Raw genomic sequence first — 72,089 nt, forward strand, 5'->3', positions numbered from 1 at the left:
AGTGTCGAGAGACATGGGACATAGATAGATTGTGTGCTTTTACTAATAGTAACTTTATTCTTTATTCTTAATCAAAAGAGATAAGGTGAAGCAGTGTGTAAGGAAGACTGTGAATAAGGGTGTTCTTCAGGAACTCACTCTGCACCCATCTAAAAATGAAATTGATCTGTTTCTTGACAACGTAACTCTCCCAAAATTACTAGACAGTCAAGCAATGGAACTGGATTCGCCACTGACGCCAAGTGAACTCCAGGAAGCCCTGATAAGTATGCCCAATAATAAGGCTCCAGGTCCAGACGGCTTCCCTGCAGAATTCTACAAAGCATTCTGGACAATTCTGGCACCAGTATTCCACGGAATGTTGCAGGAAATCGAGGAAAATGGCAGACTACCACCAAATATGAATTCTGCCAACATTAGTCTCCTGCTAAAACCAGGCAAAGACCCTTTATTTCCCTCAAGCTATCGTCCAATTTCTCTTTTAAATGTAGACCTTAAAATAATCTGCAAAGCTCTCTCAAAGAGATTAGAGAAAATAACCCCCCTCTTAATTCATCCTGACCAAACTGGTTTCATAAAAGGTCGGCACTCCTCAACAAACACTCGTAAATTACTTAATTTAATAGACTACTCATACAATAAAAACATTGAAACCATAATATTATCTCTAGATGCAGAAAAAGCATTTGACAGAGTTAACTGGAAATTTTTATTCGCAACTTTACACAAATTTGGTTTTGGAAACTCTTTTATAAACTGGATAAGAATATTATACAATTCCCCAACAGCTCATATCAGAACAAATGACCAGACATCTTCCAGCTTCTGTCTCCTGAGGGGCACCAGACAGGGATGCCCACTCTCCCCTTCACTTTTTGCAATTTTTATCGAACCTCTAGCAGCAGCATTTAGACAGGCTACAACAATTAAGGGCATAAAATGTAAGAACATAGAACATAAAATCAGTCTCTATGCGGATGATGTGTTGCTTTTTCTGCAAAACACACAAACCAACCTCTCTGAGGTAATTACTCTAATAAACTGGTTTTCAAGAGTTTCAGATTATTCAATTAACTGGCCAAAATCTACAGTTCTCCCCATTAACTGCTCCTTCCATAATTCTTCCTCTGCCCCACTGCAATCCGGAAATATTAAATATTTAGGTATTAATGTTTCTCCTAAGCTTTCAGACTTAACTAAATTAAACCACATCCCACTTCTAAAGAAAGTAGAAGGCGATCTGACTAGATGGAAATCTTTATCCATATCACTCATGGGAAGGGTCACCACTATAAAAATGATGATCTTGCCAAAAATAAATTACTTATTTTTGATGATCCCTAACAAACCATCACAAGATTGGTTCAGATCTCTGGATTCATATATTTCCAAATTCCTTTGGAAAGATAAACCCCCGCGTATCAGCTTAAAAACGCTACAAAGAACCAAGGATAGAGGAGGATTAGATGGATTACTTCTTAGCCAACAGGCTTCAGTTCATCTCAGAATGGTTAAAACATACCTTCTTAGATGAGCCCCGGCTAGATGTTGAACAGGCACTATGTAAGGATCTAGAGATTTCAGACCTACCATTTATTAGCTCAAACATCAAAAGACATGAATGCTTTAAAAATATCAACATCAGCTTCTCTCTGACAGCATGGTGGGAGTTTCTAAAAATAACGGAGTCTTCATTAATCCCATGCAAACGTACAGCTATCTGGAACAACCCTGACATATTACAAAACAATAATATGATTAATTTCCCAGAATGGAGTTGTAAAGGAATTAAATACTTAGAACATATACCGGTATTAGAGGGAACAGAATTTATTCCATTTGACAGACTAGTTGCACAATATGGGATCAACAAGAAAAGATTTTTAGAATATCAACAAATTAAATCCATAATAAAAAAGAAATTTAACCTCAGTCAAGTTGAATTACAAACACCACCAAGTGCGGCACATTTCCTTACTCTTAAATCCCCCAAATTATTATCTAAAATATACAGAACACTTTCTAAATTAGATGAATCAATATCCCTTCCTATTGCAAAGTGGGAAACAGATTTATCAGTCAGTTTAGACCAAAACTTCTGGTCTCAGGTATGCTTAAAAACCTTTAAATTGATTAAAAATCCCAGTCTGCAATTAATACAATACAAAATACTACATAGAGTGCACTATACAGGTCATCGGATGTTCAAGATGGGCTTTACATCTTCCAACAACTGCTCACACTGTCAAGGCAATACACCAGACAATTACATTCACGCTCTTTGGTTCTGTCCACCAGTGCAGAAGTTTTGGCGCGAGATATGTGAAGACTTATCAAAGTGTCTGAAATGTAACATTCCAACTTCCCCCTTAGTGTGTTTGTTGGGCAGCTTAGATAATGTCACTTCAGAAAAGAATATCGCCCATATGGTTTTCACTGCCCTATGCATAGCCAAGAAAACTGTCCTGATGAACTGGAAAAATAAAAATAATCTTAATTCTAACCAATATAGAAATTATCTATTAGATTACATTAGTCTTGATACAGCCTCTGCCACCACATCAGATCAATTGCTCTGGGCTCCTTTGATCAGCTCCATCACCTAGTGGCAGTGGGGGGTCATAGTTTGGTCCCGCCTTCAATGTTGTGATTGGTGTGGGGGTAGGGACAGGCTTAGGGCGTCGGGGGGTTCCCCGGAGGCATCTTCCTTGGGGGGCTCAACCCGGGGTAGCGGTCACGTCCGGGTTGGGGGCTCTTTTCTGACTGTTTCCTCGTGGCTGCGTGCAGCGGGGCTAGGGGAGGGTCTGTGCTGACGGACGTGGGTTACTGACCTGGTAGCCTGGCTGCCCCTGGGTGGGTCCGGGATGGGCGTGAGGTTCTGGGGGCGCTCCGTCTCTGGGCTGGGGCCCTGGCCGGGCCTTGGGGCCTTGGGTCCTGGTTTGTGTGTTGCCGGGGTTGTGGGTGGGCGGGTGGGTGCATGGGGGCCCAGCCCTGGAGCAGGGTGCCGCCGGTGTGTCGAGCCACCTGGGGGGCTCTTCAACTGGTGGGGGAGATTGTCACACCTTGCAGGAGCTTTCCTCTCCTCAGGAACTCTCTGCAGGAGGGGGAGATACAGGAGAGGTGGAGGAAGATCTCAGCCTGGGCGTCTATTGTCTCATGTAGTCTGGAAGATGAGTGGATGGAGGGGTGGGTGCAGTTTTCTCTGTGGTGGGGTTGGGTGGACTGTCCGGGGCGCTGCTGCGCTGGGCCCCGGTCTGGATGGGCCTGGGCCCCCTTTCCCTGGCGGGTCGCGGAGTATGGGAGTGCCTACTGGGGTCAGCGGGGGAGCTGGCCCCAGGGAGGGGTCACATGCCCCTCCCTTCCTTCCCTCCCCATCTCCAGCTGCCTCCCTCTTCCCGCTCCACCACAACCACCCACACATGCAGGACCTTGGAGTAGGGGTATGTCACCAGGGTGCAGAGGAGGCTACCCCCCCTCTGTCCCCTTCTGGCTGCCTCTGCCTCAATTTTATCCCACAACTTAGACATTCACATTACTCACACCCTCATTACACATACATATAGGATCTTGCGGGTGGCCACGCTACACGGAGACCAAGTTACCATCAGGGTGTACACCTCACCCCTGGCATCGTTGCCCACCTCTCAATTTTAAATACACGTAGACATTGAGGGCTAGTAGGAGGGACTATGCGCTTACCTGCTGCTCTCTGGCAGGTAACTCCATGCCCTCCTGGGTTTTAATTGCACCTTAGAACACACATGCATCAACACTACAATGAGCGGGTGGAGGGAGGTTTGGAGTCTTCTCTCACCCCCATTCTCTGTGGCCTGCTGGAACGGGGGGGCTAGGAGGAGTTGGCCGTCCGACTGCGGTCTGGGGTGTGGGGCCTCCCTGCTGCTGCGGAGTCAGGGCGGTCTGCCTCTCCCCACCGCAGGGAAAAGGGTAACACCACCTGGGTCTGGGTGCAGTTCCCCCCTCCAGGGGCAGGGGTACCTAGACCCGGTTCGTAGAGTACGCTTGGGGAGTGTGATCGTGTGTACAGCGTCTCTTTATGTCTGTCTCCACGTCGGTTGAGTGTGGAGTAAGTGCATATGAGAGCATGAGGGTGGGAATGGATGTTTGTGTCTGTGTGTGCCTGTATGTCTGTGTCTATATGTCAGGTTGGGTATCAGACGCCACCTCTCTGGGGACATCTCAGGCCCTCCAAGGTTTGGAGGCCTATCTCCACCCACCACTTCCCCTGCCAGTGGCGGACTCCCTCAGGTGTCGGTGCGTTGGTGGTTCTTTGTGTCTGAGCGTGGGCGTCCGGGTACACACCGGCTCACTCCTTGGCGGCCGCTTATCGGGGCCTGGAGCCTGGGGCTCGCTCGGGCCACTTTGGAGGTGGGGTGCCCCCGACCTCTCGGCCTGGGGCTTGGTCACTCAGGCACAGCTGACTGCCGGCGGAGCTCACGGGCGCGTCACTGCAACTCCCCCTGGCTTCTGCTCCGCGGCTGCTGAGTGAGCCCTCATCTGGGACTCTCCTCAGCTCTTACTGGGACAGTGGCGCGGCTGCCCCTCTGTTGGTCTTCCTTGGTCTCTTGTGTTCTGGGGGCCTCTGGATGTCTGGAGTTTTGATCTCCTCCATACCTGCTTCATACCATGGAGGACGGGGCTGTGGCTCCCCACACTCCCTAGCAGATCATTACATGGAGAAACCTTTGGAATGCAAGCATGCTGATCCACACAGGTATGCACACAGGTGTATTCACATGGGTTTTCACAGACGTGGACTAAAGCTTTCTTGGCTGCTGCCTCAAAGCACATTGTGCGCTGTATATCTTGCGTGCTGCACAATATCGTTTATTATTTAGTAACTATTGATATCTACTGCTAGCTAGTTTATTGTGATGGTGCTTTTTTTTCTTATTATGTTGCTCTTTGTTGTTTGCTTTCTCTTCTGTTTTTTTTCTCCATACAGGTGACCCAGGTGTTTTGTTTTTTTTATTTGTTTTTTTTTTTCTCTCTTCCCCCCCTTCTCACCGTCTCTTCTCCCCTTTGGTTTTCTTTCTCTCCCTCTCTTTCTTTCATTCTTTCCCCCTGTCCTATCCCCCAGTCATGTCTGTCCCGTTTGTAGCAACTGAAAATAAAATAAATTCATAATTATAATAAAGGTCAATCAAATGGACCAATATGGCAAGGCCATGATGATCCACTTGGTAAAATAAATCCGCTTGGCATCTTTCTTGGCCTTAAGACAACAATTCTGATGGCTATAGATCTAAACGGGACACAAAAAAAAAGAGAAAAAAAAAAGGAACTCACTCTGCAGGAAGGGGATATACAGGAGAGGTGGAGGAAGATCTCAGCCATTGTCTTGTGTAGTCTGGAAGATGAGCGGATGACGGGGTGGGTGCAGTTTTCTCTGTGGTGGGGTCGGGTGGGCTGTCCCGGGATCTGTGGGGCCAGGCGGCGCTGCTGAACTAGGCCCCGGACCGAATGGGCCTGGGCCTCCTTTCCCTAGCGGGTTGCAGAGTATGGGGGTGCCTACTGGGGTCAGCGGCGGAGCTGGCCCCAGGGGATCCCATTATTGTTTTGTGATTGTGGCATCCCCCCCCCTCTGTCCCCTTCTGGCTGCCTGTGCCTCAATTTTATCCCACAACTTAGACATTCACATTACTCACACTCTCATTACACATACATATAGGATCTTGCGGGTGGCCACGCTACACGGTATCCCATAGACCATGAGGGTGTACACCTCACCCCCGGTGTCGTTACCCACCTCTCAATTTTAAATACACGTAGACATTGAGGGCTATCAGGAGGGGCTATGCGCTTACCTGCTGCTCTCTGGCAGGTAGCTCCATGTCCCCCTGGGTTTTAAATGCACCTTAGAACACACATGCATCAACACTACATATGAGTGGGCGGAGGGAGGTTTGGAGTCTTCTCTCACCCCCATTCTCTGCGGCCTTTTGGAGCGGGGGGGCTAGGAGGAGGAGTTTGCCGTCCGACTTGGGTCTGGAGTGTGGGGCCTCCCTGCTGCTGCGGAGTCGGGGCGGTCTGCCTCTCCCCACCGCAGGGAAAAGGGTAACACCACCTGGGTCTGGGTGCAGGGTACCTAGACCTGGTTTGTAGAGTACGCTTGGGGAGTGTGATCGTGTGTACAGCGTCTCTTTATGTCTGTCTCCACGTTGGTTGAGTGTGGAGTAAGTGCATATGAGAGCATGAGGGTGGGAATGGATGTTTGTGTCTGTGTGTGCCTGTATGTCTGTGTCTATATGTCAGGTTGGGTATCAGACGCCACCTCTCTAGGGACATCTCAGGCCCTCCAAGGTTTGGAGGCCTATCTCCCCCAACCACTTCCCCTGCCAGTGGCAAACACCCTCAGACATCGGTGCATTGGTGGTTCTTTGTGTCCGGGGATGGGCGTCCGGGTACACACCGGCTCACTCCTTGGTGGCTGCTTGTCGGGGCCTGGAACCTGGGGCTCGCTCTGGCCACTTCGGGGGTGGGGTGTCCTCGGCCTCTCGGCCTGGGGCTCGGTCACGCATGCACACATCCTCCAACCGCACACACACCCAGATTTTGTTTTCAAACTCCATTGTGGTTTATTTCACACCTCAAACATTTAGTAAACAATTAAGCAAATACAAGTAATCTGCAATAAATTACAGGTAGTAATAAAATAAACTACTAACTCTTTTACGCTAGGTTCCACACCTACACGTGTATTTTTGAACATGCAGCTGTTTCGTCCACGTAAACGGCGTTTCAAATCACCAAAAACTGAGATTTTTTAAAAATCATTTTTTGCATTTACGTGTGGACGAGGAATACAGAGTTCGTCACACAACGTCAAAGGTATGTGGCTATTTTCACGTCACGCTGTGCGCCACGTTATTGTTTACATGAGATGAATTGCAGAATGATAGATAGAGACAAAATACTGTTAATCTGACCATCTGCAGGTTTACACGCTTACATACACACAGTTACTGTCCCTCCATTTACAAAGGCAGAGGCGTCACGGTGTGATTATTTTACATGTAGTTGTTTTTTTCCCCCTGTGTAATAATGTTCAACATTGATAGCAATATATTTTTCAAAAAATGCCTCTCTGTGCAAAATGGGTTTAAAAACATAAACAGCTGTGGGATACTGTTAGTCCGTGATTTGAACCGGGGGAACAAATCGTGGCAGGATCAGCCTGATGTTATTTGTATCCCGCTGTAACTTTACTGTATAAAGAGCAAACATCTCCAACATGTCAGGAGTAGTTAATCATTACAATAAGTGTTTGTGAACTAAAAATTATGAATGTAGGATACTGTTTGTCTGTGATTTAAACAGCCCAGCACTGCTCCTGACGCAGGGAAGACCAATTCTGCAGGGAGACCTACCTCGGCACTTGTGCAGGTGAAGCCAAAGGGAAGATTTGCTTCACCATATTTTCTAGTCTTTGGCTTAGAATGAAGTTGGTTTGGAAACATATTCAGCGATGCTTCATCTCCTGCTTTGTGTTTCTGTAGGCGCCCGTGCTAGCAGTGTCCAAGCGTTTTGTTTTTTCCCCCCCTTTTCATCCCGCGCCCCTCTGTCATGGCTCTGCGCCCCCCCTAGGTGCGGGCCCCACACTTTGGGAAGGTCTGCCCTGGAGGACGAGGCTGTGGCCCCCCCGACACCCTCTAGCAGAGCATCACATGAAGGAACCTTTTAAAGACAAGCGCGTCCATGCTCACAGGTGTACACACGGGTGCTCACACACACAAACTACACCCTTTTTGGCTCCTACCTCAAAGCACACTGTGTTCTGTCGATATTACGTGCTGCACAATAATGTTTAATATTTAGTTTTTATTGTTACATTCCCATAGATCATCGTGATGTTGTTTATTATATTGCTCTTTTTTTTCTGCTTGTTTTCTCTTTTTTCTTTCTCAGCAGGTGATCCAGGTGATTGATATATGTATTTTTTGTCTGCTTATTTTGATGTTTTTTGTTCTTTTCCCTTTATCGCTGTCCCTCTTCACCGCTGTTTTTCTTTCCCTTTCTTTCTCCCCTTTCTTTTCCTCATTCAAGTCTGTCCCGTATTTAACAAGTGAAAATAAAATGAAATAAACAATAAAAGGTGAATCAAATAGACCATTACGGCAAGGCTGGGATAGTCAATTTGGTAGAGTAAATCTGTTGGGCATCTTTCTTCGCCTTGTATGTAAATTGCATAAAATGAATGACACATGAAGTGAAGCCTACTCATATGTGACTTAATGTTCATATGAAATGGAATTTTCTATATTCAAATTCAAATTCAAATTCAAATTTTATTTGTCACGTACACAGTCATACACAGTACGATATGTAGTGAAATGCTTGGACAACTGCTCGTGACCTAAAGAAAACAAAAAAGGAAAGGCTATGAATAAGATAGGAAATAAATATGAAAAATTAAAAAGGGTAAATTTAACTAGGAAGGAATAAAATATAAATTAAGGTTAAAAATGAAATAACTGTACAACACAAATTAGAATGAAGGGTAAATTTAACTGGGAGAATAAGATAAAATATATAAATTAAAGTTGAAAATAAAATAACTGTACAACAAAATACACAATACACAATATAGAACTATATAAGAATGTATGAAGAAATCTAAATATAAATAAATATATACACAATAACAGCAGCTGTACAAGTATTAACTGGAAATGAAGAATATAGTGACCAGTGTTGTGCAAAAACAATGTCCAGAAAGTCCAGTGTGTGTGTAAGAACCATATGTGTGGGTCAGTACTGTGTGGTGGTGTGATTGAGAGACCGTATCGCCTGCGGGAAGAAGCTCCTCCTCAGTCTCTCTGTGTTGGTCTTCAGGGAGCGGAATCGCTTTCCTGACCTCAACAGAGAGAACAGTCTGTTGTTGGGATGGCTGAGGTCCTTCACGATCTTCCTGGCCTTGGTCCAGCACCGCCTGCTGTAGATTGAGTGCAGGTCAGGGAGCTCGGAGCGGATGGTGTGCTCAGCTGACCGCACAACCCTCTGTAGAGCTCGTCTGTCCTGCATGGTGCTGTTCCCGAACCAGGTTAAGATGTTTCCCGCCAGGATGCTCTCTATGGTGCACGAGTAAAAGTTCCTGAGCACCTTGGAGGGCAGTTGGAAGTCTCTCAAGCGTCTGAGGTGGTAGAGACGCTGTCGGGCCTTTTTCACCACGGTGTTGATGTGACAGGACCATGACAGGTCCTGCGTGATGTGAACTCCAAGGTATTTGAAGCTGTCCACTCTCTCCACTGGGCACTCGTTGATGACGGGGGTCTGGTAGTTCCTCTCCTGCTTAGTGCTGAAGTCCACTATCAGCTCCTTTGTCTTACTGACGTTTAGAAGGAGGTTGTTCCTCTGGCACCAGTTCTCCAGATTCCTAATCTCCTTCAGGTAGGCCGTCTCGTTGTTATCAGAGATCAGGCCCACCACGACGGTGTCGTCAGCAAACTTGATGATGGTGGTGGAGCTGGTAGTGGCCACACAGTCATATGTGTACAAAGAGTACAGCAGGGGGCTCAGAACACACCCCTGGGGGGCTCCAGTGCTGAGAGTGGTGGAGGCTGAGACATGTCCGCCCATCCTTACTGCCTGTGGTCTGCCAGTTAGGAAGTTGGAGATCCACTGACACATAAATGAGCTGAGTCCCAGATGCTCCAGCTTGGTGGTGAGTGTGGAGGGAATTATGGTATTAAATGCAGAGCTGTAGTCTATGAAGAGCATTTTAACATAATTCCCCCTTCTAGTGTCCAAGTGAGTGAGTGATGTGTGGAGGAGATGAGAGATGGCATCGTCTGTGGAACGATTTGGACGGTAAGCAAACTGTAGTGGGTCCAGTGTGTCTGGTAGTGAAGAAATGATGAAGTCTCTGACCAGGCGTTCAAAGCACTTCATCACTACTGAGGTGAGGGCTACAGGGCGATAGTCATTGAGAGAAGCAGGGTGGGGTTTCTTCGGGACAGGAACAATGATGGACTCTTTGAAGCATGTGGGGATCACCGACTGAGATAAAGAGATGTTGAATATCTCAGTGAACACAGGAGCTAGCTGGTATGCGCAGTCTCTGAGGATACGACCTGGGATGCCGTCTGGTCCTGCTGCTTTCCTGGTGTTCACTCTCTTGAAGGCTCTCCTTACTTCATGCTCGGAGATGACGAGCACGTTTCCGGTGCTGGCAGTATCTTCCTGTCTGCAGCCGTTAGCGCCGCTAACACTAGCATTGTTGGAAACCTTAGCTGCAGCCTCGAAGCGAGCATAGAAAGTGTTCAGCTCGTCTGCCAGAGTCACGGCCGCGTTCGTCATACCGGTTGTTGGTGCTTTATAGTCCGTTATTGTCCTTAGTCCCCGCCACAGGCTCCTAGAGTCACTCTGTTGGAGTTGTGACTCTAGTTTCCTCCCGTAGCGCTGCTTCGCCTCTTTCACCGCCCTCCGCACGTTATATGACGCGGCTTTGTACGGGTCCATGTCCCCCGTCATGAGTCCCGTGTTGTAGGCAGCGGTGCGGGATCTCAGAGCGTCGCGGATGGTTTTATCCACCCACGGCTTCTGGTTGGGAAACGTTGTGATAGTCTTTGTCTCCACGGTATCATCCGCTAGTTTCCCGATGAATCCCACAACCGCTTCCGTAAACACGTTGACGTCATCGTCGGAGCTGTTTCTGAACATGCCCCAGTCTGCGTCATCGAGTGCGTCCTGTAACGCGGCCACCGATTGATCCGTCCAGCGCGCGACCTTCCTCTGAACCGGAACTTCCTGTTTCAGCCTTTGTTTGTATTTTGGCATGAGGAAGATGGCGGCGTGATCAGATTTGCCAAACGGGGGGCGGGATTGTGCCTTGTAGCCGTCCTCGACCGTAGTGTAGCAGTGGTCCAGTGTCCTTTCACCCCTGGTGGGGCAGGTGATGTGTTGATAAAAGTTCAGCGCTGCGCGTTGAGAATGAGACTGAAAATAAGAAAATGTAATGGCATGATTTTTAAGTTTAAAGTTTTAAAATCAAATATGTGAGAAAAAAGGTAGAGATAGAATAACAGGGTGGGGCTGGACATGGGATGAACTTATGTAAAAAAGGTGATTGAATGGCTAGATGAAGGAGAGAGGAGGGGGCGAGTAAGCACTAGGCAGCACATTAGTTGGTGGTTGCGGTATTGGTATAAAGATTTTTTTGTGAAAGAACTCTAGGAGAATTTCCACTGAATGCCCCACTGAATGGGGATGCTTCCTGTTGAGTGATTATCATCAACTCAGAACTCAGAGATAGATGTATCTTCGGATTCAGTAGTGCCTATTCTCTCCAAAAAAATCAGCATTAGCTCAGAGCAAATTAATTAGGCAAGTATAATGGATGTGGTTTCATTATTGTTTTGTGATTATTGTTGTCATTAAAGCAACATTGCTTTAATACAATTTCCTGCAATTGAAGTCTAAATTTTGGATATGCCACTTTTTAGGTCTTTGTGAAACAGTAAAAGTAAAAATCTGAATATTAATCCTTTTTAGTGTGATTAGCTCTTACAGGTTACTCCAGCCCTTTAAAAGTAACAGATCCATGATGCCTATCCTAAAATCAACCCAGATTATCAATTGCAACAATCGAGAAGGTTGCTGCCTCTAACAGGTGTGGCTGTTAACAATAGACCTGCAAAGCTACTCAGCTCCCTGGCTCTTATCAGAGGAGGCAGGGAAAAAAACCTGGACTTCAGTGTGGTCAAAACAATACTAGAAAGGGGGGGACCCAAGTGACAACGGTGGAATGATTAATAAATATGAGCCTTTATTTTGGAGGCTGAACAAAAACATTAGGTGTGTCACAAAACGTAGGCTGCATCCTCCTGAGGCGGCATTTGTAGACCAATTATGTCACAGTGTGTGTGTGTGTGTGTATGTTTGTCTGTGTTTGAGCTGGGCTACTCTCACACAGTATTGTGTGCGATCGTTTATCGACCTCCAAAATACAATAATGACTTTGCTGACATATTGTCAATAGAAAATTGTACTTAGTAGTCAGTATAATCTTTAAATCTTTAATGATATAAGTTTGCATATGGTAGAATACTGCATGTAATCATTTGTGTTTAGAAGTATATAGTTGGTGGCATATTGAAAGAATGTTTCATCCTAGGAAGTCTGTAACAACGGTGTGTACTTTCCAGGGTGTTCTGGCTTCACCCCCACATCCTATAGGAACATGGGAAAGGTTGTACCTTGTCTTATTGTTTTACGGGAGGATTAACGTAGCTATGTCAGCTATGTCAACAACCATGCCGGCACACCAATCTGTTGGTTCCTCAACTCGGGTAATGACACCAAGCTCTTCCATTCGTTGGAGTTCCTCCTTTACCCTTCCCATTAGAGGCAGAGGAAGCCTTTGCGGAGTTTTGAGCGAGTATGGCACAGCGTTCGGTTTGAGTTTAATGTGATAGGCCCGCTGCACTTTCCCTAGACCATTGCAAAGTTTAGGGTAAGTAGTCTTCAGAGTGTTCATTGAAACCGCGTCAACTCGCACCAGCAGGCCAAGAACTGTAATGGCGGGCAGGCCTAGCAGTGGAGTGCTCAGGTTTCTTACAACATAGACCTTCTCTGTTGTCTGTTTTGCTCCGTAGTTGAGCTGTAGCTTTGTAAAACCAGCAACGTCCAGTGGTGTTTTTCCAGGGCCTGACAAAGGTTTTTCTGCTGGAGAACTGGTCTGTGTTCGTTAGCAAAAATTTTTTGATAAGTCCGACTCAGCTACTACAGTCATATCTGCTTCAGTATCCAGTTTGAAAATGATTTTTGCATCTTTCACTTGTATGATGGCTGTCCACGCCTGGCTGTCACTGGAAACTGAGCCTAGGAAGAAACCTTGCTCCTCTTCCTCCTCAATACTTTGCACTGTCTTGCTTTGCCTGCAGACGCGCTGGTAGTGACCTTTTTTTCCACATAAATGACATTTTGAATCATTCGCTGGGCACTCAGGTTTCGGCTGTGGAGAGCCTCCGCACTTGTAGCATTTATTACTTTGTCTCTTGCTATACTGCTGTTGTGTTTTGACAGTTTTATTTTTGAACATGTTGAACTTCGTTTTGTCGTGCTTTTGTATCACTCTGTCAACTGTTTTTGTATTTATTTGCATTACATTTGTTTCACTTCTCAAACCTGACTGTTGCTTTTTGATTTCTTCTGACTGCCTGGCCATATTTATAGCTTTATCCAAGTCCAAGTCTTTTTCCATCTGCATGTGCTCAGACAGCCTCGTGTCGACCAAGCCCACTACTATTCTGTCTCTTATCAGCTCATCGTGGAGCGGTCCGTAGTTACAGTGCTCTGCTAATGCATGCAAGGCAGTCACGAATGCAGTCTCATTTGGCTCTTGTTTGCGCATATTAAAACGTGCGCGCTCATAAACAACATTTTTCCTGACAATGAAAAAGTTGTGGAAGCTATCTCTCACTTTACCATAGTCCCGCTGGTCTACATCACTACATAACTCGAGTCCTCTCAGGACGTCATCCGCTTTGTCTCCCATACAATATATGAGAGTGTTCACTTGATTTTGCTCCGAGCTCGCGGACAGATTACTTGCCTGACGGAATCTCTCGAAGCCACCCCCATCTTGCCTGAAATGGAGCAAAACCTGTTTTATACCTTTGGTGTAAAAGAAGGATGACAGTTTAACACTGGAATTAACATACCTGAGATTCAGGTGAAAAGAAACATTTAACAGAAAGGTGCCATGAAGATCCACCCATCACCTGACACACCTGGGAAAAACCAGTAAATAGGATGTTATTCAACCTCAGTACAGAGAGACGCACAGACGATCAGACTGAGCTCAGACCAAACTAGCAGCTTCCTCTGAGTGAGTCCAGCTACAGGACAGAAAAGTGGAAAACTCCAACACTGCTGCTTCAAGCTGCTGACGCTCCACACACTGAATGTGAGTTTGAGCAAAAACACGACTCAAAGGAAGTTTTAGTGAAGGTGGTAGAGGAGGGAGGGGAGCCAGGACTGACTGTACTTCCTGTCTGCTGTTTTCAGCTTCACTCACAGACTCAATGGCTTCCAGATCAGAGGAGGATCTCTGCTGTCCGGTCTGTCAGGAGGTCTTCAGAGATCCTGTTATTCTGTCATGTAGCCACAGCTTCTGTAAAGACTGTCTGAAGAGATGGTGGAGAGAGAGACCAACACACGAGTGTCCAGTTTGTAAAAGAAGATCTTCAAAGGAAGAACCACCTTTAAATCGAGCTTTAAAGAACCTGTGTGAGTCGTTCTTACAGGAGAGAGATCAGAGAGCTTCAGAGGCTCTCTGCAGTCTGCACTCTGAGAAACTCAAACTCTTCTGTCTGGACCATCAGCAGCCAGTGTATGTCGTCTGCAGAGACTCAGAAAAACACACCAATCACAGATTCAGACCCATCGATGAAGCTGCACAAGAACACAAGAAAGAACTTCAGGAAACTCTGGAGCCCTTAAAGAAGAAGTTAAAGGTTTGCAAACGAGTTAAAGTGGAGTTTGATCAAACAGCAGAACACATTAAGGTCCAGGCCCGACACACAGAGAGGCAGATTAAGGAGCAGTTTAAGAAGCTTCACCAGTTTCTAGCAGAGGAAGAGGAGGCCAGGCTGGCTGCACTGAGGGAGGAAGAGGAGCAGAAGAGTGGGATGATGAAGGAGAAGATGGAGGCTCTGAGCAGAGAGATAGCAGCTCTTTCAGACACAGTCAGAGCCACAGAGGAGGAGCTGAGAGCTGAAGACGTCTCATTCCTGCACAACTACAAGGCTGCAGTGGAAAGAGTCCAGCGCTGCCCCCTGCTGGATGATCCACAGCTGCCCTCAGGAGCTCTGATAGACCAGGCCAAACACCTGGGCAACCTGACCTTCAACATCTGGAACAAGATGAAGGACATGGTCTCCTACACTCCTCTCATTCTGGACCCAAACACTGCAAATCCAAAACTCATCCTGTCTGAAGATCTGACCAGTGTGAGAGGAGGAGAGAGGCAGCAGCTTCCTGATAATCCAGAGAGGTTTGATTGTTTCTATTCTGTCCTGGGCTCTGAGGGCTTTAACTCAGGGACTCACAGCTGGGATGTTGAAGTTGGAGACAGTAAATGGTGGGGACTGGGTGTGTTAGCAGAGTCTGTGCAGAGGAAGGGAATCATGCTGTCTGGATTATGGAGAATAGGTTTCTTTTTAGGTAAATATTCAGCGCGTTCACCATCAGCAGATTCTGCTCTCTCAGTCCAGAAGAAGCTCCAGAGGATCAGAGTGAATCTGGACTGGAACAGAGGAAAGCTGTCGTTCTCTGATCCTGATACTAACACACACATACACACCTTCACACACACTTTCACTCACAGGATGTTTCCATACATATGGACTGTTGATGATGGTAAAGTGAAGGTGTGTCCGTTGCAGGTGTCAGTGTCAGTGCAGCAGATGAGTTGAGGATGATGATGTTTCTTTTTTTTTTTTTTTTTTTTTAAATGACATCAGAAACAGCAGTATGCGACATTACGTGATGGCAGAGCTTCAGTTCATCCTTTGTCATTTTTTTTTTTTTTTTTAATAAATAGGAGAAATGAGAGAAAGAGGGGGAGAGAAAGAAAGAAAACCAAAGGGGAGAAGAGACGGTGAGAAGGGGGGGGAAGAGAGAGAAAAAAAAAAAAAGAACTCCTGGGTCACCTGTATGGAGAAAAAAAAAAAAACAAACAAAAAAAAACAAACAGAGGAGACAGCAAACAACTAAGAGCAACATAATAATAGAGAAAACAAAGCACCATCACAATAAACTAGCTAGTCATAGATATCAATATTTACTAAATAATAAACGATATTGTGCAGCACGCAAGATAGACAGCGCACAGTGTGCTTTGAGGCAGCAGCCAAGAAAGCTTTAGTCCGCGTCTGTGAATACCCATGTGTGCATACCTGTGTGGATCAGCATGCTTGCATTCCAAAGGTTTCTCCATGTAATGATCTGCTAGGGAGTGTGGGGGGGCCACAGCCCCGTCCTCCAGGGTGTGAAGCGGGTATGGAGGAGATCAAAACTCCAGACATCCAGAGGCCCCCAGAACACAAGAGACCATGGAAGACCCACAGAGGGGCAGCCGCGCCACTGTTCCAGTAAGAGCTGAGGAGAGTCCCAGATGAGGGCTCGCCCAGCAGCCGCGGAGCAGAAGTCAGGGGGAGTTGCAGTGACGCGCCCGTGAGCTCTGCCGGCAGCCAGCTGTGATGATGATGTTTCTAATGTTGTTTCCTGTCAGTGAGTTGAAGCTGTTAAACTGCAGCTGTCCTCCTGCTGCCTCGTTGTTCCAAAGCTCGTTGTTTCTCTTTTAGTTTCACTGTTTCTTTCTGTTTCTGCTGTCCACCTTTTCACATGGAAAATCATTTCACTGTTTCTCACTGAATGACTCCCCAAACTAGATTTGAAATTCTATCAAGTTTCTAATCATTACAAGTGATTCATGTTTCTATTTGATGTGTAAATGGAGATGATTTAGTTTGCTGGGATATGGACTGACATGTGTTGAATGGGAGGAGCAGTTTGTTGTTGTCTTCTTGTCTGTTTATGACAATGAAAGGCTGGAGTATTATGTACGTGCTTCACTGTCAGTATCTTCAGGGGGATTCAAAGTCATGAGATAAACTAGTGTAGAGCTTATATCGGAGCTTTATTTTGTATCAAAGCAGAGCGTGTCGTCCAGCCGGAGGAATGTCTCACCAACAAAGCATCTCTTTACAAATAAATTTGCTCCACCATTTTCCTTCATGCTATTGGGTGGCTGTAGCTCAGGTGGTAGAGCAGGTCATCTACTGATCGGAAGGTTGGTGGTTCGATTCCCGGCTTCCCCCTAGTCTGCATGCCAAATATCCTTGGGCAAGATACTAACCCGAAATTGCTCTCCGATGCATTCATCGGAGTATGAATGTGTGTGAATGTCAGTTGTGCTTGTGCGAATGGGTGTGAATGGGTGAATGCACAAGTTGTGTAAAGCGCTTTGAGTGCTCAGAAGAGTGGAAAAGCGCTATATAAGAACTAGTCCATTTACCATTTACCATGCTGTCCAACCAGTGTCAGAAGATCTAGACCCCACTTTGTCATTTTCAGCTGTGAACACCTTATCATCACGCAAACATTCAAAGTGATTTGATAGAAACCTCGATCCACAATGAAATCCCAGCCACAGAATCTCAGCCATCTCTTCTTCCTCCTTTTCTGGGAAAACCATCAAACTCTACATTACACTCTGCATTTTTCAGGGTAAAGTCCTCCACTGATATCGGTGCAAACCTAACACACTGCTGACTGTTTTATGACTACATCCACTTTGACCTTTGACCTACTTCTGTCTTTGTTTGTGGAAAGTATCATAATAATTATTATTTTGACCTTTGGGCCCTTTCATTTGACATGTTATGTGTGAAGAGTATCATTATTGTTGACTCCATAATTTTCAATTATTCAGTGTGTTTAACAAGATCAAAGCGAGCAGCTCAGTTATACCAAAGGAACATCTCTTTCTAAACACATCTGAGTGTGTGTGTGTGTGTGTGTGTGTGTGTGTGTGTATACATGTTTAGACATCTTTGTGAGTTCAGAATATTGGCATGCTACTGTACTTGTGGGGACCAACAGTCACTTATGAGGACAAAGTGCCATCCTCACAAGTTTGAAAGTACTTTTGAGACTCAAAATATGGTTTTAGTGTCAGGGTTACAGTTAGGGTATAGTTTTGTTTAGGGTTAGATTAGAGAATTAAATGAGTGAAAACTCAGAGCTGGGGCACTACATCATCATTCATCGTATTTATTTGTGGATATTTGCTGCCATCACCTGGAGAAATACAGGAAGTAAAAATTGGAGGAGGGTCAGAAACTAAGATCCATCAATTTGAGCAATAAAAATGATCCAAACTAATGTTAGGGCCGTTCATCAATACAGGTGACAGGAGAGAAAATATATTACAGTGATGAAAAATGTAGAAACAAATCAACCTATACACACAATTTATTTTTACATCCAAACCAAAATTAAATATCTTATCACATTTTGAATCCCAAATAAAACACACCAAAAGAGAAGAAATTATTCTTTAAGATAAAAAAGATGAAAGTGAAAAAATGAACTTTGATTTATTTTCCTCCTGACCTCCACAACCAGAATTTGTCATAAAATGTCACAGGAAAGACCAAATAAAAAAATAACCTAAAAAAACCATAAGTGGGAATAAGAAAAGTAAACAAAAGTACAAACACAGAATAAGAAAATTAATTTAGCTGTAAAATATCAGGGAACAGGGAAAGAAAGGTTCGAGAAGAAATAAGATAAGGATAAGGGAATGAATGAATTTACCTCTAAAATAAAAGGGAAGTGAAAAAAGGTTTAAGAAAGAAACAGGAAAAAGGGTTAAGGTTGGAAGGAAATAAGAAAAGAAAAGATAAATACAAAAAAGGTGGAGAAAGGGAAATGGCTGAGTTTAGAGAATAATAAAGGAGAGTACTTGTTTAAAACTCATCTAAATTATTTAAAGGCACAGGATTCAATTTATTGTGTACCAGCATATCCTTTAGATTTCTACTTCTTCTATAAGCTGTAATGGTTTTCAATTGCTGTAAAGGAGGAAGGGCTTGTTGGGTCATCAATAAAGAAGTATTAAGAGCTCGATTCAAGACTCCGATGTGTCTAAAAAAAGGTGACTGCAAACAGAATCAAATGACTCTGATTATTGCTCCTGACTGATGGCTGATCCTTATTAAAGCGTGTTCTCACTTCACTTTTAATATGTGGTAAGAAGCAGGCTGAGTAACCTCAAGGTCTTAAAGCCTTAAACAACACTGAAGTAGCTTCTTCCATACGCTCCTTAAAGAGACAGATATGATGTACTCTAATCGACTGAGATTTAATAATGCCCCTGAAAACATGGTAGGATCAATGTTCCCTCTAATTTTTCATGTGTCTGAGCGAACACACAAACTCCCTGAGTGGACACTTGAACCGCTGTGAGCGACAGCAGACGTGTGCACTGTGGTCACGCCAGGATCTAATCCATCCAAGTTACATGGTTTTCATTAAAATAATCTAATTACACTTACAATGAAATTTAAAAAAAAATCTTGTTCATGACCTGTGTAGCATGTTGACACTATTGGAAGTAAAAATTACTTGAACTCCAATTTTGAAAACACAACTTTTAAAGCTCTGACTTGTTTCATGAGTCTGTGGTCTGGGAGAGAGTCTGTAACTCTGTCTGCAAAATACAGTAAATAATGTCCAATGTTGAGCAATTAATTATATAGTTACTTCTTCAAAAAAGTTACTGAGTTATGCAAACAGCAAAGTTTTTGCAGCTGTTTACCTAAAAATGCAGCCAAGTTTTTTTTAAATAAACATTTCAAACTATTTACAGAACAATCAGCTGTTCTGCATCAAATTTGATGCCACACAAATTATTTGTGCCACTCCAAAAAAATCATTTCTGTCCACTATGAGATAAAGGAGAACAACAGCCTGATACCTGCAGGCCTGAGAGCAGCAGGTGTATCACTGCTGTAACTCCTGTAACATTCAGCAGTCGCCTCATTGTTCTGACAGGCACAACTAAACTATTGACTACACTACACACTAACTACACAAGATTTGCGCTAAACGTCGCAAATCTGTCACATCACACGCTGTCACTCCTAAAACTTCCCCCCTTCCCTAAACAACTAATGCCATGTTGCCATTTCATTTTTTGACTGGTCGACATGGTACATTTTTCCACCAATAGGAAAGGCTGGGGGCAGGGGTTTGCACAGGTGGAGAGTGCTTTTGAGCGTTTTCCTCAGCGTTTTGAGCGTTGTGACCCTGATTCAAAGCTGGGTCACAGCCTGCAAATATAATCAGCAAATAAGCATTAAAAATATACATTTAAATTTCAACATGGCCAAAGTGACGAAGGTCAAGTATGATGGAGGGGCTGAGACAGATCCACACTGGAGTCCAGAGAGCAGGAAGATGATGGAGTCTCTGGGAAAACTGGCTTTTGATCATCTGCAGAAAGGAAACCTGATCTTCTATGAATCAGACCTGACAGAGTGTGGCATCGATATCAGAGCAGCCTCAGTGTACTCAGGAGTGTTCACACAGATCTTTAAAGAGGAGAGAGAACTGTACCAGGACAAGGTGTTCTGCTTCATCCATCTGTGTTCAGGAGTTTCTGGCTGCTCTTCATGCCCATCTGACCATCATCAACTCTGGACTCAATCTGCTGGAACAACAACAAATGATGTCCAAGTGGTTTAAATTGTTTGGAAAACAAGAACCACAAAAATATGTATATTCTGTAGAGAAAGACTTCTACCAGAGTGCTGTGGAGAAGGCCTAACAGAGTATAAAATGGACACCTGGACTTGTTCCTCCACTTCCTCCTGGGCCTTCCACTGCAGACCAGTCAGATTCTCATACGAGGTCTGATGTCACACACAGGAAGTAGCTCAAAGACCAAACAGGAAACATTTCAGTAAATCAAAGAGAAGATCAGCGAGAATCTGTCTGCAGAGAAAAGCATCAATCTGTTCCACTGTATGAGTGAACTGAATGATCGTTCTCTAGTGGAGGAGGTCCAACAGTCCCTGATATCAGGAAGTCTCTCCACAGATAAACTGTCTCCTGCTCAGTGGTCAGCTCTGGTCTTCATCTTACTGTTGTTAAGAAATAAATATATATTCTTAATGCTTATTTGCTGATTAGATTGTTTTATGAGAGGCCCAGACTTGACTAGGTCACAGGCTGACAGGAAACTGCATGTTTTTGCAGCATATGAGGAGTAGACAGAGAGTGAAACTAAGTTCAGACGAAGGGTGACAGGTTGCACTGCACAACAGACCTCAGAAAAGGGAAGTTATTGCAAGCTGCATAGGAAGTAAGACACAAAGAAAAGAGGAACGGAGTAAAAGGAGTTGTTTGTATCGAAACTATGTGACGTGTGAAGTACCAAAATAACACCTACATGAGACTCATGTTGAGCTTCTAATGTTAGAGATTCTGCAACTGGCTTTGGGCTGTGCGGGGCTCTCTCTTCCGGAAGATGATTGAATAAAAATATATAAATGTTTTGACCACTCTGAGTCAGGTTTTCTCTGTTCTATCATGGGGATCAAAGAATCTGGTTTAATATTTGGTGTTTCCGCCCAGTTCCTTTGTAACAGAGAGAACAAATGTGGCTGAAGGTGGCTGAGCTTTTCCTGTATTGATCAGCGGAGTTAGCCTCTGGCACCAGATAATTTAGCTGTGGAATCCCCACAGTGGTGCTTTTAAATGTATTTAAATTCATCCAGAATAGGAGTTAGACTCCGAGGAGCGTGGTTGCTCAGCGTGTGAGGCTTTTAAATTAGTCCTTGGTGATTGCCTTTCCTTTGCGCAATTGGATGGACATGCTGTTTGTAGCCATGTGTGTTTCTGTTACAAACTGTGCAAAGAATAGGTAGCTTTTCCTGTGCTATATCTGGTGGTTGCATACAGGTGTCTAGAACAAGACCAGGTCGAAGTTCCTCCTTTTCTTTCTCCATATCTTGTAATGGCTCTCCATTACAAAATACATGTAATGGCCATGTATTTTTTCTGTCTGCTTCGAAAGTCAGTATCTGTGTTGTATCTTCGGAACACATATTGTTTCTTTTTGGTTCGAAAGCTGACATCCGTAATTTACTTCTGAACCACATATTTTTTTCTGTCTGATTTGAAAGTCAGGATCTGTGGTATATCTTCTGATAATGTAGTCTCTCTTTTTTTGTTGAAAATGAAGATCATTTTGGTATCTCTTCACATTGTGGGCTTTTATCTTCTCTTGAATATGAGGATTTACATAATAATCCTTGGCTGATAACAGTTTTTGTTTATGGTGATGATAGTTTTCAGCATATTGAGTTTTCACAGTCTGTAATTTTTTAATTCGAAATTCATGACAGCAGGCATATTGTTCCTTTTTGTGTCTTTTTTTATCTTCTTTGCCACTTCTTCAGATGAAGATTTTTCTTTATCTTTTACATGCTGCTTGTGACTTTTTTGAGCTTGACGAATAGCTTTCCCACGTTGTCGTTTATTTAATTTGCACACATTTCTTGCTTTTGGGGGTTTTTATCTATGACTTTATCTCTTTCATTATTGAATTCAAGATTTTCTTGTTGTTCTGTCCAGATGTTGCTTGTTAGATCAACAGATGTTTCAAATTGATGTTCACAAATTTGATTTGAAGCCATTTTGTCTTGTGGTGAGTTTAAAGCATTTTCTAACATTGTCATGTAGGTTTGGGCTGATTCTGGTTGAGGCACTTGCACAGTGACATTTGTGATTTGTGGTTCATCATTTTGTGGTGATGATGTAGCTGTTGCTCCTGGTGTTGCCCAAGTTGACTGTGCAGGCTGTTCATTGTGAGTGCTGACTCTTTGGAAAGAAACAGGCACAAACTCATATCTTGCATACTTGCCTTGATTTTGAAAAAGGTTATGCAGGTGGGTGATCAGGTCATTCACATGAGTGAAAGTGAGCATGACTGCTGTTCCATTTGGCTGGGGTAAACCTCCTGCACTTCTTGAATGTGAATCAAATAATCCATACCTCCCAGGTGAGACCATGAGCAAAGCATAGTTCACATCTGTTGACAGACATACAAGGCGACTAGCAAGAGGCAACCACCCCTTTTTTTTTTGAGGACTGTTCTCTGCTACTTCCAGGTATCCATAACTTATGTCATCCATTTTCACACTGTAGACATTTATGTCAGTATGAAGTTCTTTGGGTAGGTCCTCCATGGTCAGATGATCCTGTGTATAATGCCTCTCCTGCAGAAGAATTGTTTTAATCCAACAGTATAGAAATATAACGTCATTTGGTTTGTTACATTTGCCTGAGTTTTGTTTTGTTTCTTTGAGCTCAATATTTATTACTTTTGTAAATCTAATTTTTGGGGGTTAAATAAATGAAAAACTATTTTTCTAATAATTCCTGGGACTCCTCCTGTTTTTTAACTTGGTCCATCACAATGGTCATATAAAGAGAACTTTACATTTTTCTATGAACAGAAAGTATCTGTTAATGAGACAGAAAATCTACTGTGAATAAATGCAAACATGTTTGTGATTTATATTGAATAGAAACTTGATGACTGATGTGAGATCATATTTAAATGGTTTGAGTGATGAACCAACATGTAACTGAGTCTGAGTCCCAGTTTAAAACCAGGGAAACCTGTTCCACCATAAACAGTCTGATAGAGCAGAGCTAACAGTTCATAATAGTGTGAAACAAAGTCACACATGTTTCATCTACTTTGGAACTCCATGTATGAAAACCGAGAAAATCCCTCATGTTCCTCTCTCTATCTCCAACTGTTTACATGAACATAAAGAACCAGTTAACTTTCTCTCCCAGCTCAAGACACACAGCTGATGCTAGCCAGGAAAACATTACACACTGACTTTAATACAAACACACACAGTGTGTTGTGTGAAGAAATCCAACATGAGCTGAACAAACAGTGAAGTTCCTAAAGACAAACTGTTAAAGGAGGAAACAAAGCAAACTTACAGTTTCTTCACACAGAGACACCAACAACAAGCTCCACTCCACAGCTGTGGACTTTTTTAAACACCATCCTGTCTTGACTTATGTTATTCTGCCTTTAAACGCTCTTTGCTGTGTTTCTTTCTCCTCCAATGAGAAATCAAATCAAACAAATGTTTGCAGGATTAAAATGGTACAATATCATATTTGTCATTTCCCAAACTGCACACGCTTGATTCGTCCCCTCAACAGCAGGATTCAACAAAATAAGACGTCCTTCAGACTTTAAAGTGCTGTCAATGAAATATCATAAACAGTTTGATTTCACCATAACTATTCCTTACTGATGATGTCACAGCTAACTGTTCATGACACTTTCATTAAATGGACAAAGTGGCCTCAGTAAAGGGCAGAAATGTTCATCATCCTAAATATCTGAAGCAAGTTGCATCATTTTGATGACTTAATTTCATAAACTGTCACTGTTTTTAAATCAATGCTGAATTCTTTCCAGCAGAGTTTCTTCAGTGGTTTGGATTTGAGCTTTGAGTGGATCCCTGAGCAGGAGAAAATGACACAGATGATTTCATTGAATAAGTTAGATGGAGGAGCATCATCAGAGCAGTCCAGATTCCAGGACTGATCCCTGAATCCAAACGCTCAGTCATTACTGAATCCTTTCCTTCTGCTTCTGCTGGAACTCACTGATATAGTGACAACTTCACAGATCAGTGGAAGAAGATTTAAAATTTACAATTTACACTTTCATTACAGGAAACTTTATTAAAACAGTTTAGCAAAATCAAATGATAATAATCAGATGACTTAAACTCTACTGATGTAACTAAGCTACTCTGAGTTTGTTCTTCTCTTTAGTGAGGAGAGGTCAGCCAGGCCTAAAGATGCTCTTATCCCCGAGTTCTGTGTTCATGATAATCCCCCAGCAGGAGAGCAGCTGGGCTTCCAGTGGAAGTGTGATGTCATCCAAATCCTACTGAATGAACCATCTAACACAGCAACAATGAGCAGATGAAGCCAAAAATCACACAATCAGTTGACAGGTTCACAGGTTGGACTGAGGTTCCCCCTCTAGTGTCTCTGCTGGAGTCTTCAACATGAACCTTAGATCCAACCTGCTGACCTGCTCCTCTCACAAAGGACTCATTTATCTTTGATTAACAATAAAAATTCTTTATTATTAGGAAACAGAGAAAAGTTCTGTTTCAGCACTCTGATCATATTTAATCACATAAAGCTGGACATTAAGACCTTTGAACCTCTGAGCTGTGATGTAGACGCAGTCAGGGAGGACTTCTATATCTTTCTCCCCCAGGTCACATGACACTCCTACATTTGATTGTGCTATAAAATGATTGTAGGCCCATTTATTGACTAGTAATTATGAATAAAGCAGAGCTGTGTCTCTCTGTACTCACACAAATACCTGAGGAAGTCTCTGAATGAGGGATGTGAGGATCCACTGTTCTGAACCTCGGCTGACTCGACTCAGACTGAAGGTTGATTTAGACTTCTGTGAGTAATCTGAGTAACTTACGCCGTAACCTTCCACGTGACCTGACGTGCACCTCCTGACAAACGTAACTATGCGTTGGGTGGACACATGGTGACTTGAATGGCGTGGAAGGTTGCAGTGTCAATTCAAGTTAATCAATTCGACAATTTTGTTAGGTGCGCTTACCTGAAGTAAACTGCTATCTATGCTAAGAAAGAAATTTTCTCACCTACTGGTGGTTGAGGTGAGAAAACAGCACCCCAGGTGCATACCCAGTGGGGCTAAAATAGATAAGCACAAAAGAGTGCAGAGAAAAGAGGTCCCATACTTTAGCATTGGCAAGTTGAATTAACCCCATGTTTGGGCTAGTCACTGCTGGCCTTAAGACATTGTTTCAAACAGTATTGATCAACATGTGTTCACAAAGCAAATGGCACAAAGTTTTATTAATATAATTGTAGATAATATTTGACATTTGGGTCAAATATTATTGTACTAGGACTTCCATATTTGACCTTTGGGTCTTGTGATTTCAGCATGTAGGTTAAATGCTCAGTGATTCCATCATATAAAACACTCAGGTGTATGTATATGTATGGTGTATACAAGTATATATGATTACATAGTATATATGAGAGTATATGTCATATATTTCATTAAAAAATACAAATAAAAAATCAAATCGGGACACAGCTCATCCTCTCTCACCGTCCTGTTTACCATCATCAGCTCCACCTGCAGAGAGAAGAAGGAAGAGCAGAGGAGATAAACGAGTGTTTTTAGAGACTCTTCATCAGCTGTCAGTCAGTGATGCAGCACATCCAGTATAAAGAGCAGCAGGGACTTCAGTGCTGGGACTGTACTAGGACTCATTGTTGCTTCACTTTTTCTAATCTTTGGATTTTTATTGAAGTTAATGAAAATTTTTCTCACTTCTATGTTTTTTGGACTTTCATTCATTAGAATAAGATAAGACAAGATAAGATAAGATAACCTTTACTAGTCCTACAAGTTGAAAATTTATTTTGTTACAATAGAAAGTGGACAGTGCAAAATTATATAGCAAAAATTAGAGAACACTGGAATAGAATAAGAATAAGATAATGTACACAAATTTACATAATACAATAAAATAAAATACTATATACAATAAAACAAAATAAAATATTATATACAATAGGATAAAATAGAATACAAATGCTGTATGAAACATTTGTATTCTATGTTTTGTATAGCAGTCTGACCAAGGTTATTGTAAAAACACAATAACCTTGGTCTTTCAACTCTGAGCTCTTAAGGAACCCCAACAATCCAGATGGACGGTTCCAGCTGTTAACTGGAGGAATTCCATCCAAACATCTGCTCTCACTAAATTCTTCCTCACCTACAGACTGTGTTCTTCACTGCTTTAAACTTGGAAATGAATGCAGCCATTGGTCTGTGTGCTGCTTTTTTCAGAGAGCTGATTAGCTGTTGACAGTGTTTGATCAGAGTGTGTCAGCCGTTACTATAGTGACCATTAAGGCAGAAACAGGAAGTGTTTGTTTCCAATCAATAAGCTACTGACCTCAGAGTCTCCAGTCTGTAGTCTGGACTCTGCTGAAGGTCAGACAGCTGCTTCACATCTGGATCCTGCAGCTTGTTTAACCACAGGTTTAGCTCTCTCAGATGGGAGGGGTTGGACTTCAGCGCTGCTGCCAGATAATCACAGCTGATCTTCGACAAACCACAGCTTCTCAATCTGTACAAAGAATGAAAGATGTAAGTTTATTAGACAAAGTATGTGCTTGAAATCATTCAGTGTTTCATCATCTGTTCAGAGCTGAAGAAGGTTCAGAGTGTAGAAGTTTAGAAAATGGAAACTCCAAACAGCTGAAGCCAACAGGAAGCAGCTTCAAACAGGAAACTGTGCAGACTTTTCAGACTATATGCCCCGATGCCGCCAGTTTGAGTTTGGAGATTTAGATCTCTGTTCTGTGACTAAGTCCTTGAATCATTTCTTCCAGTTGATCCAATAAGACAGATTAAGTATTGGACGTGTGTAGTTGCTCCATTAGGGGAGCTTCTAAATGTGATGTGATGGCCCCTCTGGGTCTGTCAGATCACAGGACTGAAGAGAGCTCAAACTGGGCACACAGTTGTTCCAGTCTGGACCAAAGACTCTATACTGGGACTGAGGGACTGCTTTGACTGCACCCACTGGGACTTTTTAAAGGCTCATGTTCTCACTTAGATCATTGATTTCTACTTACATTTCTTTCTGGGGAAAAATGGGGATTACTTTGAAAACAGGAAGTATTTTCCCAATAAGCAGCCATGGATTAGTAAATCACTCCAACATGTTCTCAGGCAGAAGAAGCTGTCTTGTTATGAGGGAGAGAAGAAAAAGATTGAGGCACATAAACTTGTTCAAAGAGAGATAAAGCAGCTAAAAGGGGGGCAGGGATAGCTCAGTAGACAAGGTTATTGCTCCATTGTCGGAAGGTTGGTTGTTTGAATCCATTGAATGGCTACCCTGAGGTACCCATGAGCAAGGTACCGTCCGTACTCAGTGCTCCCGCTGTGCCTACTTAGTGGCTCCCCACTGCTTCATACATATTTCCCCACAGGGATCACTAAAATTCACAAAATTATTATTTAAAAGTAAAGCAGAGGATGAGCTGAATAAAGGACACTCAAGGCTGGCTTGGAAAGGAATGAAGTCCATGGTGGGGATGCAGAACAAGGACCAAAGATGAATGTGACACTGAATCAGCATAAGACATGGGAGGAAAATGATTGAAGTGTGCTGTGAACTGACTGGGAGATTTTCACACATTTTCCAGTCCTCCTTAGAACAACAGGAAGTTCCTAGCATATGGAAACACAGGTTAAGTGTACTACATACAAACATGGTGACTGACCTCACAATTTCAAGTCTACATCCTGGACTCTCCAGAAAACCACACAGCTGCTTCACTCCTGAATCCTGCAAGTTGTTGTTTCTAAGGTCCAGCTCTCTCAGATGGGAGGGGTTAGACTTCAGCGCTGCTGCCAGATAATCACAGCTGATCTTTGACAAACCACAGCTCCCCAGTCTGTATGAAGAATAAATGTAAGTTTATTAGACAAAGTATGTGCTTGAAATCATTCAGTGTTTCATCATCTGTTCAGAGCTGAAGAAGGTTCAAAATGTAGAAGTTTAGAAAGTGGAAACTCAAAAAAGCTGAAGCCAACAAGAAGCATCTTCAAACAAACACAACAAAAGATAAATCTCTGCATTTTCAAATTAAAGTCCTAAATTTATCACAAAAAACATGAAAAAGTCGTGTTTTTCATTCCAGGAACCACATGGCTTCACCTTTAAAAGTAAAGTTAGGAAGAAATGGACATATTTTAAGTCCAACACCTTTTTCCAGTCACATCATTAAAGTAGACAAACTACAAGCTCCTTTTCATTCCAACAAGTCATCTTCTGACCTGGACTAACAACACTGTAGACGGTCCCTGAGCACTGGTCTCACAGCCAGCTGCACATAGAGACTGTGGAGATTAGAGAAATATTTTCCTGCTATTGTTCATAATCATTATCATTACCCTTCCATTAATAATATAATCTACAGCATTGATATTGTATTCAGATGTTTAAACATATTGGCACCCAATTAGCCTTTATTACAGGTGCAGTTATAACCACTTTAAACTGTTGAGTTGAATCTATAATCTTAAATGCTTTTGAATGCTTTTCATAATCTTAAATGTTTATATGCAGATTATATTGCACTATAAAATAAAGGCCCAACTCTGAGTATAGTCTGGGCCTAAAAATCTTGACAGGAAACTGTAGGTTTGCAGAGCATGCTTTGCATCCAGGAAGTGAAACTACGTTAACCCTGATGAATCAAAAGCAATCTGAAGTGTCTTTTTGGGCGGAGATCTACAGCTGATGTTATGCAGTGTACATCTCACCACATGTGTTCATTAAAATCAATTGTTTGACGAAGCTCTTCTGGACCATGGTTGTTTATACTCTCGTCCTCAATATCGAACCCTTAACAAGACCAAAGTGCAACAGTGAAAGAACATCAGACACAAATTTGTTTCTATTGCTTTCACATAAACATCTACTGTCATTATTTTTACTCAACGCTGTGGAGTCCTTTATTGGAAATTCAAATGTGATTTTTTTCAATCTGTTAGCATCTCCCAAACTCAACTATGTGACTTCCAAATGAATAAAAGCAGCAGAAGTGGCTTTACAAATGAAAGAGGAAGAAGAAGAGAAGAGGAGAGGGAGAGGAGAGGGAGGCCACCCTCACCATCACTCCAGCTGAAAACATCACACTTCCATTAAAGTTGGTGAGAAAATGTTGAGCAGGATCAGCTGCTGGCTAATCTGGAGGCTGTAGCAGCTCACAATCACAATGAATTTCCACTCATGAAAAAGCTCAAACTGCTTTATTTCATTACCATATTCCAGTGATGCCTCCATAATGATTTCAGCTTTTCTGTAGACACACTGTGTGTCCTGTATGACTAATTATTGAAGAAGGAAAAGAAGCTGATCATTCAAACTCAGGTGGCGAGGGTCCATCACAAATCTCACTGACAGCCAATAGAAATAAAGAAAAATTCAGACCGACAGTCTTTATGGGGTTAGGCAGTGAACTGCTCATGCTGCATTCAAATGCATCTCAAACTATTGGAATTGGATTCAACTTTTTGAAGAAGATTTCTTCTCAGCTGCTGTTTGGAACATTTCTAATTGATCATGAACTGTATTAAACTCTGTAAATGAACTGAGAACTATTTCTACATTTGAAACTAGGGATTCATTTTCCATTCACTTCTGTACGTTAGTGTATAAATGAATGTTAGACTGGGCTCCATGGAAACACTGGTCTCGGCTGCCTTCTTTCTGTAGTCATTCCAACAGAGTCCTTTCTCTTCTCCAGCTTCTGTTTGAAATCGTTTCGCAGAGCCTGAATCCTGCTTTGTTGTCATGTTTGGGCCTGTGTTAGGCTGCACTGTGTTCCTCTGCTTTAACACACACCTAACCTGGGTTGTCTTAAGCAGCCATATCAGCTTCTGATACCATGAACATCATCACAGCTCCAAACTTCACCTTTGTTAGCTTTGACATTCATGTCTTTCTTTTCTCTCTCTCTGCTTCCACAGAAGCTCAAAGTCTCTGCAGCCGGTTTTTATCTGCTATCATCAGATCTTCAGCAGCCTCACTCTCATCACTCACACACTCTACAGCCTCATCAGTACTGACCTGATCTTCACTGACTGATGGAGCACAACATGAACCTGTGGAGGCTGAAAAACTGTCCTGTCAAACATCTCTCTATCACCACCCCACTTCTGTCAGCCTTTAAATGAACCCTGATCAAGTATGTCACTTCTATTTGGAGCAAAAAGGAAAAACTGTTGTTCAGTTATTTGGAAAGACACAACATTTCTGAAAGGACTCAAACTTCTTCACATTTATCTTCAGACACATTATTAACCCTATTCTTTAATCGCCATGATAGAACAGAGAAAACCCTACTCATAGTGGTCAAAACATTTATAATTCCATCCATCCTCATCCGCTTTATCCGGGGCCGGATCGTGGGGGCAGCAGCCTAAGCAGAGATGCCCAGACCTTCCTCTCACCAGCCACCTCCTCCAGCTTATCCGGGCGAACACCAAGGCATTCCCAGGCCAGCCGAGAGGTATAATCTCTCCAGTGTGTCAGGGGTCTGCCCCGGGGCCTCCTCCCGGTGGGACATGCCTCACCTCACCAACACCTCACCTAGGAGGCGGCCAGGAGGCATCTTTGTCAGATGTCAACTGGCTCCTGTTGATGTGGAGGAGCAGCGGCTCTACTCTGAGCCTCTCCCGAATGGCAGAACTTCTCACCCTATCTCTAAGGGAGAGGCCAGCCACCCTTTGGAGGAAGCTCATTTCCGCCACTTGTACCTGCAATCTTGTTCTTTCGGTCACTACACACAGCTCCTGAACATCGCTTTTACACTCAGCTCCCTCTTCCCCATGACAGACCGGTGCAGCGTCCACATTACTGCAGCCGCAGCCCCAATCCATCTGTCAATCTCTGGCTCCCTTCTCCCATCACTCACGGAAAAGACCCCGAGATACTTGAACTCCTCCACTTGGGGCAGGAACTCATCCCCGACCCGGAGTGGGCACTCCACCCTTTTTCGGCTGAGAACCATGGCCTCAGATTTGGAGGTGCTGATCCTCATTCCCGCTGCTTCACATTCGGCTGCGAACCGCTCCAGTGCGAGCTGGAGGCCTTCACTTGATGAAGCCAACATAACCAAATCATTCGCAAAAAGTAGAGATGAGATTCTGAAGCCACCAAAGTGAAAGCCCTCCACCTAGAAATCCTGTCCATAAAAATTATGAACAGAATCGGTGACAAAGGGCAGCCTTGGGGGAGCACATCACCCACCGGGAATGAGTCCGACTTATTACCGGCAATGCAAACCAAGCTCTTGCAACGGTTGTATAGGGATCGAATGGCCTGTAGCAATGGGCCAGACACCCCATACTCCCACAGTACCTCCCACAGGACACCCCAAGAGACACGGCCGAATGCCTTCTCCAAGTCCACAAAACACACGTAGACTGGTTGGGCAAACTCCCATGCACCCTGCAATCGTGGCACACACTGCAAACAATTCGGGTCTCAGCGCAGCTGGGAATCAGTGCTATGTATGGCCTGTGATCTGGGAGAAAAAGGGAAGTGGCACAAACAATTAAACAAAAAAAACAAAAGGGAGGTTAGTCCGCCCTTACACAACTTACTCTCAATCAATAACCGCCTTTACGGCTGGACGGACTAACCAAAACAAAATTACAAATCAATCAAAAGAACGAAAAAAGGACAGCAGAGACAGCACAGCTGAAAAACAAACAACATTATCAATTAAAATATTACCCAATAAAATAGCAATTTTATAAAACCATTCAAAATCATGAAGCTAAAACAAACACTCAATATACCTACAATATTGATCAGTTTCCCTGCGCGCAGTCGATCTAGGGCTTGATCAATTATTCTATTAAAATTCGTGGTCACACTAAAAAAGTCCAATGACACATTAAAAATAGGCACATGCAATAGCAAACGATCCAAACAAAAATGGCAAAAGTCTCTTACCGACAGTATACCCACTCGCACCTGAGTGAATTAATTGCCTCTGGTTTTTTCCACAGAAGAGCGCTCACTTCACCCCACACACCCACTACCTTTTCACAGCTCTTCAGCCAATCACCTGGCAGAAAGCAACAAACTGCCAGGTGACACTTGTTACACTACAAACCTATTGTTAAGAAATTTATTCTAAAACACTTCTTCAGTAAAGACTCAGAGAAGAGAAACACACAGAACTTCTTGCTAGCAAGGGCAGCCTCCAGAACTGAGACTCGTGCTGAGGAACTGCCCCGGCCTTTATTTATACTTCAGTGAGCGTTTGTTCTTTACATTAAAATGTGGAGGTGTACGTTTGTGTGTGTGTGTGTGTGTGTGTGTGTGTGTGTGTGTGTGTGTGTGTGTGTGTGTGTGTGTGTGTGTGGTGCTGCTGATCAAAGGGTCCTATAACATAAAAGCACAAAAGGAAACATCCTTGGTCAGGAAGAGGGTAGTCTCCCCCTCACCCTAGATGGTTTACCCTGGATAACACAGTGAAGAAGTCCAGCAGTTCATCTAAACAAAAGGCAGTTAGACTAAAACAGACATAGCTACGTTAAAACAATAAAACAATAAAACAAGGTACGACCTCTCCCCATGCTCCCAGGATGTGGGGGTGGACGCTAAAACACCTTGAAGTGTTACAGCCCCCCGAGGATGAGACATTCTTTCACTATGCCACCAACTAAACACTAATGATTACATGCAGTATTCTACCATATACAAACTTATATAATTAAAAGATTATACTGACTTTTATGTACAATTTCCTATTGACACCTATCATCCAGCTGCTGAAACTGAGAGGAAACCAAGCATTCTCCATTGTGGCTCCTACGCTTTCGAATAATCTTCCTCTTCACATTAGGCAATCGACATCAGTGATGGTTTTTAAATCCAGATTGAAAACACATTTGTATTCACTGGCTTTTGACTCTGTGGTTGACTAACTTGTATTTTATTGTTTTTGCTATATTCATTATTTTATCGTATTTATTATTCTTATGGTAACTATTATGTTTCTATTGTTCAGTACTTTGGTCATCCTTGCGTGTTTTTAAAGTACTATATAAATAAACAATGATGATGATGATGATGATACAAACACTGCTTATATGGTACAAGTTCCTCTTTTTTGTCTGGCTTCCTGTATTTATTAATATGCTAGTATAGCTCTATACTAACTTCCTGTTTTTCAGTCTGGCTGAGCACTTAGTTTGTGAGTCACAAGTGGCCTTGCTTTACAACCCTTCATTATTAAAGTACATAAAACAATATAATCAGAAAACAAGCACTAAGAGTATATTAATTACATGACAACATCCTGAACATTTATGAACATCAATCAAAGATCTGAAATATAGAAAAACAAGAACATCTGCTGTCAGTGAACTCACCTCAGAGTCTTGAGTCGACAGTTGGGACTCTCCAGTCCAGCACAGAGAAGCTTCACTGCTGAAAACGTCAGGTCATTTAAACTCATGTCCAGTTGTGTCAGATGGGAGGGGTTGGATTTCAGAGCAGAGGCCACAACTTCACACTGAGTCTCTGAGAGTCGACATTGAGTCAGTCTGTGATTAGAAAATATAAAATGTGTTATTATAAAAGAGGAAATTCTGCATTATAAACAGACTGAATGTACATGAAGACAAAACGGAGTGACGTCACAATCTGATGAACGTCTGCTCTTTACATCTGTGCTTCAGCTCCTCTTACTGTGTTTGACATGACACAATGACTCAGTCTCTCTCAGACCTGCAGACTTTTAATGAGCATTTTTGTTTGGCTTTAATGTGCAGATGAAGGAGGGAAGATGGCATCACTTTAAGGCTTCCATAATGTTCACGGTCTGTCAGTCAGATCTGATCCAAAGTCAGACATTTGGACTGTTTCCTGTTTTGAATCTGACTCCAGAACATTTTGAATGAGTTCAGCTCAGTGAAGAGTTCCAGCTGGAGAAAGCTGATCTTTGTTTGCTACCTGCTGCTGTCAGGTACGACTGTTCAATTTGACATGCAGGAAAAATGTGGTAACTGTTACCAAACGGAGCAGAAATCTCATCACTGGACAATAATGACAACTGAACTCAGAGCTGCTGATATCATATCTGATTTCAAGTGAACTAAAAAAAGAAATGATTAGCTCATTTTATCTTTCTTTTTTTTTCTCTGTCACGATTTTTAACATTATAGTTCATTTCACTACAAAGATTCTTATTTCTGTCTTCTCTATAACAGGAGCGTCTGAATGACCAACAACAGCAGCCGCAGATTTAAAATACTGCCCCCAAATGACACAACACATGAACTACATGTAGAAGTGAGTCTACAATACACAGCATATGACTACCAATGCAGGATAATGCACATACACATTTCCTGATAAACAGAAAATATAATTTTATCTGAGAAACTCCAACTAATGAGAGTTACTGTGTACATCTGAAGAACTAAACTACTAATCTACACTAATAAAGTGTGTTAATGATCACATCTGGACTCACCGAGCCTTTTGGCAGTTCCTCACAGCTGGAATCAGTCTCAGTTGTCCCTGCTCTGATATGTTGTACCTCCGAAGGTCAAACTCATCCAGAACCACCTCTGACATCTGCAGCATGAAGGCCAGAGCTGAGCACTGGATCTCAGAGAGTTTCTTCTCTGATCTGTTCTCTGACTTCAGGAACTCTTGTATCTCCAGATGTACTGAGAGGTCGTTCATCTCCATCAGACAGTGGAAGATGTTGATGCTTCTATCAGGATACATGTTATCACTGTTCATCATCTTCAGGTTGTTGATGACTCTCTGGATGATTTCTGTACTGATCACTGTTTGACCCAGCAGACCTCCTAAGAGTCTCTGGTTGGACTCCAGAGAGAGGCCATGAAGGAAGCGAACAAACAGGTCCAGGTGGCCATTTTTACTCTGGAGGAATTTCTCCATGACTCTGTTCAGAAATGCATCGTATGATCGGAGATCCCTTCCAAAAAGCTTCTTGGTCATAGAAGTTATCTTTTGGAAGTAAATCATCTGCGTTCTCATCATAGTGCTCTGGTCCCAGACCTCTCTTGGATCCACGTAATCATTCACCAATCCTTCATCATCACTATAATTATCAGTATCACTATCATCATCTTCATACTCTTCCTCCTCATCCCAGATGAAGTTTCCCACCTGGGGACATAAGAAGTTCTCCACCACCTCTGTCTTCCTGTTGGTGAAACAGTGGAACATGTAGACTGCAGCCAGAAACTCCTGAATGCTTAGATGAACAAAGCAGTAGATTGGTTTGTGGAAGATCACACACTCTCGTTTGAAGATCTCTGTACAAACTCTTGAGTACACCGAGCCCTCTGTGACACCCAGACCACACTGTTCCAGGTCTTCTTGGTAGAACATATTTCCTTTCTCCAGATGTTCAAACGCCAGCCTCCCCAGCTTCAGAAGAACTTCCCTGTCAGCCTCCGTCAGCTCCTGTGGACTTGTCTCATGTCCCTCATCGTACTTGTTCTTCTTCCTCTTTGTCTGAACCAGCAGGAAGTGTGAGTACAAGTCAGTCACGGTCTTGGGCAGCTCTCCTCTCTCCTCTGTAGTCAACATGTGCTCCAGAACTGTAGCAGTGATCCAGCAGAACACTGGGATTCTACACATGATGTGGAGGCTCCTGGATGTCTTCATATGGGAGATAATTCTGCTGGACAGCTCTTCATCACTGAATCTCCTCCTGAAGTACTCCTCCTTCTGGGCGTCAGTGAAGCCTCGTAGTTCTGTTATCCTGCCAACACATGTAGGAGGGATCTGATTGGCTGCTGCAGGTCGGGAAGTTATCCAGACGAGAGCCGAGGGAAGCAGATTCCCCTGGATGAGGTTTGTCAGCAGCTGGCTGACTGATGACTTCTGTGTAACATCAGACAGCAGCTTCCTGTTGGTGAAATCCAATGAAAGTCTGCTTTCATCCAGGCCGTCAAAGATGAATAAAAGCTGACAGACAGCCAGCTTCTCTGCTGTGACCTTCTGTAATGTTGGATGGAAAACATGGATCAGCTCCAGAAGACTGTACTGCTCATCTCTGATCAGGTTCAGCTCCCTAAATGAAAGCAGAACCACCACACTGACATGTTGGTTCTCCAAGCCCTCTGCCCAGTCCAGAGTGAACTTCTGCACTGAGAAGGTTTTTCCAACACCAGCCACGCCGTTAGTCAGAACCACTCTGATGGGGATGGGTCTCTGTTGGTCAGGTAAGGCTTTAAAGATGTCCTGGCACCTGATTGGAGTGCCATGGAGGGCGTCCATCTTGGAAGCTGTCTCCAGCTGCCTCACCTCATGTTGGGTATGAACCTCTTCACTCTGTCCCTCTGTGATGTGGAACTCAGTATAGATCCTGTTGAGGAGGGTTCTACTTCCTGTTTCATCACATCCTTCTGCCACACGTTCACATCTCCTCCTCAGACTGATCTTATGTTCATCTAAAAGCTCCTGCAGACCAACAACTGCTGAAAGAAAGAAAAACAGAAAGAAAACTCTTCAATGTGTGAACAACACAACAAAAAGTCCAGTTTTCAGAAACGAGTCCATCAGCATACAGATGTTTAGTCTTACTTTGGACACAGCTGCTTTGACTGGCTGTCTGCAGTCCAGCTCTGGTTCTGGATCTTTCTCCACACTGGGGACAGGAGGAGTCTCCTGATGAAGCAGACTGGTCCCAGTATGAGGAGATGCACTGTCTGCAGAACCAGTGTCCACAGCTGGTACAGACTGGATCCTTCAGGACGTCCTGGCACAAAGCACAGCAGGGCAGCTGCTCCTCCTCACAAACGCCACTGTTCTTCCTCTCTCTGTGAACACATTTCTTTATCACTAAAATCATTTACTGACTTTTGCACAAAATATCCAAATTTAAAAGATGGTGCAGAAGTCCTGTGGGTCAGAGCATTCAATCTGGAAACAAAGTGATGATTCATTGATTTCATCAACACTATTGAACTCATTTTCTGTCTGCCTTTCTCATTAAACATTCAGCAATCTGCTTGCAGTTTGCTGTGACTGCACATTTCCCGCAAAGACTTCACAGTAAAAGCCTTCCTTTGGAGGGTGCTGTTTATATCCTTCATGTTTTCCAGTCAGTGTATACAGATTATCTTTGTTTAGTTAATAATTGTGATTACTTTACAGAAGTAACTGATTAGTTACAGAAACATATCCAAGGTGAGCAGGTACCCCTCCAGCATAAACTCTAAGCAGCTAAAACATGAATGAATGTAAAAGGTGTCCCAGCTGTCAGTCAGACTGTACTCGGTGCCACATTAGAGATGTGGTTTCTGACAGCTGCTCCAGCTGCAGGATCAAACAGAAGTCCAAACATCTTTGCCTTTGTTGCTTCTTATTATTGAACAACACAGCTGAGCATTGGTTGAGCATCTGCAGCTCAACGTGGCAAAGACCAAGGAACTGATCGTGGACTTCAGGAAGACCAGGAAACACTTGACCCCTGTTTCAATCCAGGGGGTCAGTGTTGACATTGTGGAAGACTATAAATACCTTGGAGTACACATTGACAATAAACTGGACTGGGCTAAAAACACCACAGCACTTTACAGGAAGGGCCAGAGTCGTCTCTATTTTTTGAGGCGACTGAGGTCCTTCAACATCTGCCAGAAAATGCTGAGGATTTTCTATGAGTCTGTTGTGGCCAGTGCGATCCTCTATGCTGTTGCATGCTGGGGGAGCAGGCTGAGGGTCGCAGATGCCAACAGACTTAATAAACTGATCCGTAAGGCCAGCAATGTTGTGGGGATGGAGCTGGACTCCCTCAAGGTGGTGTCGGAGAGGCGGATGCTGTCCAAGATAAAGACAATGTTGGATAACACCTCCCACCCACTCCATGACATGTTGGTCAGTCACAGGAGCACGTTCAGTGAGAGACTGAGATTACCGAAAAGCTCCACTGAACGACACAGGAAATCATTCCTGCCTGTGGCCATCTCCCTGTACAATGCATCCACTTAACACACTGTTTGCTGCTACAGCTACACATGTTTATTTTCCAACTATTTATTTATGAGTGACTTATGTATGTATGTATGTATGTATGTATATATTGTACTATTCTTAGTTAGCGTATTGTCTGTCTTGTCTTAATGTTGGTTTAAAATGGAGCACTGTAACAAAAAATAATTTCCCCCAGGGATCAATAAAGTATTCTGATTCTGATTCTGATTCTGATAATGCAGCCTTTAACATTAGCATTGTTAGCATATATGCAACAGAAATGTGGTCAGAAACTGGTATTGAGGGGCTGGCATAGCGAGAGGAGACGATCGCTGTTCCCACTCTCAAGTATTACAACCAACCCACCGCTGACTCGGTAAGAGTCAGGGGGTCATGCAGTGGGCCAACCCTCTCCCACTCAGTCTGAGGGAAACCCACACTGCACACTGGTCCTAATGTCAAACCACACAACAATTCCAAGGAAGGAGGAGAAGAAAGAAAGACTGAGGAAAGGAAACAATCAAAGGGAACATTAACAGATCAGCTTCTGTAGCGTCTCCAGGTTCTCCTGGTGACCAGCCGCTGTGTCCACACTGGCTCCAGTAGCTTCTCTTAATCTATTTAATCATTTATTAGTTAGGTGTGTAATTCTCATATTCTTTTCCCCCAACCTCATTTTGATCAGGACAAGTTTTTCTCTGAGTTAAACTAATAAGACTAGACATCTCTGTTCAGCAGCTGTGAGATGAAGGCTCCAGGACATCTTCAAGGATACTAAATATTTCAGAATAAGCTTCACCACAATCATTTTCAGAGCTCTGGTCTCTGCTATCAAACTACAACTGTTAAACTAGAACTACAGATTTCAAAATTTTATTTTAGAAACTTATTCTCAAAGGACAACATGAAAGATTATATCATTTTTTTTCAAATTTTTTTTCATAATTTTTAAACATTATTACATATATTTTGAATGAGTTGTATCCATGAAGTAAAGAAAAAAAAACATGTTTTAGAAGATCAGTCATTGCAGTACGAAACATCTATGAGATCAAAGACATTTATGAAACATTGCTGACAGTATCTCCTGTGACAACTTTGTGCAGCAACTCTAAACATTTTTGTAACTGTTGATCGTTCATGTCAGTTTGAGTTTGTTTGGTGCTTCTAAAACATTTTCTTACGTTACTTTGACGACAATTACTTGTTTGCTTTGTGTCTGTCTTGCTTTCTCCTGACATTTACTTCATATACACAATATCCTTCTGAGAACCAGCCTATACATTAATGTGATCTGTAATGGACATTTGTTTTTTTTATCTATATCTTTTGAGTTATTCAAGCTGCCATACTAGTCAAAGGAGTTTGCAAAGAAAAGCGTCTGGACTTCTTTAAGTTACTTGAAGACGTTTCACGTTTCACCTCTCGAGGTGAAACGTCTTCAAGTAACTTAAAGAAGTCCAGACGCTTTTCTTTGCAAGCTCCTTTGACTACGATGACCTGGATGACTGAGAACCTTCACAGACAAGCTGCCATACTAAATCCTGATGTACTAGATAGAGGATATCCTGGGCTTTCCATTGATATCTCATATGTTTGGTCGCCTCTTTTAGCTCCAAATAGGCAGGAAATCACAAGAAATGTTCAATGGAGAGATTATTTTTTTGGAGTCAGTGGATACTGAAGTGCAAAGTTTCTGCAGAGCCTATCACTACTTCATTTGGCCATCAGATTAGTTCAAGAACAAAGCTTCATGAAATAGGTTTCCATGACAACCAGCTGCATTCAATCCTGACATCACCAAGCACAATGGTCCAGTGGTGTAGAGCACATGGCCACTGGACTCTGGAGCTGCGGAGATGTGTTCTCCGGAGTGACCAATCACACTTCTCCATCTAGCAATCTGATTCACAAGTATAGATTTGATGGTTGCCAGAGCAAACCATCCAGAAAATTTGATTATTTTTTCACAGCTGAAAAACAACATTTATTCTCTATTGGAATCTGCATCGTCCAATCCAAAGGTTACAATCTGAAGGAAACATCTGGTTTTGTTTCCTGTGATTAAATCTGAGCATCAGTATCGTGGGATTTATCCACTACATCCACACCACTGTTGTTCAGTGTTGTCATGATGGCAGTCTCATTAACAGCAGCAATTATGATCCAGGCTTTAGCTGCTTTGGTTGTCACATTAAAAAATATAACTTTTTGTATTCGTATTTAAGTTTTTTGTCTGATTCTAGATTCAAAATGAAAACATAACTGTAAATTCAGACACATGAGGTTGTGCTGAAAAGAATGATACCAAACAAGCCAAATAAAAAGTTTTTAAAGGTGAAATATAGATCAATAAAAATAAATAAATAAATATAACCACTCAAAAGTCATTAAAAATGTCCAATTACACCCTGGACCCCAGAGGGTTAAACGTTTTTTTAAAGTAACGCTATAGTTACTTTTCAAGTAATTACTTTTAGAATCTTGTAACTCAGTTATTAACTAAGTTAATTTTTTGATGAAGTAACTTGTAACTGTAAGTAATTACTTTTTCAAAGTAACTTGCCCAACACTACTCAGTATGCACTTTCAGTATGACATGAGCATCACTGTCCTCAAACAGCAAATAACCAAGTATAATATTTTGATCTTTTCTCTTTCATTGTTTTCTTTTTAATGAATCTTTGTAACAATCTAAGGATGTTTCAGGTCATATTTATCCAGGAAAAGACAAACATGTAAAGGAGTCATCACAGCTCTCTGACCTCGTTGGTCCAGGTTCACCACTGACGTTTGGATTTTCAGGTTTGGACCAGTCACTCCTCACAGACGGACAGCTGGACCCTGCAGACTGTGACCTCTGACCTCTGCAGACACAAACATGATTGAAGCAGCTGTGATCACACAGACTGCAGATAATGCAGCTGTTTCCTGTCAGTAACAGTCCTCTTAGATTAGAGTTCAACTTTTTACAGGAAAACTGGACAAAACTGAGTTTTGTTAGAAATTCATTTTCATTTCCTCTCAGCTGACAAACACAGTCAGAAATTCAACCAGAATCAACACTAATTATAATGTCAGTGCAGAATTATTTCTGTTACTCAGTGAGTTCAGCTCTCTGACCTCGTTGGTCCAGGTTCAGTACTGAAGTCTGGAGGATTATCTCTGGAGTCGTCACTTTCACAGCTGAATCCTGCAGACTCTGCTCTGTCCTCCTCTTTCTCCATCATCATCTTCTTGTGGACTTTAGTCAGTCTGAAATCACAAACACTCCGTGAGTTCACATTAACAGAAGTAACTGAGTTACAGTCGCTGACCTCTGACCTGTCATGTAACCTAGAAAAAAGGTCACATGATCCAGAGCAGCGATCACAGAAACATGATCTCACCTGCTGACTTAGAAATTTAAGTCATTCCGAAACACAAAACGCAAGACAATGACTGAACATTACGAACAGCTCTGAGTGTGATACAGTCAGCTCACTGCAAACTCTGACCTCAGTATGAATTAAAGCTCTTTTATGGCCACTAAGACACTTTAGGATCACATGATGTCCACACATGATATCTGTGACTGTCGTAGTTTAACATGTGAACTTCATACATGTAACATTCATGTTGATGCAGATCTCAGTCCCACATCAGCTCTGCTGAATAATCTAAAGTTTCTCTCTGACATCAGGATTCATGTCATGTCATGAACACACCTCCATGTTTCTGTTTCTCTGACACACTGAATTCAAACAGTCTAAGGAAAAACGATGAATTTAACCCTTTAAGACCTACCATAGAACCAAGTCCGCCAGAGCTTATATTATATTTTTACATGTTGTAGATAGGGTTGCCAACCGTCCCTTAAAATACGGAATCATCCTGTATTTAGAAACAAAAGTACACGTCCCATATTGAGCTAATAAGGGACGCACTTTGTCCCGTAATACAGTGAGAGTCAAAAGTAGTCTATAACTTTTAATGGAATTAACGCTTTGTTTGAAAACATAATTCCCTGCTTTGTGACCAATGAGCAGACAGCACACTTATGACAATTCGATTATGACAATTCAGATTACCGCTCATCTCATTGGTCGAGGAAAGGTCGCTTACGGAGAAAATACCGACAACTAGACAAGACAACAAATGACCACAACAAGAAGCATGGCCAACAGGGAAACAAACGCCGAGACTGCGGTGCAAGTCTCGGACGACAGTACACCTAAAGCTGGGCAAACACTGTGCGATTTTTTTCAGTCGCATTATTCAGCTCCGGCTCACAATGCATGATTGACTCGCAGGGGTTAGAAGTTGGTAGGTCACGATGTACTCTCACACTATACTGCCTGATGCTCTGATGCGACCTGAGAGCTCACACTGTGCGTCCATAAAATTAAGGTTATAACAGAAAATCTGTCGCTCTCTCTCCCTCTCACACAGACACACCACCACCATAAACTTTGCTAAATCACTGATCGGGCAGCTAAGTGCATATGAGCGCATGAGGGTGGGAATGGATATTTGTATCTGTGTGTGCCTGTATGTCTGTGTCTATATGTCAGGTTGGGTATCAGACGCCACCTCTATGGGGACATCTCAGGCCCTCCAAGATTTGAAGGCCTATCTCCCCCCACCACCACCACCACTTCCCCTACCAGTGGCGGACTCCCTCAGACATCGGTGGGTTGGTGGTTCTTTGTGTCTGGGGGTGGGCGTCCAGGTACACACCGGCTCACTCCTTGGCGGCCGCTTATCGGGGCCTGGAGCCTGGGGCTCGCTCGGGCCACTTCGGAGGTGGGGTGCCCCCGGCCTCTCGGCCTGGGGCTCGGTCACTCAGGCGCAGCTGGCTGCCGGCGGAGCTCACGGGCGCGTCACTGCAACTCCCCCTGGCTTCTGCTCCGCGGCTGCTGAGTGAGCCCTCATCTGGGACTCTCCTCAGCTCTTTCTGGGACAGTGGCGCGGCTGCCCCTCTGTTGGTCTTCCTTGGTCTCTTGTGTTCTGGGGGCCTCTGGATGTCTGGAGTTTTGATCTCCTCCATACCTGCTTCACACCCTGGAGGACGGGGCTGTGGCCCCCCCACACCCTCTAGCAGATCATTACATGAAGGAACCTTTTAAAAAAACAAGCGCGTCCATGCTCACAGGTGTACACACGGGTGATCACACTCACAAACTACACCCTTTTTGGCTCCTACCTCAAAGCACACTGTGTTCTGTTGATCTTATGTGCTGCACAATAATGTTTAATATTTAGTGTTTACTGTCATATTCCCATATATCATTGTGATGTTGTTTATTCTATTACTCTTGTTTTCTTCTGCTTGTTCTCTTTTTTCTTTCTCAACAGGTGATCCAGGTGATTGATATATACATTTTTTTTCTGCCCATTCTGTTGGTTTTTGTTTTTTGCCCTTCTCCCCGTCCCTCTTCTCAGCTGTTTCTCTTTCCCTCTTTCTTTCTCCCCTTCTTTCCCCCAGTCAAGTCTGTCCCGTATTCAGCAAGTGAAAATAAAATAAACAATAAAAGGTGAATCAAATGGACCATTACGGCAAGGCTGGGATGGTAAAAAAAAAAAAATAATAAAATCACTGATCGGGCAGATGTGATTGAGCAGCAGTGTAAATCCAACTATTTTCACGGTTGTTGTGGTCGTGATAATTTTGTGATGCCACATCGAAAAGGCTCGGATGAGCTTTCCAAAGTTCTACAAGTTGTGCCTCCATTGCTTGTGTCCAGATCACAGGCTGCACAGTCGTGCTGCTCCGTCTTTTTCCCCGACGTTTATGTGTTTGCGCGTGAGCAGTGTGAGCGGCTGTGGTGACACCCTCACGAGCGATTGATGATCGGGAGCTGGTCGTGAGGTGTTAATCGCTTCTCGTTACCCCACGTATACTACACGACGCACGATAGAGGACAAAATCGGTCCGATCACCAAAACGGTCGCACGACTCAAAAATCGGCTCAAAATGGGCCAAAAACCGCACAGTGTGAGCCCAGCATTAGAGCAGCAATGTTTGTTCCCCTCAGAAAAAGGGAAGAATGGGAAAAGGAAAACACCTGGCTGGAAAAAGTTAATATGGACATGTGCAGTGAATATCAGCGCTATGTGGCCAGAAGTGTGATAATATAACTTATTTTGTGTAATAAACAACTGCAAGGATAGATGATTACAACAAATAGATGACTAATACATAAAAGTAATACATAGATGAATAATGATGATGAGTTAAGATGCGTAATCATGGGAACAAGCGGGTTTACAAACAGGAGCAGCTGATTAGCTTTAGAAAAGCTGAAATAATACCTCAAATGAAGCCAATTGTACTAAATGCACTAAATGTGCACTGTTACAAGAATATTTTTTGTTCTATTATATTCTATTATTTTAAGTTAAGCAGGACAGAGTTCTTTTAAAGAAAGATTTACTTATATTCTCAAAAGTTAAGCATGACAGGCTTCTGTTTAAGAAAGAGACCTGTTTTACTGTGTTAATATTGTCATTTTGAGCTAAAAATAAATGTCTAAATGATCATTTGTTTCACATGTGTTCATATCACAAAGAATAGAATATGCATCTACTTAAATCAACTTCAAGTCAAATGGTTAAAAAAAAAATTTCACACACAAAAAAAGAGCTAGAAAATTCACCACACTGGGAAGGGTGAAAACAACTGGGTTGCCCGGCCCTGGCCAGGAGGTGTCCCTTATTTATTTTTCAGGGAGTTGGCAACCCTAGTTGTAGAGCCATTTTTGGGAGCATTTCAAGTTGCTATACATCAATACAACCATTACAGCCTAAATTTTAATAATATACATGCATGAAGAGCATAGTAATTACATAAATTGCAAAAAATAGCAATAAACTACAAAAAAATTGAAAATCGTTTTTGTTTTTTAACATATATTTCTAGTTAGAGAAATTTAAGAGGCTTATCCCTCAAAACTGTAACTACAAAAAAAGTTGCACAAAATAGTTTCCCACCACAGGAAATTTATTTTGAGTGTCTTCATAGTTTTATTTTTGAAATACACTGTCATGGTCCTGCGACCATGACTCAGTGACTTTATGTTTGTGTTCTTTATTGTTATTACTTTCATTATTATTCATGGCTGTTTTGGGATGGTTTGTGTTTTGGGATTTTAGGTACAGGGTTCTGGGTTTGTGCTCCCTCTATTGGTCCCTGGTGTTAGTGTTCCCCTGTCTCGTCAGGTTAATCAGGTCCAGCTGTATCCCCCACCTGTGTGTGATTTCCCAGTGTCTCTCTGTGTACTTATAGTGTGTGTTTTCCTCTGCTCCTCGTCGCGTCGTCTGTGTTCATACCCGGTGAATTCCCCTGCGTGCTCTCCCTGCTGTTCTTCCTTCATGTTCAGGTTTGCCACTCCTTTGTGTAGTTTCTCCCAGTTTAGGTCGTCCTTAGTTCTGTTTGCCATCTCCTCTTTATGTTCAGTATTGTCAATAAATCACCCTTCACGTCTGAAATAGTGCTGCGTTTGAGTCCTCCTTCCACTCTTCACACGGCCGCTGACCCGGACCGTGACATACACCAATTTCTATACACTGCAGGAAAAACGAAAATAAATATTATAGTGCAAATTTGCAAAAAAGCAGCATATGCATCAAAATAAAATATTTCCAGCAGTGCAATATGAGTCCTAAGCATCCCAGAAACGACACAGAAACTCATAAAGTCAAACATAACTTTTAAAAAGACCAGTATAGGCCCTGAGGCCCTGATGGTAAAAAAGACTACATTTCCGCGAAAATGACGTCACTTCCGGTTTCGGGCAGGTAATGGCGGAAATGCAAAAGTTCGCGCTGACGTCTATTCCAACGTAGGAAGTGTTTTGAACAGCTGATCGGATCGGCAAAGCGTGTTTCTGGAATATTATGTTTTTGTTCCTGCAAGCGCTTTTTATGCAGTTTTTACAAAGCTTCATGTGGAAGGAAACCGTGACCGAGGACAAGCTGATGGCATAAGATGTAAGTACAACTCCTCTGGTTTCATATGCAAAAAAAATTTTTGCGCTAGCTTACGTGGTTGCAGTGCTACTGGGATTTAAAAATAGTAACGCAAAACAGAGCGTGTCCGCTCCGATCGGCTTTAAAGGGTTAAAGTGTTTTACATCTTTGCACCTGAACATTTCCAACAAACTGGCTTCACTGACTGTCTGATGTAGAAGGACTTTATAACAAATTATTCTTAGTTTATTATAAATATTATGCTATTGCTATTAATGGTTAAAAATTGACTGATTTGTGTTCTTTTGTGTATCTGACTGCGTGTTTTGTGGTGATCTTAAACTTTATATGAGTAACTCGTATAACATCAAGTAGCGTCATTCAGACCGAAAACTCACAAGGAACAAATTTTCAAAGTCCTAGACAAAACAGCCCAAAGACAAGAAACTAGAAACACAAGAGACACACACTGACCAACTATTAATGGTTCAAAGCTTCAAATGCTAAAAGAAAATTGAGATCCACTTATTAAAAACACAAAAGCTGCAGAGTCCAAACACTTTGCTTCATATTATGACTCAAGTCAAATCCTCCACAGGCAGATATATGAACGCTGACATTTTTTAGAACAAACTGAGTTTATGTAATTTTTCCAGTTAAAAGAAGCGCAATGATCTATCAGACCAATGATTAGTGTTTGATGGCTCTAAAGTTTCATACAGATCTATTTAAACTGTTCATCACAGTAACCAATGTTTCAGTGCTAAGTTACTGACTGATAATCAGTGTGGATTCAATCAATCAATAATCTATAATACCGTGGATTTGTCTTCAAACACATACATTTTGTCCTGGAATGAGAGTTGAACATCAGGTCCAAACATTACAGAGTAGAAACAAAAAGCAAACTTACAGTTTCTTCACACAGAGACAGCAACAACGAGCTCCACTCCACACCTGGACACTAAACAGGGACACACAGTTGAGCTGCTTCCTGGAAGGAGGCGGGACTCCATGTGAAGCTCAGGCGGAGCTCAGCAGGAACAGTCGAGTTCATTTAACTGGACACTGGAACATTTCTCTGATTTCATTCTCTTTCATTTCCATTAAATTTGCATTTGATGTGCCTGTGTGTGTCTCTGTGTTCAGATGTGACTGACTTCTTTTTGAATTTTTTGCTGCATGTTCATCTCCATTACAGAGATGTGTTTGTCACAAGATTTTATCTTTACTGATTTGGCTTTTAGACCCCAGAAAATGTTTCACTGCTCTTAAAAAACTTACTTAAAAACAGGAAAGTTTGAACAGAAATCACTTTCACTTCTTTACAAGCTGATCTTTAAAATATCAACCTTTGCATTAAACTATAATTCATAATCACTTTCTTTAACTACAGTGAGTTTTAATGAATGATTTAAATATGTTCCTTTGGAGAAGACAAATCAAATCAGTCCATTAATTTCATTGATGTTGATCATTGTAGAAACTTTACTGAATGTCTAATAAAATGTATTTGTGTTTTTTTTATTCAATGTAGCCTTCAAACTGGTCAGACTGGTTTAGATTAAAGTTTTGATATGAAACCTTGATGTAGCTGCAGTGTGAACACACTGATACCTGATCAGCTCTGACACAGTCACACTGTTTGCAGTATAAATATTTACACTGCAAACATTCAGAGTGAGTTTCTGTTTCTAGTCTATGGATCCAGTCACACTTTCTACCTTTCCCAGTGAAGTAAAGACTGAGAGCAGAGTTGAAACCAACAGTGAGCATCATCAGCACCTGCGCTTCATTCAAATGTGGTGACAGGGTTTGGTTATTTGTTCAGCTGCAGGGGAAATTTCCTTTAACAGATGCAATCATTTAAATGTGAGTTTCCTAATTCTCAGTAATGTGCTGGGACTGAGAGTCTGCGGGATAAAGGAAAGTGGGCAGTGATGTAAAAACAGAGCAGTTCAAACTCTGTAGTACAGAAATAAAGAATCAATCTGTGTATTGTTAGTGTTTTTGTTAGTGATTTTCAGATGAACCTTCACGAGGCTTTGAACCTTCCAGCTAACTGGTTCACAGAGTTTAATTTCTCAAGGGTCAGAATAAGAAAGACTTTATTTATCCCCAAAGCGCAATTAAGATACAACAGAGCAGCATGATGTTGAAGATAAAGACAGGGCATAAACTGGCAATAAGAGTAAGACAATAAATACACACAGAACATACAGTATATACACAGTTTTAAAATTAAACTGACTGAAAGGTGAATAAATAACTGTAAGTGACTAAAAGTGAATAAAGTGTCGGCAGTATAAAAAGAGTGCAGAGTAGTTTATGTTTCTGGGTGTGGGAAATGTTCTTATCGGCTGGAGTTAAAAAGCAGAGTGGGTTTGGGGACAAAGGTGGCGCTCCTCCTCTTAGTCCTGCAGGAAATGCAGCGGAGGCGTCGCCCAGAGGGGAGACATTGAAATGTGGGGTGAAGAATATGAGAGGGGTCGTTGATGATTTTGGCTGCCTGTCTAAGGGCCTGTTGGCTGAAAACCTGTGCCAGAGTTCTGACAGGCAGGCCGATGATTTTGATGCAGTGTGCTGCAGTCTGTTCCTGTTCTGAAGGCTGAGGGAGTGGAACCAGCAGGTGATGGAGAAGGTCATGATGCTTTCCAGGAAGGCATAGTAAAAAGTCATCATGACTCCAAAGGAGTTGAGTTTCCTAAGGAGGTATAGCCGTTGGTGGCACCTCCTGAGAATCTCCTCTGTGCTGCGGAGAATTTCAGGAGGTTGTCAAAGATGGTTCCCAGGTATTTGTACTCCTCAACTACCTCCACTGGCTTCCGGTGGATGGTGGTGGTGACTGAAGCAGCCACGGGAAGGTCACCACCATCTCTTTGGTTTTGCTCACGTTCAGTTCAAACTCCTGCAGAGTGGGCCCTTGGTGTTGCGAGGGGCCTGACAGCAGTGACAGGACAACTGTGTCGTCAGCATATTTTACCATGTGACAGTTGGGCTGTGTGGGTCTGCAGTCATCAGTGTTATAATATGTATATGTATGTACTAGGGGTGCAATGATACACAAAATTCACGGTTCGGTTCGGTTCGATACTTTGGTGTCACGGTTCGATATTTTTTCGATACAAAAAAAATGTTCATGCATTTTTAATTTGTCATTTATTAAAATTGTAAATATATATTTTAACTCAAAAGTACAGTTTTTAAATTTAACCCTAACCCTTGTGCGTGTTTTTTATTTTGACAGCGAATGCGCACCTGCGGACCACTTATGTGCAGCCCTGGTTATTTAGCTCATCATATTGCAGCCACAGAAATTCTTTTGTCCATGAAACCATAAAGCTGCACTTTCTTTTTGCCTTATAGTCTGATTTGTCATAACTTCTCCGTTTTGTGGTAAGCTTTTCTTTGGCTGTCACTTCTTCACCCTGACCTGTCTTATTTGGCTCAGCAGAACTAAAATATATATGCTGCTGGTTTTACACACGCACTCACATAAGCTCAGCGATTCTCTGCGCGATCAACCTCTCACATGTTTAAGCTGCGGGAGATTTCACTTGTCATGTTTGCATAGTAAGCTAACGATTAATAAGACGGTGTCAGAGGAATTGGTGCACAAATTATCATCACTCACAGATCAGTGCTGTCGCTCTCTATACACAGTTCGCACGATTGCAAAGTGAAAGCAAAAAAACAAGCGCAAATTCAAACGCGACTTCAATATGTCACATATTGACAGTGGCTCACCGATGCCAATGACATAATTACCCAGCTACATTTCTGAAAGAATGCAAAAGCATTGACATATATTTTCCTTCCTACAATAGCCCGACGGGCAGGGCAGAGTTAGATTTTGGTAGCCCGACTGAAAAAATTGCTAGCTCCGGGACGTCGGGCTAGCGATATTGCAAGCCCTGTATCTGATTGAGGAATCACTCATCTTTGGGAAAGAGAGTTTATTACAGAGAAATGTCTCTTTCCAAAATAAAAGCTATACTATCCGCTTCTTCTGGGCTATATTCTCAGCAGCATAAGGAGAATCATGTGCTAACAGCTGTCTAAATGACTCGGCTAAAGTTAGTAGCATGCTTGTTGTTTTTCTCTTTGCACTAGGATGATGTAAATGTGCAGTCATATTCGTTGTGTTCCCACTAGTGCTTTCAGGTTAATCTCGTTGAAATGACCTTAACGCCACAACACGGCAAATCTCCGTTAACGAGCTACCGCCGATCGCTCCGTGCATGGGGCTAGACGGCCAACACGTTAACGAGCTAACTGCGCTAACACACTAGTTCACACCAATGTAATTGAGCATTGCACGGCACATCCAACATACTGTTTTACTTTAGTCCATGACTCGCTTACCTTCAGGGTCATACGTCACATGAAAACCAAAATAATTCCAAACGCCAGATCTGAATGAGGTTCAATTTGCCTGTTGCAAGGAGAGCTTAACTTCTGTCTCGCTAGCTTGCCCTGCGCTCTTCCTTCTGACTATGCTGTCTGTGTTGAGCGCTCAGTGGATCTGCGCTCGACAGTGCAGCCTAGGCGGAGTAGTCGAACACAGATTCACTGAGCGCTCAACACAGACAGCATCGTCAGAAGGAAAATTGATAAAATAAATTACAAATGTTGTATTGTTTGATACATATGCGTACCGAACCGAAAGCACTGTATCGAACGGTTCAATATCGATACGAATATCATTGCACCCCTAGTATGTACGTAAATATGTTATGATAAAGAGCAGGGGGGAGAGCACACAGCCCTGGGGGGAGCCAGTGGAGGTGGAACGGAGACTGGAAAGAGAGTAGTTGACACGTTGGTCAAAAAAGTCCAATATCCACTGGATCAGCTGATCATCCAGGTGATATCGGGAGGAAAGTTTAGTGGCCAGGATATGAGGCAGCAGAGTGATGAATGCTGTTGAGAAGTCTGGCGGTTGAGTCAGGGAGCTCCAGATGTTTGGGGATGGAGTTCAAGATGAAGATTTTTGCATCATCGACACCGGCATGGTAAGGAAACTGGAGTCAATCCATCAGGGCTCAGTTGCTCTTATGATGTGCTGTTTTATGATCTTCTCCATGACCTTCATCACCAGGGAGGTGAGGGCCACAGGACGAAGATCATTCAGAGACTTTGGGTTGTTTCTTTTGGGGATGGGGATGACTGTGGAGTGTTTCCACAGCTGGGGGACAGTGTGACTGTCAGTGTTGAAATAGAGTCCGGAACACATTTCCTAGTTGCCCTACACAGTGTCTCAAAACCTGATTGCTGATGTTGTCAGGGCCATGTGAGCTCCTTGCCCTGGTCCTCCTGAGAGCTCTCACCACGTCCTCAGTGCAGAGTGCAGAGCTGCCAGGTTTGAGTGAGGATCTGGACTCCTCAAGCTGGGCCATGTTGTCCGTTTCAAACCTGGTGTAGAAAGCGTTGAGGTCGTCAGGGAGGGAGGAAGGGTTGCTGCCCTCCACCTGGATGGTTCTGGGGTGAAGATCGCAGTATTCACAGAGGCCATGATTTTGAGGCCCTGCCAGGCTGAGTGGAGGTCCCCTGTGGTCAATTTCTTTTCAACTGTGTTTTTATACTTCAGTTTAGCAGTTTTTATGGCCCTCTTCACCTCTTTTTTATCCAGAGCAGAGCCGGTGAAGAAAATCCTCTTTTTTTTATCAAGGATTTCCTTGAGCTCCTTGGTGATCCAGGGTTTGTTGTTGGAGACTGTTTTTGAGAGGATAATGTTGTCAACACAGAAGGAGATGTATGATGTCACCGTGTCGACTTGTTCGTCAATGTCATCAGAGGGAGAAAGAAGGCTGTCCCAGTCAGTGGCTTCGAAACCTTCTTGTAAGGTGAGGATACTTTCCTCTGTCCACTGCTTGATATTTTTGGTGACCTTTTTAATCCTCTTGATGGCTGGGGTGTAAGCAGGGGCCAGCAGGATGGTGTGGTAGTTGCTAAGCTGAGAGGGGGGGAGGGGTAGGGCTTTAAATGCATCTGGTACATAGCCATAGCATTTATCCAGAGATTCATGTGCACAGAAACCTCCCTGCTTGTTAAAAATAGGCACAGTTATTACAGGTCATTTTAAGAACAGGATTTGTGATACAGACCTTCTTTAGATTTCAGACTATCATCATTTAAAGAAACTGCTGCAGCTTTTTGGACCTCACCTTTGTGTACTTTGTGCATTTGTGTAAACCAGACTTCAGGTTTATGAATTTAGTGACTTTTATATTTCACATTTGTATATCACCATGGAAACCTATGTTAAAGTCTGTGAATAATCTGGACTCCACCTGATGAAGTTACATCATGTGACTTCCCCCCTCACCCTGATGACCTTCAACTGTGCTGTGTAAACAAACAAAATGAAACGAGCTCTCAGTTTGTTTCTGCTCCAAGATCCGACTTTAAACACTGAAACCGGATGTTCCAGTTTCAGGATCTTGAACCCTGAAGATGATTCTTCTTATTTATTTATTTTTAATTTTTATTAATGTCAGATATAATGCCAGATTCTACAGTTATTAACAGTTTTTATCAGAAGAATACGGTAAGTCACTACTATATGGGACCTACTCATTGGTGCCCCCTGAGTTTAATTCTATCTCATCTGCTGATCAGAAGGTACTTCAGTTGCTGCCTTTTTCAGTCTGCATGCCAAATATATTTGGGCTAAACAATAAACCTTCCAAGTTGCTCTCTGATGCATCCGTCAGCGTATTAATGTGTGTGGATATTAGAAAGACTTACATAGAAAAAGGTGCTTGTATGAGGTGAATCAGGCAAATTGCATAAAGCTCTTTAACTGGTCAGGGAGAGAAAGGTAACCAGTGCATTTACCATGAGTACTTGACAGGCTCGAAGAGTGTGAGAGTCAAGAAAAGATAAAAAAAAACACATCTGTTCCACTCGACTAACTGTTCAAAAAGGGCCCTATAGCATTTCATGTGCCGACAGAGAAACATGATGTGTTTTTGGTTTAATTCTGGATGAGCTTCAAAAAATATGACTTTTAGACATGTCACAGATTCTTTTGAATGAGGCAAATTGTAAAAAGCTCTTTGAGTGCTCAGGTAGAGCAAGGTCCTTTATAACCAGTGTATTTACCATGACTAGTGGACAGGCTCAAAGAGCGTGAGAGTAAAGAAAAGACAAAACACTCAGCACTGTTCCACTCGACTGATTGTTCAAAATAGGAAGACAGCATTTCATCTGCCAGCAAAAAACATGATGTGCTTAATTCTGGATGAAGTTAAAAAACTTTTAGACATTTCTCAAATTATTTTCTTGCTAACACACATAAGAAAAGAATTCAAAAGAAGTCGTATGTAAGCCACATCATGATTAAGAAACAACAAACACTGCATTTAGTTATGACTTATATTCAGTTTCTCCAACTAAGATTAGTCATCCTTTAATAAGATTTATGGAAATTATAAACATGTGATGAAGGCAAATGGAATCAGTCCAACATGTTTAACAACATGAAATAATTTCCCCCAGGGATCAATAAAGTATTCTGATTCTGATTCTGATTCTGATGTTTAATGGATCCTGATCATGTGCAGACTTTACTCTGTAGAAACAGATCTTTGGTTTTATAATTTAATGTTAATCTGACTACAGCTTCTGAGCTTCATCAGTGTGTTTGACTTCAGGCTGGTTCACAGTAAAGTTCACTTGTTAACATGAAACCTTGTTGTATCTGCCAGCGTGAACAGACATCTAATACAGCCACACCCAGACTGCTGGCTTTATTTACTGAATAAATATTTATACTGCAAACACTGACAGTCAGTTTCTCTGTTTCCAGTCTACAGATCCAGTCATCCTTTCTGTCTTCACTGTACATTAATCTGCTAACTTTGAATGATTTTCATTAAATATCTGATCACTTGTCACTGAACTGATTTCAGATCATTTCATTCTGTTTTAATGAACATTTTCCACAAATTGTTCAGACTTTCTGTACATGCAGGTGGAGGAGCAGGGAAAGGTGTGCTGTTGGACGAGGGGTCAGGTGACTGGAAACAGTAGGAACACACTGCGGCCACCTACAGGGCAGGTGGGGAACAGCAGGGATCTGAAACCATATGAGATGTTAGTGTGTGAGAAGTTAGAACAAACGGACTTAAGATGCTCTAAGCGATCAAAGTTGATCTGAAACAGAAGATAAATCCACTGATTCTTTGTAAAGTTCATCTGCTGCTCACATAAATCCTGTGATGAAAACTTTATTTCACTGAATGTTTCTTCAAAGCTCATTTCAACCTGTTGAAGTCATGAATGAAAGTGCAGACTGAAAGTGGATCACATGATGTTTAAGGTGTGTCATGTGACATGCTCAGTATTGTCACACATGTCTAGATTGTCCCTGATATCATAACTGCTCAAACACTGATGATTATATTTGAAGGATTCTTACTGATGGCAGCAAAGTTTGAATGGAGCTCTCTGTCTGTGCTGATTTGTCGCCCTCTGGAGGTCAAAACACAAACTGCATGATGTCACTGTTGATAGGTTTGTAGCTTGAACCTATTCGCTGGAACGTTGAAGACAATATAATTACACAGCAAAAGCATTGAACACCAAGTAGGCAAAGTTCTTCGTGTTACTCGTGTGTGTGTGTGTGTGTGTGTGTGTGTGTGTGTGTGTGTGTGTGTGTGTGTGTGTGTGTGGTCAGAGTGTAACCCCATAAATGACTTTCCTAAACCTGCTGGTCTGGAAGTCCAACAGTTCATCTAAACAAAAGGCACTTAGCCTAAAACAGATTCAGCCACGTTTATCCTGCCATAAAACAATAAGACAAGGTACGACCTCTTCTCATGCTCCCAGAATGTAGGTGTGCATTCTAGTGTGGAATACACACCAAGCCTTTGCAGCCTGCTAAAGATCACACATCCTATCACTACACAATTGATTATACACCTCTAAGCATATATGGTTAAATATTTCTAAGCATAAATGACAATCAACAATACAAAACCTAACATTCCCCCCCTTTTGACCTTTATGCTAGAAAAGTTCCCAGTTATGAATACCTCATGTCTGACAGTTTCAATGCAAACATTGTTATACACAGCATATGTCAATCACCCTAAATTACTGTAAAAATACACAGTTTGACAAATGTATTAGCAGTTATCCCATTACTCATTGATCTCATCTGTTAGATTTTGTATTGTTGATTGTCATTTATGCTTAGAAATATTTAACCATATATGCTTAGAGGTGTATAATCATTTGTAGATTGAAAGAATGTCTCATCCTAGGAGGTCTGTAACAACTCTGTGTAGCATGAAGAGGGGAGTGCGTTCACTCCTCTACAGAGTGTTCTGGCGTGGATCACACACCTCCTAGGAGAGGTCGTATCTTCTCTTGCTAATATATGGCATAGCAAACACACGTATATCTGTTTAAGTATAAGAGCCTTTTGTTCAGATAGATCTGCTAGACGCCTGGCACCAGCTTTGGGGAGTCTTCACAGGGTCACATCTTGATCTCTCACACACACACACACACACACACACACACACACACACACACACACACACACACACACACACACACACACACAGGCAAGGTACTCTTTGTGTGTATGTAGACGTCATATGTTAATGGACCTATGCATATTCATGTAACCTCAATAAAAGAGCAGTGGTACGGGAGAACGGAGAGAGCAACTGGGGTCAAGCGAAGGAACGGCACCTGTCCGGTCTCTCCCGTGCACGAGAAACATGAAGAACTTTGCCTACCCGTGTCTTGCTTTGCTGTGTAATTATATTGTCTTCAACGTTCCAGCGGATAGGTTCAAGCTACAAACCTATCATCATCCAATGGCAAACTGCATCCTACGAGCAAACAAATGAATTGTTAATTTAATAGTTAAAATAAGAAAGTAACATTTTCAAAACATTCCAGCTTGGTGATGCTTCCTCCGGGTGTGCAAATCACATGTCTCTGCAGAGTGGTTTGAGTTCTGCAGGGCGTCACCAATGTCTCTTCCAGTTGTTTCCATCACTGTTCATAGGACCACAGTCCAAATGTATGTAGAATAAACATTCAAACATACCAGTTGGTTTTGTTGTTTGTCAACATGGGTCTCAGCTATTTCCAAAGCTGCAGACCTCTTTTCAGCACTCTAGTTTTATGGCCTCTACCAACCCCCATCACCTCACTTCAGGCCTTCGTCTTGTGAGGGGGATACTTATGACTCCTCCACTGTCCACGCTCTGCAGAAAAACACCTCTGTGAAAAGGGTGCTGGATCCAGTTATCTTACTGCTGTTATGATCCCAGCAGTCTTCAATGTGCCAGCGTATGCACAGTATAGTGACACAGCATTAGGTGATGTTCATAGGAAACTGCTGTCATCACCACCATAGCTTCTGGTTCCTGTGCTTTTCACAGAATCATGATGCCATCCTTAGACTCCCTCTGCGTTGTCAATGGAGCTTGGCACGCTCCCCTCATCCTTCAGGTGCCCGTCCGTTGTCCACAATCTCCTCTATTGGCCTCTGGAAATCCCCTTTGGCACAGCTCTCATTCCAACGCAGTTTCATGGTCCTTGCTGAGGCTCTAAAGTCTGATCTCATGATGGGCCCCAAACAGCTCGACCTTTGACCTCAACCACTGCCTGGGCTGTCAGCTATGCCTGGAATGTTTCTCGCTTCTCACTGGGCCTCTGAAGATTTTTCAGGAGATTACTGCTGCACCTGTATTTCCTTGCTAGGAGGAAAAACTTCTATTTGGAGAGCATGTCAACAATCATCAAACCACATTCTTTAGTTCAGTGAACTTCACTTATAGGCCATCAAAGCCTCATCTGAACATGAATGCACCACTTGCATAGGTTTAATACCTGTAAATAAACTGTTAATCACACAAATCACTGCAACAATCATAAAAAACATTATTTCATGTTAATCCTGGACCCCTCCTCTTGATGCATGGACACTCCCATGAGTCAACGCATCAAACCTGGATTCCTGTCTTAAAGAAAAAGGTTAGCGAGATCATGTCCCAGGTAACATCAGGGCATCTCCGCTGGAGTAGCTCCGTAACCCTGCAATAAAAGATGTTAGTGTGTTTTGCATATTAAATTTGCTTAACACCTGGCTCTCCCAGGAGCCTGCATACACACCATCATGGCCTGGAAAACAAGATCTGGAAGTGAAATCAAACTTCACACTTGTAAACAATTGTATCATAAGAGCAATAAGTATTCAACATCAGCAAGACAAGTGTCATGTGCAGGTTTTCTCAAATAAGTAAACTACAACTATTACCATAATTTGCCTCAGACATGGATAATCCCATGTACTCAGTTAACATTAATGTAATCGGTGACTTCCCTTAAGCAAAGTCACTCCACTCATATATTACTAGGAGCTCAAAAGTGGCCACCAAATGAGCTCCATATTAAACTATTCCATAAACACTGCATCTCTTATTTGTTTTTCTCATGTCACTTGTCCGCTTCTGCTGAATCCTCTACATGCATTCTCAGAAAAACAAACATTAGCAATACACATTGACCGTGGTCAGACGGTGGTCAGACGGTGGTCAGACACAGGTCAACAGGTTCCAGAGGTGCCATAAAAACACCATAAAATCAACCATCCATAGCTGTTGAAAGAAGTGACACTAGTTTTCAACACAGGAAATTTCTCACATGTTATTCACATTATCAAAGTAACCTTCACATTTTCCCAAAAACACAGTGTAACAGCATCACCACTCCTAACCTATAAACACAGTTTCTTCACACATAAACCCAGAAATCCTGTAGTAGGAAAAAACATCAACCAGTTGTCCTGGTATAAATCGCATCATCAAATCACATGAAGAACTGTAATGCTGTAGAAAAGAAATGCAAATGTTAGCACTGCACAGGTGTGTACACACTTTCTCTGTGAGCAACACAGGATAGTGAATAACACCCCTGGTAGATGCACAGACACAGAAAGTGGCATTTAAAAGGTTAAATCGTCATGCAACCTCGAATGTTGCTGTCATCTTTCTGCTCCTGTAAAAGGAAGCACACATAAATTCATCTGCACCTTTTTCAGGTGGGGGTTAACTTCACACAGTTGTCATGGATCGCTGTGGGGCAGGCAGGATGAGGACCCAATCGCAAAACTCACACACACGGGGATGAACTCAAAAAACACAGCTTTATTGCTGGCCACGAGAAACAATACAAAATAAACTAAACTGGGAAAACTAAAGCACAAGGAGAGAGAAACAGGGAAATCCACACAGCATGAGGGAGAACGCGACACAGAACTGAGGGAGACGCAGACATAAATACACCAAGGGTTAACGAGCGGAGTGGGAGCACATGGGGAACACAGGTGACACTGATAATAATCACGAGACATGGCAGGAGTGAACACAACACTGACGGGAGAGGTGAAACAGGAAGTACAGAGGTTCAGACAGGAGGAGAGAGAGCACGAGTAGAACACCAACATAACGGGCAGGGGAGACACGGAATAAACACGAAAGGGGACGAGGGCTCAAGAATACACAGAGGGGCACACAGGGAATAAAAGTCACAAGGGGAAAACACATAAGGAACAAAATACAAAATTACATGGAAACTAAGAATACTGGGCCAACATGGCCCAGGACCATGACAACAGTAATGTTACATCAGTAAAGTCTTGTCAGCTTTTGTCAGCTTTTTCTCTTTCACTCATCCATTCATGCATTCATTCTTTCTTTGCTGATAGTGGAACCCATCGTCACATTTAGTTTCCACTCTCAGCAAAATGACGTCATTTGAAAAAGAAAAAGAAGAACTTTAGATCGGATTACCTCGCTGAATCCTTTTTAGGCAGGGACTCTCATTTTCTAATTGTCCCAAATAAGTGGCTTTCTCCAGAGCCCATTTTAATGTGGAGAAACTCACTTGCAACAATTTCCTCGACGAGGTGCCGTACAGCGCTTTCTGTTCTAATCGTGCAGATCTGCTCAAACGACAGAGATTATCAAACCAAACTTTCAGTGCACTGTGAAAGTATTAAAATAAAAAGGCCTTGTTAAGTCATGACACAAGCTCCTCAACTCAGGAGGGTAAATCATACCATTAGCATGGTTTATCATACCATCATACTAATTGGCAGGCTCAACTTCACAACAAAAAAAAATCATCAGCTAAATTCACTCCAAACCAACCATCAGCTGCACAACACACAACATAACCCTAATGTCTTATTAGCTATGAGTTTAGTCACCAGGTCTGTGCTCTTCACTCATTTAGGCCACAGATTTTATTCAGTTTTCCTTTCTGCCTTCATCATAAAACATGTGACATGTTGTCATGCACTTCACAAAAGAAGTTTGTTCTTATGTATTCAAAGTTGTGTATCTAAATACAGGATTCACTCGCACATCAAAACAGGAAACTCAGTGTTTTAGGGTCTCCACTCAACACACAACAAACTCCAACACATCTCATTCACTCGTGCTAGAATTCAGTCACCTTTCATTAATCTAAGAACGATCAACTAATTTGCATATCAGCTATTAACCCACTAAGTTGACAGGACGACAGAAATGCATGTTCAAAATAATATCACAAAAATAGAATTTCCCTCATACAGTAAATTACTTGTGCTGCATCAATCAAGCAGGAAGCATCTCCCAATTTACTATATCAACAACTAAATTTATTGTCTGATCACTGGTTGGTCAAACCAGAATCTTTTTTCCCACGAAAGTTAAACTGTTGTCCTGCAACCTAGAGAGTCAATTTTTTGCATTGGATAAATTCAGCATTTGATAACAAGTGTCTGTTAAATTGACACTATTTTAACACTGATGAAAGATAACAAGCTAATTTTCATTGCATGTGTTTTTGTGTTATTAGGCAGGTTTAATGCATGTCTGTGGAGCTGCATCTCCAACAGAGCATGTTCTTAAAGCTGCCTTTCCTACACACTTCTCTGCTATTATTTGATCATTTCTTAACTAATGTGCTATGAGTCCACTGGTCTTTGCGTCACACGAGGTGACTTGGACAAGATGATAAACAGACTCACATGCTTAAGATGTTGTCTAATCTTCATAAGCTCTCTTGTGTTTGTGTTAGTAGGGTTAATGCATGTTCTGCTTGTGTGTGTGATTTTGTATATGTTTCTTTTTTCGCAGTGTTTCAGACTCCTTCACAATTTTCCCACTTAAGCTGTCAGTTTTCTTTTCCCCAGGTTTGCTAACCCAAATTTTGATTTCCCACATTAAATAACAAAATTCCTATGTGTTCTCACCACTCCTCTCACTCTGTTGTCCTCTCACTCTTCAACAGTCCAACAGCCGGCATTTCTCCTTCAGCTTTGTCCTGTGTTCCACTGTCTCTTCTTGCCATTTTCTCCAAAGGTGGCAAATGTCAAACTTCAACAGTCTCCTCAGTTCTCCTCAAAAGTTTTCTTCACATGCATAGTGAATTTGCAGCTTGTTGGAAACACAGTGCCATTCATCCAATCAGGCAGGATGATGGGTTTGCTCTTCTTCTCTGATGCTGTTTGTCCACACTGCTGCTGCTTGCTGGGACTCTTTGCTCAGGACTTGCTGCTGTCTCTTTATCTGCCATTTTATTGCTCTTTGGAGCTGCATTCCTTGTCTTCAGGGAGGTGTGAGAGCTTGCTTGTGAGGTTGAGAGACACATGGCGCTGTAAATAAGTCAGCCAGAAACTTGGCCTGAATGTTTCCAATGATGTTAAACTATGACTTTCTTCCGACTGCTGCATGTGGAAAATTGATTCAGGTCTGCTTTTCACCTGAAAGTGACAAACTAAGACATTTTCATTATCATCATCACTGCTTAATCAACACACATCTCTCTCTCTCTCTCTGTTTTTGTGAACAGTCCTTTCTTAAAAGCAGAAAATTAGATTGTAGTTGTTCTTGGCTGATCAACACAAAACCTTTTTCCTATGATTTTTTTTATCTACAATATAAATTCTTTCTCTTTTTCACTCTTTTTTTTTTTTTACAATAGCTGGTGACCTGCAGAATCACCGCTCTCACAATCAGAGGCAATTACTTTTACACAGCGCACAAAAACACTGTGACGTCAGACACATTCACACTCACCTTTTCATCTGCATAAATAAATCATATGGCTGATGATATGTGCCATGGTGATCCATAGGCATGATCACAAGTTTATTTAATTATTTTTAACCCAACAAAACAAAAAAACAGAAACATGATGCTGATGCTATGAACACTCTACACACATGAGTCAAGATGCAGAAAAACTGCTCACGGAAACGCTGCACACTCCAGTTATCACAGTTATAGTTCTGTTTCCCTCTCTTCGAGGAGTTCTCAGACAGCTCTCGATCTGATAATGTGTAGCTTGCTCATCAGCTCAGAAAAAACCGCAACGCAACCTCACACAGTGGTTGCGTGCTTTTCCCACAGTGGCAAAGACTTACACTTTCATATTCAATTCAGCTTCTCCATCATGTACTTTTAGATGTTTCATACAGGGTTCAGCATATTAGTTGTTTTCACAGGTGTGCTCTATATCTCAACAATGGCTCATAATAAGACGACAGTCTTTCACACAGGTCAAGTGCCACTATGCACTTCATTAGTTTAAATATTTGCCTATTTTACTACATCTCATATGTCATTGTACTGAATTTGAGCAACCACAAGCTTAATGTAGATTACTTTTAGCAATTATCCACCTCAATTAAATCTATGGTCTGGAACACAGGCTGTTGTCGATCAGGGAAAGCTAAAGAGTTAACATTTTGTGTCAGCAAGGGGTGGGGGAAAGCCATTCACCAGAGCACATCTTAAGTGCTACTGATGTGGGCTGGCCTTCTCCACATGCTCTTCAAGGCTGGTGTGTTTTCTGAAAACTTCTAACATTTGAATCTCTTCCATTTATAAGCCTGCGATTAACCGCACGGCTCAGGACCACGTGAAACCCGCGCGACCATGCTCACGTGAACCCGCACAGCTAAGGAGCCGTCGCTCTCTTTTTTTTTTTTTTTTTTAATTTAAATACTTTGTGCTGCCAGGAGCAAAGTCCAGCATAAACGTCTGTTACCCTCCGACACACTCTTGGTTGCTTAGGAATCCATGATAACGACAACAGCTAGTGTCACGGACCACGTGTTCCGCTCTGCACGCACTCACACAACAACAACAACGAAAACAACAACGACAACAACACAAAATAGGCCTATCGTCCAGCACAGTCTGGACCCCGCGGAACTTCTCAACGCCCCACAAAGTGGCAGAGAACTCACCTCTCGCTCCACAAAGTAGCGAGGAACCTCTCGCTCCACAAAGTAGCGAGGAACCCAGATAACCGAATTTCCCAGAGGAACCCACCCGAGGGATTAATAAAGTTCTATCTTATCTTATCTCTTATCTTATCTCTCCACAAAGTAGCGAACTTCTCAACGCCTCACAAAGTGGCGGAGAACCCACCTCTCGCTCCACAAAGTAGCGAAGAACTCACTTATCGCTCCACAAAGTAGCGAACTTTTCAACGTCTCACAAAGACTTCACAACCACACGGTTATAGAGTCGGGCTCTAGGGACTTACTTGGTGTTGCTTAGTGTGTAATATCAGCCTCGGATCCCGCCGATTGTCATTCATCGAGGAGAAAAGACAGACAGTTAATCCACAGGAACTTCCTGGCTGACGTCAGTCTTTCAGCGTGTCTCTTCTCCCCTCGGTGAATGTCGACTCCAGGGCTCCGGCTCTCGAAGGACCAATTAATGATAGCTTTCTAGCTTGAACCTATTCGCTGGAACGTTGAAGACAATATAATTACACAGCAAAGCAAGACACGAGTAGGCAAAGTTCTTCATGTTTCTCGTGCACGGGAGAGAACCGGACAAACGCCGTTCCTTCGCTTGACCCCAGTTGCTCTCGTCCTTTCTCCCGTAACACTGCTCTTTTATTGAGGTTACATGAATATGCATAGGTTCATTAACATATGACGTCTACATACACACAAAGAGTACCGTGTGTGTGTGTGTGGTACTGCTGATCAAAGGGTCCTATAACATGAAAGCACAAAAGCAAACATCCTTGGTCAGGAAGAGGGTAGTCTCCCCCTCACCCTAAATGGTTCACCCTAGATAACACGGTGAGGAAGTCCAGCAGTTCATCAAACCAAAAGCACTTAGACTAGAACAGACGTAGCTACGTTAATCCTACCATAAAACAATAAGACAAGGTACGACCTCTCTCATGCTCCCAAAGTGCTCTCTAATGCACACAAAGTTTGCAGACTATCAAGGATCAAAACCTCTACCAATCTACAACTAATTACAAAACTCTAAGCATATATAAGTAGATATTTCTAAGCATAAATGGAAATCAACAATACAAAACCTAACACCTGCTCCATGGTTTTTCACAACATTTTGCACATCACTATTTAATACAGGAAGTAGGTGAACTAAAACAAGTCATCGTTCTTTGTGAGAGGACCATATTAATGAAACAAACCTCAATGACATCATAGGGATCCCTAAAGATGCTCCTGCTGCTTCTCTTCCTCCTCATCCTAAGCTTCCTTCTCCTTGTCCTCGCCTTCCATCCAATTGTAATTCAACCTAATTGTGTTTCTCCCCCTCCTCTTCCTCATTTTGTTGGAGCTGTGAACACAATTAATGTGAATCTGGATTAATTTGTGCAAACAAGAAAAATCTGCAGCTTTTTGGTCAGAGGTGCTCTTGTGATTTAAGCCGGGTAGAGTAGATTTATCTGTTGATGCTACCTGCTTCAGCTCTGGCTGCTGAGTGATATTTATACCCTGGCTGGATTACAAACTTTAACTATTTGCTGAACTTTGGCCCACCGCTGATACCTCTTGTTAGTATAACGACCTCTTCTTAGCTTGTATGTATGATGTATGATGGTGGATAAATGAAATATACTAAAAAATAACTATATTACAAAAGAACATGTCACGGTTCTGGGCCCGTTGGACCCAGTATTTTGAGTTTATTATGTTTTGGTTTATTTTTGCATTATGGATTGTTTTCTGATGTTCTGGTCCTTTGTTTATTATTATCATTATGGATCTGTTTCTGCTATTCTTGGTGAGGGATCAGTTCTTAGGTTTTGGGTTCTCATGTGTATTGCAGTTTCTGTTCAGTGTCATGTCTGCATCTGGTTTAGTACTTCTTGTTTCCTGTCTTATTGTGAAAGTCTTTGTCTTATGTTAGTGTGTGCAGCTTAGCTCCCCCGTCTCGTTAGCCCTGATCTCACCCAGCTGTGTCTCCCTTCTGTGGCCCATTCCCTCATTACTACCCTGTGTATTTAAGCCCTGTGTTTTCCCATGCTTGGTGTCGTGTCGTACCTTCAGATTATGCCTGTGTGTTCCTGTTCTCTGGTTTCAGTGGTCACTTCATGTTTTGTTTTCGTACCAGCAATAAAGCTGAGGTTTTTGAGTTTCACGTTAGTGTCTGAGTCCTGCGTTTGGATCCTCCTCTCCGCCTGCCCACACACAGAGCCCTGACAGAACATCTATCTTGGAAACATCAAATGACCGGAGCATAACTTGTCAACTAGTCCGAAAATAAGTTATGCAGGAACAGTCAAAGACACACCTTCTCATGTCACATTTCTATTCATTTCTATATAATTAGATTAGACAATAAAGAGTTATCTAATCTAATTATTCATTCAAAACACTTATGCATAGCTGTATTTTATACAGCTCATACAGAATTCAAAGTACAGGTTCATGTGAGTATTTAATGTACGGCTCAGATTGTAACAGCAGTCTGGCGAGGAAGGAGCGGCTAGCCGGTCCAGCGGGCATGTGGTGTGGAGGTTAGCCGGATAACACGGAGCCGGTCAGTTAAATTAAACAACAGACCTTTATTTCTTGTCAGCAACATAAGACCATACAAGCCAGGTCTCCACGGCTCTACACTGTCCGTACATACATGTGCGGGGATCGGTAGTCGCCGGTGCCAGGCCGTTACGATGGTGAGGTCTATCCTGAGAACAGAACACGAGCAGCATGTAATGGCTGCCACGCTATACTCACACACCCCCTAGGAGACTCCCCCCCTAGTGGTGCTATAACCCAAAAGGTTTGTTACATCACCCCCCCGGCAATTCGCAGGCTGTCCTCAGCCGGACCCAGGTGACCCTCCTCCCGCTACCCTTCTTCACTATACATAGTTACATTAGGTACTAAGCAGGTTGTGGAGGAATTGTTAGACACCCTTACCTTATGCATTGGTACAGTCAATAAACAAAATTAGTGCTTGAAGCAAACAATACAGAACATGCAGTATTACTGCCAATCCATCTTCCAGAGATGGTCATAGACAAGGGAAACAATCAGACATACAACACAACCAGTCACACAAATCAGTACAACCAAAAACCAAACAAAGGCTCTCACGGGCCACGATGACGAGGGCTCAGTGGAACAGAACAAGTAATCACCCCTTATGAACAGAACAATTACAGCATGTACATGTATGAAACCAACCCTCAGTCAACATTGAGTCTGTCCGTATGATGACGGTTAGTCCACCTGGTAGCAGTCCAACCCTCAGTGATTCTGGGGCACCGGCGGGGTCTCAAATGATAGTGTTCCCCCTCGGCCGGTGGCGACTCAGAGGCGCCCTCGGCGGGGTGCCCGCCTGTTTCGATATCCCCTGAACTCGGGAATGAGGGCTGTTCCCCCGTTTCAGTCTCATCCAGACTCTCCTGGGCCGAAGTCCAGTGCCCTGAAGGAGATGTGGAGTCCCAGGAGTAAAATGGCTGAACGTTCACGACGTGGAAGACTCCTGCGTCTTCACCAGTGTCAATCTTGGCTAATCTGTAGTTGACCTCCCCAAGCTTCTGAGTAACCTGGAGGGGCCCTGTAAACAAGGGTGCCAGCTTGGCCGTGAAGCAAGATTGAGCGTCCGATCGATGATGAGCTTTGACTTTCACCAAGTCTCCGACTGCGTAGGTCATCGGCCGGCGTCTCAGGTCATAGTAGCGTTTCTGCCTAGCATGGCTGCGAGCCAGTGTCTCCCTGGCCCGATCGTGGGCCTCCTGAAGCGACGCTTTAAGGGTCTCCGGATAGGGCATGGATGACTCCTCGCTCTCCCCGGACGGCTTAGTAAGCAAGTCAAGGGGTGTCTCCAGCTCCCTACCATACAACATCATAGCAGGGCTGAGTCCTGTACTCTCATGGGGGGCCGAGCGCAGCGCGAAACAGATTTGGGACATGAACTTATCCCACGACGCGTGCTTATCGCCCACGTATGCGCGGATGGCCGTTTTGAGAGTTCTGTTCACTCTTTCGGTCGCATTAGTTTGCGGATGATACACCGTCGTGAGGCGGTGGGTGGACCCAAGAGTGGAGAGAACAGAATCAAACAGCTCACTGACAAAAGGTGAGCCCCTGTCCGAAATAAGGTACCTAGGGGCCCCATGCCTAGCAAATACCTCGTTAATGAACTTACTGGCTGCCACTCGAGCCGTCGCATCCCGAACCGCACACACTTCGATCCACTTGGAGAAATAGTCTACGAAGACCAGTATGTACGAGTTCCCCGAAGCGGTGCGAGGTAGTGGTCCGACAAAATCGACCCCTGCGTATTCCCAGGGTCGCTGGGGCGAAATGGGGACCATGAAGCCCGCTGGCTTTCTTTGACTGGGTTTTGTGAGTTGACATTCTGGTGTCTGTTCCTTCCTCTGTAAGAGACAGAAAACCAAAACACCTCTCTTCCTAACCCTAATAATCTAATGTTGTTATCTACTGACCTTCTAGTGATTCAGAATTGGTCTAAAACATTCAGAATGTCCCAGGGACTTATTCTAATCATATCTTATGTGTGTGTAAGCATGTTTGCATTTAGCCCTCCGCACTCAAGGCATTTCTTACACTTTATCAGTCCGGACAGTCACGCCGAACGAAGCTTCTGACCTTCAAAAGGCCGAGTGCCAACTCGTTATAAGCACATTTGCAAGGTGTGTCTGAAAATTATTGAAACCCCTCTTTTTAACAAAAGACAAAAAATTAACAAATCTTCTAAACGCTATTCAGTTCATTTCAATGAGTAATGATTAAACATGAAAGTGATAGTTTATGCTTTTTCACTGATTCTCTAAAAGGTCCGTCTTCTCGGACCGCTATTAGCTTAAGCTTTACCATTCCTAAATTATTAAAGACACAAATGAAGTTATAAAATGTTCAAATAATCCTGGTTTGATGTTAAAGCTCAACCTTCCCCCCCTTTTTTTTTGACACATTCCAATGTGTCAAATCAACGGAGCTAGAACATTCAAAAAAAAGTTAGGCAGCTACAAAGTTTCCCAGACTCTTAAGGTGATCCGCGTGTAACGTTCTGACTCAGGTATTTAATATTTTAATAAATCTCGTTTAATTAACTGCCACTATTTAAACTAACCTTAAAGACATAATTTAAGAAAAGATCACAAAGAATAACATGATATCAGTGTTTTGTAAGCGCGTGCGGCCTTCTATGCTCGAAGCCTTTCCCCTCAATAGATCAGTCAGACATTCGCGCTGACTGTAGCTTTTAACCCTTATTAACTTGAGCACAACTCTACAATGAGCAACAAGTTGCAATATGTATAAAAATGATCATGGTTACACCTGCAATGAAAAATTATATCATTATCCTAACACCTGTAAATAGAAGATTCATCAGAGGTTATAACAATCACAGGAACACAGATGTTAGTATAAGGTCAAAAGCTTCAATAAATGATCATCGATGCAATGCTTGTTGCATGATTCTCATACAATAATAATGCTGACATTGAAAATAACAGTATAACACCCCCTTTTGTCCCGTTTCACTTGACACCTAAACGTTTATAAATGCCTCTTTAATTCTTGATTTTATTTCCCCCTTTTCTCCCCTTACTGACCACAGCAGGGGGATCTTAGTTTTGAATCAGCCATGAATCCAGCTCACCTGATTCATCAGTGAGCTCCACCATCACTGGCGTCTGACAGGGTGGCGCTGCATACTCTTCCTCTAATATCACTATTTTCAACCTGTTAATTAGAGTGTTTAAACCTGAAGTCGACTACGTCCACAACAAGTCAATGCAGCTGTAAATGTGGCCAATTATCAATCTATTACCAATCAATAACAACAGATAACTTCTATTTTATGCATGCTTTTAATCAACCACTCACCCAGAGGATCTCCAATCCCAGGAAATGCCTTCTCCTCCTTTAATGAGTCTGTCCTCCTTCCATGCCCTGGTAACCGGTCCATCCAGAGCCATATGATCTCAAATATACATACGACAAGCCAAACCACACCTTGGTCACACCAACCCCCTTTCCACCCCCAAGATGTCCAATGCCATCCTAGTATGGACTGTCAAAAGTGGCTTTAACGCTGACTGTTCTGACAATCCATTTTATAACGTTCCTGGTCAGATTTGCCAATCTCTGCACCAGAGTTTTAAACGTTTCGCCATTTTCATTAGGTTTTATCTTTTATTTAGTTTCGACTCCAGATTTTCAATTTTTTGCCAGTTGTAATTAGTTTTTACCAATTCTTTGCTAGTTTAGTCTAGTTTTTATTTTCTGAAAATCCTTAGTTTCAATTTAGTTTTATTTGTGTTTTGCAAAAGTTAAGTGTAACAAAATCTCAGTTCCATCATATCAGTCATGCTCTTCTAATTATCCTTGGGTGTTGAGACTAATAACTATTAACTCTTGCCGCACCGAGTGTTCCTAATTTTGGTTAAAGTTAATTGATAACCTTTTGAAGGCGATTGTTTCACACATTTATTTAGATGTCCCAGTCCTGTTATCTCGGGATACATCACGCTGCCTTATCTGGGGTTAGCTATTTTCTTGGGATGCGAGTTAAGTGGGTGAGCTCTAAAAAGAGGGGGAGTGTGCTCCCCCTGATGAGGTCTTCTAGGTAAGCTAGGTTAACCTTCTTGTGTGAGCTTTTCAAGTGCACTTTTAAGGTTTGTGGGATTTTTTTTGTTTTTTATAAATGTCCCTCAAGACCCCCTGATGACCCAGTAATTCATTTTTTCGCACTGTAATACACATTTAGTTTTTTGCTTGTAGCTCTCATACTCTACTTGCCACTCCTCTAAGTCCTGATGTTTCTTAGAGAGGACAACAGAACCTTTAAAACTATATCCCATGTGTGGGGGTGTGGCCTTGCCAATTGTTTTTCCCACCTTTTCAAAATGGCTGGCGTGCCCACAAGCACATTTTATGGAAGAAAGAAAGATAAGCTTGATATTTACAATTAAAATGTTTTGTTAAACTCAGATTTCTATTTTATTCAAAAAATAAACATCTGGTAAATAATTTCAGGGGTCTTTAAGAATTAGGCTCATTTACTTTCACAGGGAACATGACTAATTTATTAATGTGTGCTCTACACATTGGGACTTTATATTTATATTTATTTCACTTTTTCCTAATACCCAACTTTTGACAAAGGCGGAGAGAATTCTTAACACAATTATTAAGGGAGATTCAAACATAGATTTTTCAAAATATGAGAGGGTCAGGACCCACTAAAAGCCACAGAGAAGATTATCGAGATGCAGTGGCAGATGTAATAGAGAAAGACACAGGGCCACCTGAAATCTGTCGTCCTATCTGGTGCAAAACCAACATGTAGTAGAATCTGGAACTTTGATTTTGAGTTAAAAATAAAATATGGGTAAGGTTGAGCTTTAACATCAAACCAGGATTATTTGAACATTTTATAACTTCATTTGTGTCTTTAATAATTTAGGAATGGTAAAGCTTAAGCTAATAGCGGTCCGAGAAGACGGACCTTTTAGAGAATCAGTGAAAAAGCATAAACTATCACTTTCATGTTTAATCATTACTCATTGAAATGAACTGAATAGCGTTTAGAGGATTTGTTAATTTTTTGTCTTTTGTTAAAAAGAGGGGTTTCAATAATTTTCAGACACACCTTGCAAATGTGCTTATAACGAGTTGGCACTCGGCCTTTTGAAGGTCAGAAGCTTCGTTCGGCGTGACTGTCCGGACTGATAAAGTGTAAGAAATGCCTTGAGTGCGGAGGGCTAAATGCAAACATGCTTACACACACATAAGATATGATTAGAATAAGTCCCTGGGACATTCTGAATGTTTTAGACCAATTCTGAATCACTAGAAGGTCAGTAGATAACAACATTAGATTATTAGGGTTAGGAAGAGAGGTGTTTTGGTTTTCTGTCTCTTACAGAGGAAGGAACAGACACCAGACGAGGTCACAGAGATGCGAGGATCCTCCGTAGCAGAGTCAGACACAGTGACTGCCGAGACATCAACTGGGTCCAAGGGTCATGGCGTTTGGGCTCCAGCTAGTCACCACAAAAGGATGGATCCCATAAACACAGCAATAACCATGAAGGGGTTGGCGGAAATCCGGGAACACCAGACCAACGAAGTTCGAGAGGCTTTTGGGCAAAAAGGGGACACCTTCCTGTTCCTTTTCTGGAGGATACACAGATCGTTGTTTGAAATCGAGACAGAATAATCCCCTGATCTGTGTTACGACTGAAGGGTTGTCTAACCCCTAAGGTTGAAGAATTAAGAGCAGAGGATCACCCAACTGGACGACACTGGTAGCTGCAGCAATAAAATAAAGGTTAAGAGCTCTTCGGACAGAGGTTCTAGTCTACGTCTGAATGGTATAAGGGAACACCAAATAAAGCTGTGGGAGACAAGGAGGTTGTCATCTGGACCTGCTACTGTTGGAATCCTAGTTTTTCTTGCATCTGAATTGCGCAAACACAGAGGTCATCCCACATATGGTTCGCCCCTCAGGGGGACAAAGGACCTCAGGAGTGAGAAGAGATGAACCCGGCCACACTGGGCTACAGGGTGTTTGTGAGGTCATTATTCTAATGACCTCATCAGGGGGAATTGTAAAATTATGATATTATTTTATGCCATGTTATACCCCTAATTAAAGATTGTGAATTATTATGTAGTTTTAGTTTGCATTATTCTCCTGAATTAGAAGAAGCTGATAACTATTGCATTAGTTAAACTGATTTGCATTACATTAAATTGCTGACTTGTTGTGAATGAATGATATTGTTTTATGATGCATTATATTGCTGAGTTATAAGAAATACTGTTCGCAGAAGGTTATTGTCTAATTTGTCTGAGTAGAAGAGAACAGAGTGTGCTGGAGTTTTCTGCCCCATTTCAGCAGGAGCAGATAAACAGGGAGCCAAGGTCGTAGCTTAGGCGCTGTGTGAGAGAGAGCATGTGAATGTTTAGGCTTTTTATGATAAGGTGGAGGCACCAGAGGTTATAAAAGTTTGAGCAATGCTCCACCATTTTGAGATTTTGAGGCTGTCTGCATCAGTGTCCATCTCCCACGTGTGTGATCATTAAATCATCGTTTGACTCAACCCGGCCGGACCAGTGTTGTTATTGTGGTTTTTTCTCTTGTCTCCATCCCCAATATTTTGAACCTTAACAACATACTGGGCACGACAAGACGTAGCGTTTAACTTCCGATGCCATCTTGGGCCAGTAAAACCTAGACTGCATTCTCGCTAATGTCTTAGCAATCCCCAGGTGACCTGCTGTAGGGTGGTCATGATAATAACCGCACAGGGTACCCCGGAGAGCCGGCTTCAGCTCCTCCTGGGGGCGAAGATTGCGCTTATGTTTCGGACCTCGGTAATAGAGTAGGCCGTCATTGACCACCAAGGACGGTGAAGGACTGGCGTCCGAACCCAGGTTGGGGGAACACTCCATGTCTCGGAGCTTTGGACCTGCACCTGGGTCATCTAACTGCAGCTGCCTTAGTTGTGTTCGGTCTTCTAACAAAAGGGGAGGCTGGGCACGAAGATCCATGCCCCACATGACAGCATGCTCCGGCAAGATTTCAATAGGAGGACCCTCTGGTGCAGGTAGTGGGTTGCGAGACAGAGCGT

General features: G+C 42.6%; 2 protein-coding genes across 2 annotated transcripts; one reads left to right on the forward strand and one right to left on the reverse strand.

Annotated features, from left to right (window-relative positions):
• Window positions 1-14,042: 14,042 nt before the first annotated feature.
• LOC146578397 (nuclear factor 7, ovary-like) lies at window positions 14,043-15,627 on the forward strand. The gene has a single exon (XM_085259401.1). It carries the CDS (start codon window positions 14,046-14,048, stop codon window positions 15,435-15,437), a length of 1,392 nt encoding a protein of 463 aa, XP_085115527.1. The 5' UTR covers window positions 14,043-14,045; the 3' UTR covers window positions 15,438-15,627.
• Window positions 15,628-33,621: 17,994 nt separating this feature from the next.
• On the reverse strand, window positions 33,622-45,733 carry LOC146578398 (protein NLRC3-like). The gene is made up of 6 exons (XM_085258878.1): window positions 45,525-45,733; window positions 41,337-41,468; window positions 40,979-41,080; window positions 36,825-37,060; window positions 34,732-36,718; window positions 33,622-33,799 (listed from the first exon to the last, which is right to left on the reverse strand). The coding sequence occupies exons 1-6, from the start codon at window positions 45,632-45,634 to the stop codon at window positions 33,622-33,624; spliced, it is 2,745 nt and encodes a 914-aa protein (XP_085115004.1). The 5' UTR covers window positions 45,635-45,733.
• Between the last annotated feature and the right edge of the window lie 26,356 nt (window positions 45,734-72,089).

This window comes from Mchenga conophoros, linkage group LG3 (genome assembly GCF_057382185.1).
Source record: "Mchenga conophoros isolate Kocher_MC1m ecotype Shallow Benthic linkage group LG3, M_conophoros_male_GT1.1, whole genome shotgun sequence".
NCBI classification, from domain to species: Eukaryota; Metazoa; Chordata; class Actinopteri; order Cichliformes; family Cichlidae; genus Mchenga; species Mchenga conophoros.

What these genes read in the sequence shown, in the direction of transcription:
- LOC146578397 (XM_085259401.1), top strand. Translation starts at nt 14,046, where the DNA reads ATGGCTTCCAGATCAGAGGAGGATCTCTGCTGTCCGGTCTGTCAGGAG.
- LOC146578398 (XM_085258878.1), bottom strand. Translation starts at nt 45,634, where the DNA reads ATGGCAAACAGAACTAAGGACGACCTAAACTGGGAGAAACTACACAAA. An exon ending in CACGCAGGGGAATTCACCGG is followed by an intron (nt 41,469 to 45,524) that starts GTATGAACACAG and finishes TTGTGATTTCAG; the next exon opens with ACTGACTAAAGTCCACAAGA. An exon ending in GGTGAACCTGGACCAACGAG is followed by an intron (nt 37,061 to 40,978) that starts GTCAGAGAGCTG and finishes ATGTGTTCACAG; the next exon opens with AGAGAGGAAGAACAGTGGCG.